The sequence below is a fragment of the Typopeltis vanoorti genome, chromosome 18 (genome assembly GCF_054136105.1).
Source record: "Typopeltis vanoorti isolate ZY-2024b chromosome 18, IOZ_Tvanoo_1.0, whole genome shotgun sequence".
In the NCBI taxonomy this organism is placed as follows: Eukaryota; Metazoa; Arthropoda; class Arachnida; order Uropygi; family Thelyphonidae; genus Typopeltis; species Typopeltis vanoorti.
Genome location: NC_143566.1, coordinates 93,746,608 through 93,812,726, shown reverse-complemented (window position 1 = coordinate 93,812,726; position 66,119 = coordinate 93,746,608). Strand labels below are relative to the sequence as shown.

The window sequence follows — 66,119 nt, the reverse complement described above, 5'->3', positions numbered from 1 at the left end:
CACCAATGTGATATACTGCTGCTATTCTTTTCACCCCAAAGCGCATAACCTTACACTTTGTCACATTAAATTGACATCCATTTTTCCTAGCCCAGTCCTCCAAACTATCCAAATCATCCTGTAAAATTTTGACATCTTGTGCACTCACAATTGCTCTACCCAACTTTGCACAAGATGTCAAAATTGGTGACTAGTGGTGTGCTGCAGATCCTTACCTATATCATTGATGAACAAATTGAAAAGCAGTGGTCCAAGAACAGAGCCCTGCAGCACACCACTAGTCACAAGCCATCTTTTAGACTCCACTCCTGAATAAACCACTCTCTGGTATCTCTCCATCAACCACCCTCCTATCCATCTCACCAACCCTATATCCATCCCCATCTGCTCCAGTTTACTGATTAGGGTTCCATGTGGTATCCTGTCAAAGGCCCTCGGCAAGGTCCAGTAGAATCACTGTAAACCCATTACCCTTATCCAGTTCAGCCGTCACTGTGTTATGCCTTAGTAACGTGAGCAAGCAAGTTACTGAGGCATGATCTACCCTTCACAAAACCATGTTGTCCCCCATACAATATCCCATTTTCATCTATCCAATCCTGTATTTTCTTTCCTTTCTTTTAGGCTTGCACGGTGATCCGAATGCATTTTTGAAAATTATGGAGACAACTACCATGTTTGAATGAAAACTTTAGTTTAATATAACTAAAATCTACAATTCAACGTTTAGCCCTTTATGATAAGGTTATCTTCTGGAGCATACAACTATACACAGAAGACAAGCTACACTACAATCAAACTGGTTTGTTAAAGATACTGACCAACTGCTACAACAATTGTTGGCCTGACCTCTGGTGAAAAAAATAAATAAATAAAAATAAAATAAAATAAAATAAATAAATAAATTATACATCAACGCTAGAGGTCCTATTATTAGTGTTATCTGTTGGTTGTAGAAATACATTGGGTGCAACAACAAGTAACTATCTATATACATATAATCACAACATGTTATACCTGTACATTCCAGCCAGTTGGTATGGAATGGCTTCTAATAATAGTTGTAGATTGGTTAGAGTCCTGACTTATGCTGGATCTTATATATTAGGTAGGCAGAATGTGTGCCATCCAGATACTTGGAATTTTCATGCCTTCTTTGTTGTTGATATTTTGGATGGTTTATTAAGATTTCGCAGGCTTCCTTGAATTTCCTTTCATACCAGGTTTTTACACCACACAAAAACCTGGTAAGAACCCAAAAATTTTCAAAAATGCACCTGTATTCGTTCCTCGACTAATTTCTCTAAGATCTTGACAATGATTCCTGATATGCTAATCGATCGGTAGTTTACAACAGCAGTCTTGGAACCACTTTTATGCAGTGGAACTATTTTCCCCTCTTTCCACCCCCTCGGGACTAACCCAGACCCGAGACTCAAATTAAACAAAATGGTTAAGGATACTGACAATTCTTTAGCCGCTTCTCGTACGACACGAGCTGGTATCTTGTAGCACTTAGGAGGGCGAAGGACGTTAGCAGCACTGTGTTTACCACAGTGTCATATTGCTACGTGCGCAAGAGTCATAGTGAGATGCAAACTATTAGCGTAATGCGGCACTGTCCGTTGCACAGTAGTAGAGTGTTCGTAGTGCTTATGATGTTTACTCCATCTCTTTAAATATTTGGACATTACAATTAAAAGATTTAATTGTAAGTCCAAAAATTGTAAATCCATTCCTTTAATTACAATTAAAGGAATAGATTTTATTTTTAAGTAATTTTGAATTATACTAAACTGTATAATTTTATCGATAATAAACAATATTTTTTCATGAAACGAAACAAGAACAATATATTTTATTTTTAAGTAATTTTGAATTATACCAAAATTATATAGCAACAAACATTTTGATATTTTTGATATTTTATCCAAACACGTATATACTGTACTTACAGTGTGTATGCATATTTCGAAAGTTGCAGCACACACGATTTCAAGCCACGAGCCGCCACTGATAACAGTTATTCAAATCAGTTAGGGAATCCTACTTATTTGTACAAGATTTATTCAGGCATATAAAGAACTGAGTTGAATATCTCCAATTTTGGTATCAGGAATGCCGCTTCTGTTGATTATGTATGTAATCCATACAGATGATGAATTAGAATGGAGATATCTGTATCCTTATGTCATGCTTGATTTAACATCACACTGTCTTCATGTACCTCCTTTAATTCTAACTACTGATCATCATCATCATCATCATCAAATTCCTGCCATGTACCCTCAAGGGGTGTACAGGATATGACAGTACTACATGAAAAAATTACATCATTACTAACTTCCTATCTACAATTTTCCTCCAAATCAGTCTGTTACTTGTCAAGACTCCAACATTATCAGATCTTATATTTCTATCGTCTAAGGCACTTTGTACCGTATCAATCCACCTATATCTTGGTCTTCCTCTGGGTCGTTTTCCTGCCAACCTGGCAGAGAACACTTGTTTTGCTAATCTTTCCTCTCCCATTCTATTTAAGTGACCATACCATCTGAGATTAGCTCTGCTAACGCATTCCTGGGTGTTGACAATGTCAAGTTCTTTCCTAATATCCTCATTTTTAATATGATATTGCCATTGATGCCATCTGTTCACACCTCTAATCTTTCTCAGGACTCTCATATCTGCGGTTTCTAGTCTTTGGTCAAGTGTTTTACTTCTGACCCAGCTCTCAGATCCATAAGTTAAAATTGGTTTGAACACAGTCTTGTATACAGCTAATTTAGTGTTCCGACTAATTTCTTTCTTATTCCATATGAATTTATTCAATTGACTTCCCACCATACCAGCTTTGCTGATTCTGTTGTCTATTTCTATATTTAGTTTACCATCTTCAGTAAAAATTGTGCCTAAGTAGCTGAAATGTTTTACTTGTTCCACAGGTTCTCCATTCACAACACAGTTGACATTTTCAATGATTCTGCCTATTTTCATTGTCTTTGTCTTTTTATTGCTGACCTTCATACCATATCTATTACAACAGCTATTCAATTTAGTCAGAGAATCTTGCAGACTTGTAGCGGATTTATTTAGAAGTATAACATCATCCGCATAAAGCAAAGAGCTGACATTAACATCTCCAATTTTGATATCAGGTTTAATACCACATTCCTTCATAATGTGATCCATATAGATAATGAATAACAGAGGGGATAATGTACATCCTTGTCTCACACCAGATTTAACATTAAACCATCTTCCTGTACTTCCTTCAATTCTAACTGCTGACTCACAACTCAAATAAAGACTAAGTATTGCTTGATATAATGCCCCATTGACACCATATAACTGCAGCGTATTGAATAGCTTCTCTCTTGGCACCTTGTCATATGCCTTTTCCAAATCGACAAAACTTAAATACAGATCTTTGTTATATTCCCATGCTTTCTCGACTATTTGTCGTAAAGTGAAGATCTGATCCTGACAGCCTCTATTTGGCCTGAATCCAGCTTGTTCTTCACCAAGCTTTTCTTCCACAATTCTTCTCAACCGTTTCTCAAGTATACTTGCATAGATCTTGCCAGGAACACTCAGTAGGGAAATACCTCTGTAATTCTCACATTCAGTTTTATTTCCCTTTTTATATATGGGTACTATGAGAGCTCTACTCCAATCATCGGGAATTCGTCCCTCTGTCCAGGCTTTCTGAACTATGCAGTGCAGCCACTGTAAGACTCTTATACCACCATACTTCAGCATTTCTGGTCGAATATCATCTACTCCTGCTGCCTTTCCACATTTCAAGCCTTTGATGGCTTTTTCTACTTCAAGTATGGATATGTATTCCTGACTGCATGCCTGGTCAGTGTTTTTTATCACTGTGCTGTTATCACTGCTTGTTTCATTTAGCAGTTTTTCAAAGTAATTACTCCATACTTCAAGGATATCTTTTTCTCCTGTTTTCATTTCACCTTTATCATCTCTAATTCCTTTTACAGCACTCTTTCCTCCATTCCTAAGCTTCTTCAACAATCTCCAGAATATTTTGCCACCTTCTTGATATTTATTTTCTATATTCTTGCCAAAGTCCTCCCATGACTTTTGTTTAGCTAGTTTTACACACTGTTTAGCTTTCTTACATTTGTCTCTGTATTCTGTAAGAGTAAAAGCTGACTTATTTGCCAGGAACTTTTGATATGCTTTCTTCTTTTCCTTCACTGCCTCTTTAACTTCCTGTGTCCACCAGGGAGTTCTGATTTTTTTATCTTTGCACACAACCTCACCACATGCCTCTCTGGCAGAATCAATCAATGTTTCCTTCAGAGTTTGCCACTGAATCTCCAAGGTTTGATTCCTGTTCTCAAACTGTTTCATTTTCTTTTCAATAATATTTCTGTATTTTAGTCTACAGTTTACATCTGAGAGCTGCTCAACTTTTATTCGCTTTAAAACTTTCTTACATGTTATTCTTTTCAATATGAAATTCAATTTTATCCTGCTCAAGACTAAATAGTGATCACTTCCAATTTCAAATCCTCTGTACACTCTGGTGTCCTGCACCAGGGAGAAAACATCACTATCAACAATAACATAGTCAATGAGACTTTTCTTATTCCTAGCCTCTTCTCTCCATGTGAATTTGTGCACATTTTTATGTTGGAACATGGTGTTAGTAATAACCAGTCCATGTCCTGAGCAGAAATCCAACAGATATTTGCCATTATTATTAGCTTTGCTCTTTTCTCCAAATTTTCCCAAAATATTTTTGTATGTCTCACAATCATTTCCTACTCTACTATTTAGATCCCCAACAAGGACCAACTTTTCCTTTTTCATTGTGTCAGTTGCTTTTTCTAAAGCCTCAAAAAATTCCTCCACTTCTACCTTAGTAGAACCTTCTGTGGGACCATAGGCACAAATAAGTCTCATTGTCCAGTTCCCCATTCTCATATTTGCCCACATTACTCTACTTGAGACTGACTGCCATTCAAGAAGATTAGCCTCGTATTTTGTGTTGAATACTATGGCTACTCCTTCTTTTCCTTGATTGTTATTGCCTGAATATAACATTTTGTATTTATTGCTCAGAAAGATCTCACCAGTTTTGGTCTTTTTTGTTTCAGTCACCCCTATTATGTCGATCTGGTACTTATCTAATTCCTCAGCTAGCTCCATTTCTTTGCCATTCAGGCTTCTTACATTGATAGTACCGATCTTTAACTCTGGTGATGTTGAGTTGGGGTTTGTTTTCAGATTTGTTCCAGTAGCTGACTTTTCGCTGTTCGCCCTGGTTCCCTGGCGAAAACAACGGGGGCCTTGTTTAACCGGGCGACGCCCCAGCCGGCATGAAATTTTGTCATGTTGTACCATCATTTTTTATTTTGGTTTAACCAATAAGAATACAATTTGGTCGGCTAAATCCCAAATTGCCAGCCCATCCTCGTTCGTTCAGTATCAAAGTAGATACCCAACAGGGTGCACCACGAGAAGGTGAGGATTGGACATTAGGTCAGAAGCCCTGGTCGGTTCTCCGCATTCCTTTAAAGGCTATGTGGAGGTCTCCTCTCAGTTATACAGCTTTGACCCTTAAGCACCCCTAACTACTACTGATTTACAATTTAAATATAGACTAGGCATCCTTGCACATAATGCTCATTAAAATTATATAATTGTAGAGTTTTGAATGCCATTTCTCATGTCACCTTGTCATATGTCTTTTCCTGATCTACAAAACTTAGATACGGATCCTTGTTATATTCCCATGGTTTTTCAACTATTTGTCTTAAAGTGAAAATCTGATCTTAATAACTTCTATTTGGCCTGAATCTAGCTTATTCTTATCCAAATCTCCTTTGCACAATTTTTCCTAGCCTTTTCTCTGGTATATGCTTGCATAAATCTTATCAGGAGCATTTGTTGGGGAAATTCCTCTGCAATTCTCATATTCAGTTTTATTTCCCATTTTATAGATGGGAGTATGAGAACTCAACTCCAGTCATCTGGAATTTGACTGTGATTTCTAAATTATGTAGTTCTGTAATTGTAAAGCTTTTATACATCCAAATTTGAACATTTCAAGTCGAATATTATTATTTATCCTCCATGGAGTCAAATGACTCATCATAGTAGGTCTATACTCTCTCATGCCAAAAGATCATGAAACCATGCCTTGAATCCATTCACAGTTCCTGCACTCTGAAGCAATGCATTCCACTCACCAATCTCTACATGCAAAGAACTTGCTCAATAATGGTCCATGGATGGCCTCTAGTTCTACCCTTGCCACCCTCTACTCTGAAATATTTTCTCCACATTAATCTGGTAACAACCCCTCACTAACTTGTCTCAATCATATTCCCTCTTCTTCTTATTCTATTCACAAGGCTCAAAGTTGCATTCCTCAATCTCTCCTCCTATCTGACATTTACAGACCTGACAAACTTAGTAAACCTTCTGATTTCACTTCATAGGAAATCGCCAAGATTTCATACCACTAATATGAGAGTTCTGAGAAAAATTAGGGGCCTAAACAGATGGCATAAATTGAAGAACCATTAAAAATGAAGATAGTTTGAAGGAGTAACATTGTTAGCATTCAAGAATGTGTGAACAGGGCTGATCTAAGGTGGTATGGTCACTTAAACAGAATGGGAGAGGAAAGGTTAGCAAAACAGGTGTTTGATGACAAGATGGCAAGAAAAAGGCCCACAGAAGACTGACAAGTAACTGCTAATTTGGAGGAAAACTGTTGATAGGAAATCAGTAATAATGTAAACTTAATCATGTAGCCTGTACCCTCCTTGAGGAAGGACATCAGAAAACAGATGAGGAAATCAACTGAATATATTTATACAGAATAAGAGAGAAATCAGTCAAAATGCTTAACTAGCTATATGCAGGACAGTCTTCAATCCAGTTTTAGAATATGGATCTGAGAGTTCTAAGAAAGATCAGGGGAGTGAACAGATGACATCATGGTTGTATCATATTAAAAATGAGGATATTAAGAAAGAACTTGACATTATCAGCATTCAGGAATATGTTAGCAGAGCTGATTTCATTTGGTATGGTTACTAAAAATGGGAGGGGGAAGGTTAGCAAAACAAGTGTTAATTGCCAGGAGAGCAAGAAAAACACCCAGAAGAAGACCAAGATATAGGTGGATTGATATAGTAAGAAGTATCTTAGAAGACAGAAATATAATATCTGATAAGATTGTAGTCCTGACAGATATGATTAATTTATAGGAAAATTATTGAGAGGAAGTTAGTAATGACATGAGTTTTTCATGATAGTACTATCATAATATTCTGTACAATTCTTGATGATGCATATCAGGAATTTGATAATAATAAATAAAGTAAAGCCCTTGTTGATGACATTTCACTTTACAATTTTATATACTGTTGTGATCATTCACATGATAATTTTATTAACACGATGCTGCAATGAATCGATATGCACAGTTTTCATGGAATTGTTTATTTGACCAGTTTGTTTATGATCTTGCTTGCTGCAATTCTCTTTGTTTCAGTGTTTTGCTCTGAATCATAAACTGTTTATAACTATTTTATTTTACTGCTGTTAATAAATGCAGATAAAAATCAAAAGCAAAAGTACTGTTGCTTCTAGTGAAAAGAAGAAGACTCATGAACCTATTACATTAAATATTAAGTTTAAAATAATTAAATATAGGAATGGTGGTGTAACAAACAAAGATAGATGGGGAGGCTAAACTTACCTTGATTCTGTTCTTACAGCTGTTAAAAACAAATTTCTTAGTGAAGTGAAAAGTGCTACACTGGTTAATACTACAGTTGTTCGCAAACATGACAATCTTATTGCTGAAATGGAAAAACATAGTGGTGTGGACTGATGAGCAAAGTAATCAATGTGTTCCCTTCCTTTAATACTTTTTCATTTGCATAAATTATTCTATAATAAATTTAGTTTAATCCTTTATCCAAGTGTGTGCAAACAAAGTTTGCGCCTGAAAGTATCTTCAAGACTGGGGTAAAGTGGTACAACACCGGGCAACTCCTTGCAAAGGTGGAACTCCACCTTTGCAAGGAGTTGCCCGGTGTTGTACCACTTTACCCCAGTCTTGAAGATACTTTCAGGCGCAAACTTTGTTTGCACACACTTGGATAAAGGATTAAACTAAATTTATTATAGTCTGACCAAGTGAAAAATAAACTTTCAACATAAATTATTCTAAATTTTTCATTTGTGTAGCTGACACAAATAAGTGTGCATTTATGTTAGTTATGCACATACCATGTATTCCTGCTTAAAAATGTTATTAAACCTACATTCATCTACAAATCAGAGGGGGAAAAAAAAATGCTTTGCTATATGATGGTGGACTGGAACCTAATGTATGACAAGGACCCATTAAAACTGAAATAACATTGGGATACCATTAAAAGGTGATGAATATGAAGCATAAATTGTATGACATTTCATCCATATGGCCATTTAGGTTGTTAATTAGCATAATTTCCTATCCTTATTCCCATCCAAAACTTGTATGCATTATTTATGTATATAGTTGTATATTACATAAAGAAAAACTTAGGTATTATGGATATTATTTCTGGGAAAAATCCCATGTTACTCCTCTTAATAAACTATTACATTTACGGCTATTTGCCTGCTTCTGTTTAGAAGTGCCCCAGTTTAAATGCCATTGGCTCTTTTTCTCACGGATTCTTAGGGCATTGTAGATGTATATTTATCAATAAATATATGTTGCATAGAAGACAAGAAATTTGCACATACCTTTTTTGTGGGTGTTGTGGCTCTTCTTCTTTTGCGTTGTCCAAACTACTGTGTGTGTGGGGGGGGGAGGGGGTTGGCAAGTGGGAGAATTGAAATAACCAATGGAAAAAACCTGGGTTTTTTTGAACAACATATATATACATATATATTATAAGGGATGGGTGGAGCGTTTTTTTTTTTTTATTTATATGGGGTGGGAAAGGGTGAAAGGGGTTGAAAACAGCAACTGATTTTTTGGAGGGGGGGGGTTTGACGGGGTGCGGTCGTTTCGACTATTCGTGGTCGTCGTCTGAACACATGGAGGAAGTGGATGCTATGTCAGGTCGGGTAGGTGCTTCTGCTTTTGAAGTGTTTGTGTTATCGCCTATTGGTCGGGGTTGTGACCTCAATTTTATGTTGTGTAGTTTCCAAACCTCGGAGATTATGTAGGGCCTGTGTACGTTTATAGAGTTTGCGTCACACTTTATGGCTATTGTTTCCGATATTCTAAGCATTGTTTCATTGTCTTGTCTCTCTACTATGATGGCCTTGTCGATCTGCGGGGTATGTTTTTGTTCAAGGGCGTGGACAGCTATTTCCGTTTTTCCTGTGTGCTTTGTATTAGATTTTTCTTTTTCTTTCTTTTTTTCTTTTCTTTTTGATGTTGCGTATATACTAAATACTTTTTGTATGTTGTGTATATACTAAATACTAAAAAACGCATCAAAAAGAAAAATCGAATACAAAGCACAGGAAAAACGGAAATAGCTGTCCACGCCCTTGAACAAAAACATACCCCGCAAATCGACAAGGCCATCATAGTAGACAGACAAGACAATGAAACAATACTTAGAATATCGGAAACAATAGCCATAAAGTGTGATGCGAACTCTATAAACGTACACAGGCCCTACATAATCTCCGAGATTTGGAAGCTACACAACATAAAATTGAGGTCACAACCCCGACCAATAGGCGATAACACAAACACTTCAAAAGCAGAAGCACCTACCCGACCTGACATAGCATCCACTTCCTCCATGTGTTCAGACGACGACCACGAATAGTTGAAACGGACCGCACCCCGTCAATCCTCCCCCCTCCAAAAAATCAGTTGCTATTTTCAACCCCTTTCACCCTTTCCCACCTCATATAAATATATAAAAAAATGCTCTGCCCATCCCTTATAATATATATATGTATATATGTTATTCAAAAAAACCTGGGTTTTTTCCATTGGTTATTTCAATTCTCCCACTTGCCACCCCCCCACCCCCCCACGCACAGTAGGTTGGACAACGCAAGAGAAGAAGAGCCACAACACCCACAAAAAGGATGTGCAAATTTCTTGTCTTCTTTGCAACATATATTTATTGATAAATATACATCTACAATACCCTAAGAATCCGTGAGAAAAAGAGCCAATAGCATTTAAACTGGGGCATTCCTAAACAGAAGCAGGCAAATAGCCGTAAATGTAATAGCTTAGGTGTTATTCATCATTCATAACAATCAGGGCTGGATTAACCATTAAGCAAAAAAGCACGTGCTTAGGGCATCATGTTTCCATGAAATGGGGGGCACCACAGAATTTCTGCTTTAGTTAGATGACGAATTTAATTTAAATTAACTTTTAATTAGTTTTTCAATGTTTTTATCTTTTCTTACTGTTACCTACTTTGTTTCAATAAATAATGACATGTAGAAGGCCTAATAAAACTCTAACCACGTGCATGATGATTCATTTACACCGTATTATCGCTCACGACGCTTTCTGGCACTACCATTGCGTCAAATGAGATAATTTTTTATAATTAACGTAACCATTTTATTTTCCTGTCTGTTTTAATAAATTATGTCTTATAAAAGACTCCAGAAGCAAATATAAAACAAATCATGTGGTTGTCTCAGAAATGCACCTCCAGTAAAAGGCCTAGCTGTCACAGAAGTATGACTCCAGTAAAATAAGAGTTAATTAAAGCACAAAAGCACAAGATTCAGCTTTGAGTCGAAAATTAAATTGTTCGTATGATTTTGCCTGTGATATATGTAACTGTGTTGACTACCATCTAATATTCAACAAAATAATGTTTTTATTTCTGTATTTAACAGATCCCAAGAACCAAGATGAAAAGTATTCAGTTAAGTGGTGCACAAAAGTGAAAACTATCAAAACAGAAACAAGAGGAGACTTTAGAATTAGATTCCAAGACTGCAAAGCTGGCTGATTTCTTCACACAAGTTCCACAACATTATATACTAATTCCTGAACAGAGCCAATCTCTGTCATCAGAAGTGGACACAAATACCACTTTGATCACTTCAAAATCAAAATATGATGATGTTAGAATCATCAAGGTGCCACAAGCAGGTTCATCTAGCACATGTCTCACTACTGACCTCACTTTGTGTAAATTCTCTTGATATCTGTACAGCAAATGTTGATGCAAGTTGCTTTACAAAACATTGAGGTTGAAATAATTGCTGAAAATGAAAGTTTAGTGGGCCATGGTGATGGTGGTGAAATGATTCAGTCTGCAAAAGATGAAGTAAATATAGTAAAACATCCAGGGTTGTGACTTGATTTCTCTGCTGATGACGTGGCTTATTGGACTGCTTGTGGACCCAGTGACTGTCAACACCACAATTGGCCATTTGACAAGTCTTACCGACATTCAGTAGTGACAAACCAGTAAGATACTGTTTGCAGAAACTTTTTGTTGGGACAAAAGCCAATGGTGAGGAATACAAGAGAGACTGGTTATTGTATTCACTCAATAGGATCAGTTTATTTGTTTATTTGTTTGTCAACTGTTTGCTCCTAAAAATTTCTAACATTTTGTTACAAGAGAAGGGTTCAGTGACTGGCGAAATACTACTGTAATTGATCAACATGAAAAAAGCACTACTCACCGAGACTCTATGCTAACATACTTAACTTGCAGACAAGGTGCAGGGTTGGGACAACAGTTGGAAAAACAAATTCAGGAAGAGTGTGATTAATGGCAACATGTCCTGAGGAATGTCATAGCTGTTATTCGTAGGTTAGCTGAACGTGGCTTGGCTTTTCGAGGAACAGAAGAAGGATTTGGATCATTGCAAAATGGGAACTTTTTAGGGCTGCTTGAGCTCATAAGTCAGTTTGATCCATTTTTAGCAGGTCACATTGTGAAATATGGAAATTGTGGCAAAGGAAATCCTTCTTATCTGTCCAAAGCCACCTGTGAGGAACTCATTCAACTGATGGGTCAAAAGGTCCACGTGCTAATTGTTGATGAAGTAAAATCTTCTGGTTATTTTAGTTTGTCAGTTGATTCAACACCAGATCTGTCACATATCAACCAGTTAAGTGTTGTACTTAGGTACTTAAAAGATGGACAGCCTATTGAACGCTCTTTAACCTTTTTGGAAATGAAAAGCCATACCGGTGAGGAAATGGCAAATCAGGTGTTGCAGTACTTACGTAAAGTTTGTCAGCTAAAAACTTTTCAAAATGTAGGGCTCAGTCTTATGACAACGCTGCTAACATGTCTGGGCATTATAAGGGGATGCAGCAAAAAATTTTTGAAACAAACAAGTTTCTATATGTGCCCTGTGCAGCTCATTCACTAAATTCGGTAGGCCGAAGTGCTGTTGACTGCTGTCAAGAGGCGATTAATTTCTTCTCTACAGTGCAGTTGCTCTATACAGTTTTTTCAGCCTCAACCAGCCGGTGGACAATTCTTAAAGGTTGTACTGGAAATGAAAATTCCTTAAAATCCCTCTCTGATACGAGATGGGAGGCACATGCTATGGCAACAGCAGCAATTTTGAAATCTTTACTTCAAATTTTAGAAGCGTTAGACTGTATAGCCAAAGACCAGTCACAAAAGGGAGACACTAGAAGAGAAGCAGATAATATTGCAAATAAGATGCAAGAGCTAGAATTCGTTTTTATGTTGAATTTTTGGGATAAGATTTTGCAAAATTTTCATAGAGTAAGCCAAGTTCTACAGAATGAGGATGTCTACTTAAAAACATGTGCAGATCTGTATGGATCATTAGCTAACCAACTGTGCACTTCACGAAATGAATTTGAAAGATATGAAGCAGCTACAAAGGAAGTGCTACCAGATGTTGATTACAAGGCAGCTCAAACTCGCAAACGTATCAGAAAGAAGGTATCCAATGACAGAGATGCTCCAGAAGTCTATCTGAATGCCAGAGATAAATTTCATATCACCACCTTTTACACAATTGTTGACAAACTTGAAACCGAGATGAGAAGAAGAGGAAAGATATACAAAGAAATATCAGAGAGATTTTCTTTTCTAAGTGATGTGCCACATAATGCTACTTCAGTGACTTCATCATCAACTGAAATTGAAAGGAATTCTCAGTGTTGTCAAAAGCTGATTGATGCTTACCCAGAGGACCTGAACACTAATTTCTCAGCTGAGCTTCAGCAGTTTCACTCATATGTGTGCCATAAGTTCAGTGCAACAAAAAATGTAAAAACAAGATTCAGTTATGCTGAAGACAATATTGAGTGTGCCTTTCCAAATGTAGACATTGCCTTTCATATATTTTTAACATTAATGGTCACAAATTGCTCAGCTGAGCGTTCATTTTCTCAGTTGAAGTATATTAAAAATCCCATCAGAACAACTATGCAACAAGGCAGGTTGAATGCCTTATCTCTACTAAGTGCAGAAGCAGATGTGTTACGTAAGGTTAATTTTGAGGATCTGATCAAAGACTTTGCAATTAAAAAAAAGTAGGAAAAAACTTTTATATTTTGAATTACATATATATGGAGGACCCATAGAGGCCCTAAGCACCAAAATCTTTTAAGTGCTTAGGGCCTCTATGGGTCTTAATCCGGCCCTGATAACAATGCTTAACGGTATAACCAATACTATCATTTTCAGGCCTAATAGCCAGACTGCTCTAAATTAACATTGTAGTTATCCAACCCATAGGGGGTAACATGGAAGAACATTAGGTATCAGTTACAATTTAAATTGTCTCTACAATTACTTGGTTTATTGCTGTGTGCCTGTAACAGTTATTATTGTGCTTTGATGATGCTGGGTAGAAAACCAGTGAAATATTTGTGAGTTTAATATTATACCATTAAGCATTATTATAAGTATTTGTATATTAGTCCACTTAAAATGATTAGAGTAGTTTGATAACAACTGATCCCTGACGTAGTACTTTTCAGGAATGATTAACAGATTGTTGTTGTTGTGCGAGTTATACATCTCCTCTCTCCTCAAAAAAACTAGCTAGTATTAACACTGCCATTTGAATGAATTATTCATTCTGAAATATCTGTTATGATGAAATAAACCAATTGAAAGAGTTTTCACTTGCCCAGATATTACACTCTTGTTTAATCCTACACTCAAGTGTAAGCAAACAAAGTTTGCACATAAAGTATCTTCACAACTAGACCACATACATATAGAGGCTGTTGACTTCACATTATAGGATAGTAAGGAAACTGATGTGAAGTCAACAGTCTCTATATATAAGTTGCCTGGTCGTGAACATACTTCATGCCCAAATGTTGTTTGCTTACACTTCAGTAAAGGATTAAAACAATAATATAATTTCTTGGCAAGTATAATTTGGTTCATAACCAAGATATGACATGATTTCAGGTTTTTGCTTTGAGCCTATCACTTAGTAGATCTCCTGTTGAATATTCTGTCCTGGAGCGATGAGCTTATTGCCTTTTGGGTCACTTGTTGAGATTTAATATGATCTTGTAGATCAGTCAGAGTTTTTGGAAAGGTAGTACTCCCAGGCTTTAATAGTGCCTCAATAAAGGTCAAAACTGGTTCCTGGGTAACTACCCTTTCCACAATGCATAGCAATATAAACCTACAAAAGAAGGTATACTTTGCATTATGGAATAGCAAGGAAACTTTACTCGGTTGCAATTGCATAGAGGATTAAACAAGAATATAATTTCTTAACGAGTATTAATTTATCTCTAAATTCAATGCAAACTCTAAATAAGAGGTTTGATTCAATCTGGTCATAAAAGTTGATATTTTCAAAAGATAATATTTCCTTGGGAATATTCAATATTTATCCAAATCTTATGATCAGCATTGGATTTTTATCTGATTTTTTAATAATAACCGTACTGAAGGTAGTTAAACTCAAGATTATAATCATGTGCAAACTGCATGCCTCCATAGTGAGAGATGTGTGTAGCAGAGTAGAATGCCCACCCACAATGAGATCTGGGATTCCTTGGAGGTGTAACATAATAATAATAACATACAGATTTGGCAAATCTAAAGCTTGTCTCATGTTTCTAAAAATACACAGAAAAATTTAATGAAATCACTAAAAGTTTTATTAGTGCTCAAAAGAGTATCGATGCCAATATCATATACAAACATCACTTTACAACATCATACCCAAAGTTATATTTTCATAACTATTTAAGAATGAACTCTTTAAAGATAAAGCATAATATTAATAGCCTTGTTACACTTAAGAGTGAAGAGTAGACAAGTGATGGCTGCCATATATTACTCAAATTGTGTAACACTCTTCTTTAAAACCTATACATAATGTATTCTGAAATACAGTACTTATTACACATGAATTCAATGAATTCAAACTATAACTTTGGCATTACTAATTAGTTTTGACTATATATCAAGTTCCTTGACAAGTAGCTGCACATTGTTTAAAATCTTTGCCTTTTCACAGACAGAAGCACAAAGACAGAAGAATAACTATGGCACCAGCAATGAGGCTTCTCATTATTCTGAACTTGTCTAAATGATGGTTTCTTGGGAGACTGACGAGGAAAATAGTCAACACCAATTTCACCTTCTCCAAACATTCCAAATAGTGGAACTGACGGAAACAAACTGTTGAACGTATTGGCTTCAACATTAGGTTGTCCATACATATCAGCTCCACGTGCGCAACAGACAAACATGAATGCACAATAGAGGTCCTCCATTAACACACTCTCTTTCAAAAGTTTCAACTTCATTTCTACCTCTTGTTCTGTTTTGATGACAACAGATGCAACTGAAAGACCTTCACCAGTGAATGCTACTCCTATGCCTAACTGCCTTTCACCTGGCTTTGCTATGCTTGGACATGCAGAACGATCAACAAATACACCTCCCAGTGCTAAATTGTAATTTTGTTTTTTCAAATAAAAGTCAACTACTTTGTGCAACATACTATACTGTTCAAGAGCATTAATAAACAACAACATACATTTAACATTCTTATCACTGGAAATTGATGTTAACTGACTGATATCTACACTTTCCATATCTCCAGACTGTTCATTTATTGCAAAAGGATGCATTTCTACTCCAGGTATAGCAGGAAAGAAAACTGCAGAAAGTCCTAAACTGTATTCTGCTTCCACCGGCGGCGTACCATTTACAGGTGTTCCAATTATTCCAGTTGATGCAGAAAGGATGTAGGTGCACTTTGGCGGAAGACTTTTATTTATAAAATCCAGGACTAGAAAAAAGAAAATTATATATTGGGTTGGCAAATAAGTTCATTTGGTTTTTCAGAGTGGAATGAAACACATTTTATTTAATATATATAATACATACTAGTCAGTTATATATTGACCCTCTTTATCAATGACCTCTTGCCATGTGTCCACCAACTTCATTATGCTGCATTCATAAAACTCCTGAGGTTTACTGGTGAAAAACTGATCCAGGTGTCTTTTGACAGCCTCCTCATTAGTGAAGATTTTCCTGTTCAGAGAATTCTGCAACGATTGGAATAAGTGGTAATTGGAAGGTGCCAGGTCCAGTGAATACGGAGGATGCGGCAAAACATCCCAGTCAAGACATAACAATTTACCCCGGGTTGTTAACGATGTGTGGGATCTTGTGTTGTTGTTATGGTGAAAGGCAAGTCCTTTCCGATTTGCCAATTCAGGATGTTCTGTGCTAACTTCATGGGCCAGTCGCATTAACTGTGAGCAATAGACAGTCGAATCAATCGTTCTGCCTGATGGTAACACCTTGTAGTGGACAACACCTTTATAATCCCACCACACATAAAGCATGATCTTCTTTGGGTGCAATCCTGCTTTCGAGGTTGTTTGCAGCGGTTTGCTCTTGTGCCCCCATGATCTTTTACGTACCACGTTATCGTACACAACCATTTTTCATCTCCCATAATTATCTGTTTCAAAAATGGGTCATTTTCTTGACATCACAGCAAATCACAGATGGATATGCGAGCAGTCATATTGGCCTCAGTCAATTCATGCAGCACCCAAACATTGCGTTTTGAAACATATCCCAGCTTGTGCAAATGGTTTTCAACACTTGTATGGGATATGTTCAGTACTGCAATCTCCTGCACTGTTTGTGATGGATTTTTGTCGACGATATCCTTCACAACACTCAAATCAACCTTGGTTGGATGACCAGCGCGAGGCACATCACTGATGTCGAAATCTCCAGAATGGAATGAGGCAAACCACAGAACATACGTGTTCTGTTAAGGCACCATCCCCATATACACTGCATATTTTTTATGGGTCTCTGCAGCTCGTTTGCCTTTTTTGAAATAAAAAAGCAAAATATGCTGGTAATGTACATTATTTCCTTCCATTTCTAAAAATATGTTACACACACGCAACTGAAGTAGGCTGAACTAAAATTCACTGAAAGGTTATGTGAAATGTCACCTTTCAACTGCGCAATAGCATTGCGCAGTAGCACAACAATAGCGACAGACGAAGCGGCGTAAACTTGTACTAACGCATAAACTGAAAGAACTTATTTGCCAACCAAATATATGTATGGGTTTTGAATAATAAGATTATGTCTAACAATGCATTAATTTTTTGTTCATCAGTGACATTTTTTATCTATTAATAATATTCCTAAGTCGTAAGTTCAGTTATTTTTCACATTTTTATAATTCATATTAATCTTGATTTAACATCATTCCATATTCTAAATCTATCAAAAAGAATATTTGTGATTTAATATTTGTGATTTGATCCAAATGGATCAAATCTTTGGTGGTGTAGTTTTATTATGCATATTTCAAAACAGAGTTGAACTAAAGTTTTTTTTATTTTTTATTTATTTATTTATTTTGTATTGCCATGGAGAGACTTACCAGAAAAGGTTTGGTTTAGTTATGGTTATGAATGAAGCAACTAAAGCCAGTATATCACTGTCATGATTAATTGCATGTGGTCTCTAGCTAGTCTAAGGCTACAAGATGAAATTCAAAGTATGCTTTATTATATCACATTATATTACCAGAATGTCCTTAACACAATCAGTAACAATGATGCCCTTTAGTTGAAAAGACCTGAGTTCAAATATCATCTGGGATGCAGAGAATCTTTACAAGTTTTTTTTTTTGAATTGAAAATGAGTTAGTTGGCCTCATACAGAACTAGCAATTATTATTTCTTCTCATTATTGATAGGGTTTTTTTATCCTTCAAAACTGAAAAACTGGCCAAACAATTCCAGTTAGTTCACACATGGCATTTATTTGCTATTGGCCTTGTGGCCTCTGGTGTGACAGTGATGTGTGTGTGTGTGTGTGTGTAAATTAAAAAAAATATATATTAAAAATATTTAAAAAAATAACCAACAGTAATGTTGGTTATTTTTTTTAACCAACATAACCAACAGTTTTGTTGGTTATATTGCCTTCGTAGTGCAATTGGAAGAATGACAGTACATTGCACCCTTTGATTGGAATAAGCCTAAGTTTGATTCTCGTCGTGATGGGAGGAATCTTTATGGGGATGATTTTCAATCGAAGGTGAGTTAGCCGATCTCATACGGAGGTAGCAGTTTTTTCTCCCAGAAACTCGGGTTTTTCATCCCGCATACAGACAAATCGCCCCTTCAGAACACATGCAATTTACAGACAAAAAATACTAGTTGTGGAGGTGGGCAGTAGATGGCGCTGATGGTGATGATTCGTAGTAGAGGTTTGGTGAAGTGGTTGAGACAGTTGTATAACAGTAGGTGTCCTCCCGCGATGAGTCTTCATACTCTTTGGAGGTGTCAGGAATAATAATACTGTATACTTATTAATAAGATGGTGCCATGCTTACCATTATGAGTCTCATGGTCATTATATCCTCATATAATAAAATTATCATCATCATCATTTTGGTTGCCTCCATGAAGTCAACAGATTCAATTATGGGAGGCCCACTCAACCAGCAAGATGTCTATGATAATGAGCTTTGAAGTTATTTACACTACCTGCATTCACAATGCAGTCCAGCAATGCATTCCACTCACTAACAACTCTCCGTGTAAAAAATCTACTCCTCTTCACTGCATCATTAAATAACTTGCAGGGATGGCTACTCTGGCCTCTCTTTCTTTCCATCTTAACATTCACTCGTTTTATAATTCCTTCAGTATTAATCTGAGAGAATTCCTTAACTAAGTTGAAGATCTATATGACATCTCCTCTGTTCCTGCTATCCACCAACCTCTGTATTCCACTCAAATGCTCTTCATAACCAACATTCCAGAGTCCTGATATCACTTTGGCCCTACATGGCAATGTACTTTTTATTGTAGCAGCAATAAGATATCAGTCTTAACAGCACTTGCAATGTGTCCTTGGAATTTCAGTAGACTGTCTATCATAGTTCCAAGATCCCAAATCTCATCCACTTCCTTAAGTACAGCTCAACCAATACACTATGCAGCCTTATATTTCTGTATCCCAAAGAGTAACATCTTGAATTTATTAATATTAAAACTGCAAACCCACTCATTTGTCCAAACTAAAAGTCTATTCAAATTTTAATATAAAGAATTAACATCAGAACTATTCCTGATAATTCTACCTAATTTTGCATCATTACGCAAACATTTGAAGATCCCCAGTCAATCCACATGAAATATCATTAACAAATAAGTCAAATAGTAGAGGCACAAGAACAGAACCCTGAGGCATGCCACTGGTCAACTTCCTTTTCTGAGACAGGGCACCATCATACATAACTTGTTGGTATCGTCCAGAGAGCCAATCTCCAATCCATCTAACCACTATTAGTATTATTATTAATTGTGAATTCACAAAGCAGTGTGAATTCATTCACACTGCTTGCACATAGCACATCCAATGGTAATCCATTCCAATCACACACCACATCCCCTTTTTAGTGGAATTCATTCTCAACTTCCAAGGATGCCCTTTCCTCACCTCCATAAAATGAAAAATTCCATCAACTGAAATCCTGTAAGACCCTTTCAGAAGTTTGTATGTCTCAATCATATCACCCATCTTTCTCCTGTTTTTTAGTGCCTGCAGTCTACAAATTCTCAATTTATCTTCATAATCAATATTCCACAATCCTGATATCGTTTTCAACATTCTCCTTTACACTCTCTCTACTATATCAGAATCACAACAGAAACCAGACCTGCACACAATAGTCCAAGGATTCTCAAGGACTTGTAAAGAGGCAAAATGACATCCTTATCTTTACATGTTAAAGTTCATTTCATTGAAATTATCTTTTCAGTTGTATTTGCAATCTTTGCTACATGGCCCGTGAACTTCAACTTGCTATCTACTAACACACTCCAAGATCCTAGCCTGATCAGTTTCTTCTACAATAATCTCACCAATGTAATACAACATTGGATATATAATCACACCAAAGTGCATGATTTTACATTTCCTGAGATCCAGTTTTCCATGCTCACAATTCCAGCCTATTCAAATTATTCTGCAAGTACTTCATATCAGAAGCATTCCTGATTATCCTACCTATCTCTGCATCATCAGCAAATAGCTGTATGTCAGATGTCAAATCCTTTCCAATGTCATTAATGTGCAGATTGAAAAACAGTGGAACAAGGACTGATCCTTGTGGTACACCACTGGTTATCAGCCAGAGGCGTAGCTAGAGGGGGTGGTCCCCCGGGCGGCACTTTGAACTTTTGCAGTTAATTCTAAAATACAGTCTCGAGAACTCAGTTCCAAATATTGTAATACTACTGCAAATTTTCCTCACAATTGCTGTAAGTGTTGCTAGTTGTCAGAGGAGTTTTTCTAAATTAAAATTGATTGAGAATTACTTACATTACTATGAAATAAATCTTGCTAATGTCATTGACGATTTTGCTAACAGAAAGGCAAGAAAAATAACATTTTAGAATGTTGGAATTAAAGTTTTACTTAAAAAATAAACATGGTGTTTTAATTTATTTCCCTATACGTCGTTTTGATTTTTTGAAGTATTTTTGATGTGTATTGAGAGGGCGGCAAACTCAGGGACCGCCCCAGGTGGCAAAAGCTCTAGCTACACCACTGCAGTCAGCCATCCTCTTAACCATGCTAATATTTTATAATCCAAACCCATATTCTCCAATTTATGCAACAGTTTTCTATGCTATATTCTATTAAAAGCCTTAGCAAAATTCAAAAGTATCATGGTGCATCCATTTCCCTTGTCTAATTCAACAGTAACATTATTATAGAATGTCAGCAAGTTGCTGAAGCATGACCTTCCCTTATTAAAATCATTCATTGCAAAGTAGAAATTCATTGTCAACCCATTTCTGAATGCGAGCCCAAACTAGTTTTTCCAAAATCTTCGCAACCACCACTCCTGAAATACTGACTGGTCAATAGTTGGATACACTTGTCTTTGCACCATCCTTGTGCAATGGAATTACCATACATTCTTTCCATTCCTGCAGAGTCCTACCTGTTCTGAGACTCAAATTATATAGCCTGTCAAAATAATAGCCAGTCAGCTGAACACTTTTAGCACCCATGCTGATATCCCATCAGTCCCTATTGCTGAATTCTTATTCAGTTTGTGCAACAGCTCTAATACCTCCACTTTGTACACCTGAGTTTCTTCAGAAGAGGTAACAGTGAACTCAACTAAATGTTGCATACACCAGGTTGATAGCTTTTAGCAAAATATTCACTCAGTTGAACAACCTCTTCTGCATCTGTCACCCTCGTACCATCTGCATTCAGAAGAGTTATTCTTTCATATTCATTCTTTCTTTTACTTGCAGCATATCGACAGAATTCTTGTGAGTTGTCTTTAGCTTGCAGAGCCAGTTTTTTTTCATACTCAGACTTAAGTTTTCTGTACAATAGTTGCGACTCTTCTGGCCTACTGCTTATAATTTTCATAACGGACATCATCCTTATGCAGACGGTATTCTTTTCACATCATTCGTTTCTTACAAATCTCTTGCTTAATAAGATTACACACCCATTTTGACTCCTACCCTATTTATTCTTTGAACTCTCGGGACATATGATATTTCATCATTTAAGTATATTTTTTAAATGCTTCCCATGCACATTGTCGATATTCTCCCCATCCAGCAACCGATACCATTCCATGGAACTCAGTATACTCATCAGTTGGTCATAATTTCCTACTTTGTAGTTTAGTATGTAAAATTTTCTGAATGGAACATTCATAAACTTAGTCACTTCCCAAATGAGTACTGCATGATCAATGTCACCAACTGCAGGCAGAATAGTTATTTCTTTAACTAAAACCCCCACTAACACTAAAATCAGATCTAACACTCTTTGACCTCAACTTCCTTCTGTCACATGCTGCTTGAGGAAGTTGTCCCACAGCAGGTCAATAAATTCTGTTTCATTCTTCTTATGAGATTTTACTGCTACCTCAATATTTGATTAATTAAAGTCTCCCATCATGATTACTTTTTTGCACCTATTGTTTCCTTTGGTGTGCATTTCTTCATCATCACTAGCAACCAATCCACTAGGTCTGTCCCCACTATGTAATTGATATTGTTAGATTCCACCTAACACCAAATGGCTTCAAATCCACTGCCACATGAAATACTGTTACTAGTACTACAATCATAGTTCTCAGCACTAACTAGATTCGAAGTCATCTGATACCATTACCATCATAAAGAATCTTATGTCCATCAATGCAATCCTGTATTCTATTTCCAACCAATTTTTCTAACATGTTAATCACGATTGCAGAGATATACAGACTGGTCTATAATTGGAAACTTCTGTTCTCAAACCATGCTTGTGGAGAATGTATTATTTTACCTTCTTTCCATTCCTTAGCAATCTTCCCCACTGCAAGACTTTCAGGGCAAGAGTAACTCTTTTACACATTCTTTAAAAAGGCACAGTGATTATGTCATCCATTCCCACAGCCTTATTAACATCTAATCCAAGCAACACTTGATGCACCTCTGATTGTTTCACCTTTAATTCTCCTAATCCTTACATCCCTTCTACTTCATTCACATCATTATGATATACAATAATGAAGTGTTCGTTAAATAATTTCATATATCATTTGCTATGGTTACTGCTACGGTTTTTTTTTTTTTTTTTTTTAATGTTGGGCCCACACACAGGAGGTTGGCTAGTCAACCTATCGTATGTTAGTACCGTATATGGGTGATGGGTTGTGAAAGGAGAAACTTGTTTACATTTGATTTGAACACCTGTATATTGTATTCCTTGGGGAATACATCAGGGGGAAGACTGTTCCACAGTACTGCAGTAGCAGGGATGAATGAGGAGGAGAAAAAACTTGTTTTGTGGGTTTCAAGGTGTACCGTAAAAGGATGTTGGGTGGCAGCTGTACGTGTTCCAATGGGCTTGGTACAGGATGGGGGAATTATTGATACTGTTTCAGATGAACCTTTCCCATGAAAGTATTTATAGAATATAGATTGCAGAGACCAAGCATCTATGTAAAAGTGGGGAGAGCAAGTTGGTGAGGGATGGGTCATTTATTAGTCTAATTGCTCTCCTCTGTATTGAGTCAAGCATTTTGAGGGAGCTTTTTTGGAGCCCCACTCCAGATGTGAGAGCAGTATTCGAGAGCTGGGTGGATTTGTGACTTGTATAGTGTTAACAGCTGTTTAGAGGTGAAGTAGCATCTTGAGCGAAACAGAAAACCTAGTTTTTTGGAAGCTGAGGATGCAATGGTTGTGATGTGTTTATGCCAGGAGAGGCTTGATGTCAAGGTAATTCCGAGAAGAGAAATTTCGTCTTGTCTGTGAATTTGAGTGTTATTGAAAACAATGCTGGGGGAAAATGGTTCTTTTTTGTGAGAAATAAGACAGAACTGGGTTTTACTAGCGTTGAAGTTGACAAGGTTGCCTGAGCCCCATCGGAGGATGGCTTGGAGGTAGGAATTAAGTGCAGTGGTGGTTGATGTTCTGTGGGTTGACGTGAGTTGTGTAGGGTAGGAAGGAAGAGGGCTGGTGAGAGAAATGAGCCTTGAGGGACTCCGGCATTAGTTGGATGGTGAGAGGATAGGGAGCCATCTACCATCACACATAGTGCGCGTCCAGACAGGAAGCTGGTAATCCATCTGCAGAAGTCCTGAGGCAGTCCAAATGATGGGAGTTTGCTTAGTAAGCCTTTGTGCCAGACTCTGCTACCTGTTATAATTATTTTCTCTTTTGCTTGCCACACATCAGAAAAATTCTCTTGGATCAGCTTTGACCTGACTGGCAAATCTCCTTTTATATTCTACTTTTCCTTTTTTAACCATGCTTGTCACTTTTCTAGCCTGCAGTTTATATTCTTCATGCATCTTCCTTTGTAATACTGCTTGCCTGATTTCACTGTTTATCCATCTAACTCCTAGTCCATTTATCAGCTTAACTTTTGGTATGCATGTGTTAGATACTGCCTTATCATTTCCCATGCACTGTCAACATCTTTTGTACATAATTCATCAATGCAACGTATTGACACTAGTTGACTACAGAGCTTCTCATAATCATCCACCTTACAGTTGTACATATAGACCTTCTTGATAACAACTTTTTCCTGTTCGACCACCTTCCAAACTAATACCTCATGATCACTATCACCAACAAGTGGCAGTTAATATGTCATTCATAACCACATCTGGTTAGGATATCACCAAATCTAACACTGATGAACCTTGTGTTGCTCCCATCACATGTTGCTTTAGATAGTTATCCCACAGAAACTCAACAAATTCACTCTCCTTGTTACCATGCACTATGTCTTCTTTCCAATCCACATTCCTATAAAATCACTCATTATGATCATCTTCCTTTTACTTAGCCAACTAATTTGTCTAAACATTTCACAATCACTCTCCACATTTCCTGGCCTACAATAGCATCCTATTAGATATACTATTCCGTTAATCTCAAATTCACACCAAACAGCTTCAAAATTTTCACATGTACTACTATTTTCTACTACTGAAGGATACAATTCCTCTGCTATCATTAATAATACCCACCTTCCTATTCTTTAGGAAAATTCTATATCCTGCCATTTCAAGTCCTGACTGTTTCTCTTATGCCAGTTATCTTTGGACACACTGATTCAATCAATGCTACAAACTCAGCCCCCTTTCTTGACAGTCTGTATATTAGCATATAAGCATAACAATTCTCCACTCTTTGAGGCTATCCCATCAACATAATCATTCTGTATTCTCTCTCTGCTACAACACTTCTCTCTTCATTCCAGCTATCCCCATTTCCCTGATGCTGACTCTGATTTTCATTCATATTCTTATCATCTCCACTGTTTTGCACTGCATCACTCTGCCCTGCTATAATCACTTCCTCACCTTTGTATCCATCACATTCCCATCCCACAATCTGCTTATCTACCTCTCTCTCTGACTCTTAGGAGTACTAATTTCATATGAACCCTGTGTACGCTTAGTAAATAGCAATCACTGCAAATGATCAACACCAAACCCATTCAAATGCATTTCATCAGCTTTAAACTATTCTAACTTCCCTTTAAATTCATTCCATACATTCACAAATTAAACACACTCTGTGCAACACAATTCAACCATCTTGTCATTCAGTATCATTGCTCTCCTTCTAGGTTTACTACTGTCATATCTAAGCAACAAACTAACCACTTTTCCAATGACACTATTATCCTTCACCTCTTTCATCAACTTCTTCAAATCCTTTTCCACATTTTTGTCTCACTATCCAAGTCGTTTTTGCCTACCACTAATTCTGATGCTCATGTACTTCTTTCTATGCAAAGCATTTGATATTCTTTTTATTGTACCACCTGGAAAACATGTCTTATGCACCTTATTTTTTACCACACCTTTAATGATTGAATCACCATATAAAGCAACCCTATCATCTTTTAGATACTACTACTTCTTATTGACCTTCTTGTTATTTTCGTCAGTTATTTCTTTCTTTAAATGATCAGTTTTCTCCTCCATATGTTTAATCTGACTCTTCATTCCCATTAACTCTTGCCTAAGCTCTTCCATGTCACTTTATTATTACCATATTATTATTATTATTACTATTAAAGCAAAAAAAGGGAAGAGGAGTGTTATTGATGATGGCAGAGGAGTTGTGCCAATCTAGGGTGGAGATGCAAGGAGCAAGATAGTAGTTTTGAAGCGGTACACTGTGAAATAGAGATAGACAGGATGTTGTTGTTGTTGTCTTGTCCTTTGAAGAGTCTTAGATGTTTCCGTGTGCTCTTTGTACTGCTTTGGCTATGTCTGTGATTTTGTTTGTATAGAGCTGTTGTTCAGGATTAGGATCTATTTCTTGCAAGGCTGCTGTAATTGCTGGACAGGTAAAGATGTGAGTGGGTGTCAGTTCAGTATTGGGGCAGTTGTTGCAGTTTCTATATGTTCTCGTATCATCTGTATTGATCTTCATTCCTCTATAATGTCCTGTTCGTAGTCTTGCTATCGTGGTGGAGGTCCTTCTGTCAGCATTGATCTCGGGAATTTGATGTTGTATCACTGATTTCAATGGAATTAGTTTAGCTTTTGCTAGTGCATTGGCATCAGCAAGAGTTATCATATGAGTTTCTTGGTTGAGTTCTCTGGCCTCTTTTGCTAATTTATCAGCTGCTTCGTTGTGATCAATGCCTACATGAGCAGGAATCCATTGTAAAATGCAACTTTTACCTAAACACTTTAGATGATTTAAGAGTTTATGGATGTCTTGTGTGAGCTTGGTATTGCCATTTTTGATTGCCTCCATAGCTGATCTTGAGTCACTGTAAATTATAATTCCTTCAGATTGTTGAGATGATGATAGATTTAAGTAGGCTTCTAGTGCTTTAATTATTGCGTAGAGTTCGCTGGTAAAATTGGAAGCGATTCTCCCAGATCCAACTTTTAGATAGACAGGATGAAATGTTTATAAGGTGTTGCTATAGACCTGGTAATGAGGAAGGCATTGAGAAGAAAATGTTTAGACAAATTGGTCTGGCTAATAAGAAAAGAGTGAGCATCATAGGCAATTTCAATTATAGTAACATAGAATGGAATAAAGAGACAGCAGAATGAATGTCTTGAGTTTTTAAGGGATAACTACTTTAAGTAGCACGTAACAGGGTCACACGTGGATCGAGTGTCTTGGATTTGATTATCTAATCAGAAGATATTGTTGTAAATGAAGTGTCACATCTAACTCCAGCTGGTAAAAATGACATATGGGTGGTGGCCAGCCATATCAGGACTTCTGTGAGAAAGAGTTATATGTGGAACTATAAGGCAGGTGATTATGGCAAACTCAGGAGGAGGCTTGCAGCAATATCATGGAATGAGGAATTGCATGGGAAGGAAATCAATGCTGCTTGGTCTCTACTCAGGAAGTATCTGGCAGAGGCAATGACTGAGTGCATTCCAAAGGTCCAGAGATTAAATATGGTTGGTGTAAAATGGATGAGACCGAAGAGGTGAAGCATACAATTTGGAAGAAAAAGGCATTGTGGAGGTGTCATGTAAATGATTATCTCCTTATCTTGTGACAAGATAAGGAGATAATCAGTTACATGAAGAGTATAAAGAGCAAGCAAGGAAGGTGACTCACTTAGTAAGGGTAGCAAAAGTGCACTAGCAAATTATGCTAAAAGAAATCCTAGGGAGTTTTTTGAAATATGGCCAGCAGAAGGAAGAATGATAATGAACACTGATGGTGATATAGTACAGCTGTTTAATGAGCAGTTCATTAAAGTATTCCATCCTTGTGATTGAAATGAAGAACTTGAGAGCAGTTGGAAAGGGAAGGAACCACTGATGGTGAGTGAGCAGGAGGTATATGAGGAATTGAGTAAACTTGATGTCAACATGGGACTTGATTGTATATAGCCACATGTCTTGAGGAAATGTTCCAGGGAGTTAACAACAGCTTTAACGAACAACACTTTTAAAAATGAGTCTTAGATTATCCCAGGTTCCAAAGGAACAGAAAGGTGGCAAAATTGTTCCGCTTCACAAAGGGGATGATAAGATGAAGGCTTCGAATCGTATGCCAATGTGCTTGTCTGGAGTAGTGGTCAAGGTGTTGGAGAAGCTAGTGAGGACAAGGATTCAGAGCTGGATGGACAGCAGCAGAATTCTTTTTAATGGACAGCAAGAGTTTACTAAAAGAAGATCACGTGTTAGCAATCTGCTTACTTATTATAACAAGATGACAAATACATTGGAAAAGGGGGATACATATAAGTAGTGTATTTAGATTTTGTAAAGGCTTTTGATAGATTTCCACATAACAAACTAGGGGTCTATATTGGGACCACTGTTGTTTAATTTGTATGTAAACAACATTGGAAAGGGCTAAAATAGTGATAACAGTTGTCTGCAAATGATGTAAAGTTGGGGAGAGTTATGAGAAATATAGGAAATATTGTAGCTTTGCAAGAGGGCCTAAATAGACTGAATTGGCAAGTGTGTGGAGATGCCAGTTTAATGTTGCAAAGTGTAAGATTTTAAAATTTGGGAAGCAAAGATTAGATGCAGAGTTTAGGATTAGTGAGGATATCTTAGAGAAGGTGGAGGAGATGAAAGATTTGTGTATTATGGTAGATATTGTGCTAAAATTTCGTGGACATTTTGCTAAAACTGTGAGGACAACACAGTGGATTATGGGAATGATGCAAAGACTGATATGAGAAGACTGATATGTAGAAATAAGGATGATTTGATTCCATTGTACAAGATTTTGATCAGGCTGCATATGGATTATGTGTACGTATTTGGTCACCAGACTTTCAAAAAGATGATGAGATGCGAGCATTCAGAGATGATTGACTGAGTTGGTTTCTGGTCTCTGGAATGTGGAATATGAGGACATATTGAGAGAATGCAAATTACGGAGCCTAGTGTTTAGAGGGGAGATATGATCAAGACATATAAGTTGGTAAGGGGTAATTACCAACCAGAATAGTGTGGATGAGATTTTTCACAGAATATCTGGAGGCAAGGGGAGAATAAGAAGCCATCCCTGGAAGCTATATAAGATGTATGTGAGCAAGGAGGGGGGGGGGGTAAGGAGTAGATTTTTTACATGGAGTGGTAGGTGATTGGAATGCAATGCTTGAGAGTGTGGTGGGTGTAGGGACAGTGAATGCATTTAAATCGAGGTATGATGAGCTGTGCATGTGAGAGTGGCACCTCACACAATGAATCTCTTGACACCATGGAGGTGTGTTCATAATAATAATAATAATAATAGATTTTGTACTGTCCAAGATAGGCCTCCCATGATAATAATAATAATCTTGCTATGATGTTCAATATAACCCAGAAATAAATCATTCATATCTTATGTGAAAAAATGCAGAAAGAAAATCTGGGACTGATTACCTACACATGGCATTTGGCCACTTTGAGTCTCCAATAAGTGATAAAGTTATAATATATATCTGGTGATGAAATTCATCAATCATCCTACTATTTTCTTACATCTTTCATATTGAAAACTATCTCAATGACAGAAGTCATAGATCACATTAGTATCACGCTCTGCATTTAAAATATGACTTCTGTCATCATGATAACTCTCACTATCTCCACAGCTGTTGTTCCCACTGATGAGATCTTAATAAAGGTAAAAATCAGTGTGGGAAGAGAAATGATTTTCCCCTTAATGAATTGCATTATGGTAACTGTGAAGTGAATTCAGCTGCTTTCTTTATACAAATAGCATAAATTACATATTCAAGAAAATATTTCATGTGCAAACTAGTCTGCAAATGAAAATATTTCTACATAAAACTTTAATAAAGGTCAAAATCAGTAAGGAAAGTGAATTTCAATTTAATGCATGACATTATACATGCTCTGTGAAGAAAGTATACTGTACATTATTGCAACCTAATGTAAGTTAGCTGCTCTCTTTTATACAAGTAACTTCTTCATGAAAATATCTCATGCACAAAGTCTTATTTACTGGATAAAATATATGTGAATGAAAAAAAAATATAATTTTTTGCCAATATGAATGATACTTACAGTTACCAACATGAAAGAATAAGGATTCATGCTGAACCAACTGGATTTCAGTCAGTTCAGCATGAATTCTATCAGCATACTTCCTTGGCTTAGCCTAGTCAGGTGTCACAAGACATATTTATCTTGGCTATTTTGAAAAGGATCTGATTCAATATCAAAGGCATAAACAAATTTCTTTAATTTTTTAAAATTTTATTTTCATATTATCACATCCTTCATGGAGTCAGCACACATCATGGAAGGTTCATTCAACTGGCAACATATTTATCACACTGAATCTTAAAATCCTTAACACACCACACATTTTAACAATATATTCTAATAATGCATTCCATTTACCCATAATTCTCCATGTAAAAAACCTACTCCTTACACTCTTCTTTGCCATCCTCTTACACAACTTCCAGGGATATCTTCTGGTTCTGCCTCTCTCTCACCTTCTGCTCTTTTTATAATTCCCCTGGATTAATCCAATAAAATTCTCTCACTAACCTGAATGTCTCTCATATCACCTCTTTCCTCCCATCCACTAAACTCTGCAATCCACATTCCTTCAGCCTCTTTCCATAGCCAACATTCCACAGCCCTTATATGATCTTAGTTGCTTGTCTAGACTATCTCTAATGTTTCCCCCCCCCCATCACAATGAAAACTAGGTGACCAAACTGGAGCACAATAGTCAAAGTGTGGTCTGACCAGTGCTTTATACAGTGGCACTATGATGTAGAGTCTGCAACACTTGCAATATGCCCTCTAAACTTCTATCTACTCTCAACTACCACTCCCAGATCTTGAATCTCCTCCATTTCCTGTAGCACAGTACCATCAATATAGTACACAACCTTATATTTCTGCATTCCAAAATGCAACACCTTGTACTTATTAATATTACAACTACAATCACTCATATTTGTCCAAGACACAAGTCTATTCAAATTTTCCTGAAGGGAATTAACATCAGCAGTGCTACTTATAATAGTCCCCAACTTTGCATCATCAGCGAACAACTAAAGATCCCCAGTCAATCTACACAATGTCATTTACAAAAAAGCTAAACATCAGTAGCCCAAGGAGAGAACTCTGGAGCATACCACTGGTTACCCTCCTTTTTTGAGACATTGCTCCATCATATACAACTTGCTGGTATCATCAGAGAGCCAATCTCCGATCCATCTAACCAATATACTGTTCACTCCCATCCTCTGCAGCTTGAATACCAACTTATCATGTGGTAATGTATCAAATGATTTTGAAAAGTCCAAGAAAATCACAGCAAGTGATTAAACCTTATCTAATATAATCGTTACCTTATCAAAAAATGAAAGTAAATTGCTAAAACAAGACTTACTCTTCCCAAATCCATGCTGACCATTATAAATAATCCTGTGTCCATCATCAACCCAATCTTATATTTTATTCCTAATCAACCTCTCCAACACCTTGACTACAACTGCAGTTATACAGACTGGTCTATATAATTGGAAACTTCTGTCCAAGAACCATGCTTATTGAGCAGTACTATTTTTCCTCCTATTCACTGCAAGACTTTCATTAAATAACCAGGTCAAGGATACAGCTAATTCTCAAGCTCTGAAAGGGACATTGCTTAAGAGTTTTCCTTTCAGCTTTTAGAAAATTTAAAATTAAAGAAATATAATTCTGTGCAACTGTTACTGTTAGTGAGAAAGTACATGGAAGCCTATACATTTCATTTGTAACCCAGATATGCTTTTGGAATGCAAAGATGTGAAACATATGTAAACAGGAACAAATTTAGTAGAGTAATATTTGTATAGCAGGTTTTTGTCACACATTCAAATTTTGGTCATTCCCTCCCTCTTGCAATGCTGTCTCTTTTTATGTTACTACTCTGCATCCCTAAAAGATATCTAAAATCAGTTCATCTTTTAAAACTACAAATAAATTTTTTAAAAAAAATTAAAACTTCATACTCACATGATTCATTGTTCTTTTTATCTACGGTGTTTTTACGCATTCTCTTATTTTTCCTTTTGCTATATGTTTGAAAATAATTACTGAAATATTTTTGAGGTTTTGTTATTAGTCTTGTAGAGCAAAAGAACAATCCAAGTTTTGGATCACTAGGTGCTTTATTTATGATTTCGTGAAAGTGCTCTCCAACATCCAGTGCTCTCTCACTAGCATATACCTGTGCTGGATCAGTGGGATCAATATGCAAATCACTATATCTGTCAGAAAACCTATTACTTATATTTACCTACAAATAAAAATGAAAATATATTTCATAACCATAAGCTGAAATTTAATTTCAACAGTTATATAACTACAATACAATCATATTGAATTTAGTTTTAAGGAAAGACCATTAGAAATACTTGATTAGATGCTTATACTTAATAGTACATTATCTAATGAGATATTTAGAATTTATAAGCCATATCTTAATTAAATAATCATTTTTAGGTATGTTTAAAAAAATGCTAAAGTTTGTGTGTCCATACACAAGAGATGGCAGAACTTATAACACATTTGTGTTATACATGTATACTGTCTGACCACAGATGCAAGAACCTTGGCTGGCACAGCCAAGATGAGTCAATTCATGTTGAAGGGTGGAAAGAAATAAGGCAATGTATGAATTCATTGCCAACATGCAAAAATCACATACTTTATACATAAAATTTTCCAACTGTTGTACAAGCAAAATAGTTACCACTTGAAAAACTAGAATTTCATAAAAGAAAAGCTAATTTTCTGACATATAATAATAAACACTCATCATTGATTACCCTATTATCGGAATGGATTTGCCTTCTTCTACCATGCGCAGAAGTGTCAAGAGGTCTCCGCATCTGTGGTTAGACAGTATACATGTATATATAGGCAAGTGCTGAAAAAGAAGGATCCTATTGATATTTTTCTTGAAAAACTGGAGGTTGTAGCAGTTGAATATTTTGTGAGAACAGCTGTTCCAAAGCACAGAGACAGATGGAATAAAAGAGGAAGAGGAAAAGAAGGTTCAGTGAGTTTTAAGTTTGACTAACAGGATGCTGGACAGCTACTGTTCATGTAAAGCAGAGGAATGATGGTTGCCAGTTTGGGTGGAGCAGTAAGCATGAAAGTGCCTGTAGAAAATACAACAAATAGACTGTTAGTGAGATAATGCTTAAAATGAGTTAGAGAGAGAGAGGATCATCTATTCTAAGGTTGGGTAGATTTGGCATCTGCAGTTAAGGGGAAAAATAGTGTCTTCAGCAGAAAAAGATGCTTAGTTTTTTTTAGAAGCTGAAGAAGACACTTATGTTATATGTTTAAGCCAGAAAATACTAGAAATAAATGTTATTCCAAGGAGACAGATTTGATCCGGTTTGGCATTATATTACTTCTTCTTCTTATTGTGCTATCTTCTATCAAAGGTCAGCGACCATCTTGGCGAACAAACTGCGGTCTTGTGCTAATCTGAGCAGTTGTGCACTGCTCTTTCCTGTCCACGTCTTGATGTTGTCAAACCATGATATTCTTTTTCTTCCTCTAGTTCCTTTGCCATCAATTCTTCCTACCAAAATAGTTTGTAGAAGTTGGTATTTGCTATTTCTCATGATGTGGCCAAGATATGATGTTTTTCGTTTCTTGATTATTTGTACAAGATGTTTAGCTTTGCCAATGGATTTTAAGACCCTAATAAGTAGCTGTCCAGCATTATATTACTAGAGGCGATAGAAAATTAATTGGAATTTGTTTGGGAGAAAAAAAGACAACACTGCATGTTGGTAGCAGCTGAAGATGAATAGGTTATCCTCACCCCAATAAGGAATGGCATAGAGATAAATGTTTAAGGCATTAGTTGTAGATTTTGATGCTTAGGATGTTTGTGTAGAGCAGGATGAAAGGAGTTTGCTATCATTAGTAAAATATTGGACAGGATTATCAATCAATGAGAGAAGATGATTTATATACACAGGTAGGCAATTTTGAGGCACTTGCATATTAATAGAGAAGTTAATATGCAAGCAAAAGGGAGACAAAAGGATTACAATTTACTGAGCAGGTCTTGAAGCAAGACTAGAAATTCTCTAAAAATGTCAACAGCAACAGTGCAAGTTTCACCAAATCTTTCCAAGGTGAACATCCATTGGTAGGAGAGATAAGTGATGTACACTTTCATAGATCTAGAGTGGCAGAATCCATATTGGTTGGTCTCTAGGTGGTGAAGAAAATTGATGATCTTATATTGATGGCTTTGACCTTCACACCTATAAGATTTGTTCTGGCCATACAAATAACTATCCATATATGCAATTCTACTCTGGCTGGTTGCATTTTATTGAAATTTGGCATAGTATTCAAAACCTGACAAAAAATTGTCAAGCCATTCTGGTAATTTCTTCTCTCTGGGCAAACAGAATTAACAAAATTTGGTACTCATAATCTTTATTAATTTTTTTCTTTTTTGGCATTTCTACTTTGGGTTAAATCAGATCATTTGCAAAAAAAGGATATGAATCAAGAGCTCTGCTATAGGAGATAAAATTCTAAATGTGGTATTTAGAATCTCTCCAAAAAATTGTCATGTTTATCTCAGTTTGATTTCAACTGGGACATTTTTTAGTGTCAAAATTATTTGAAATTATAAACAGAAGATAAATATCATGAATATGGCAAAGTATTCTGGAGACTTGAAAAAAGCTAAGAAATGGAAGAAAGAGCACTATAAAAGGAATCAGAAACCATAATGATGATCCCTTGCATCATTATAATAGTCACAGTTCCATGATGTAAAAAGATACACCGGAGATGCCTGCTATCACTGGATCAAGAATTTATAAGGTCAGGAATTACATAGGGATATTTCTTCTGTTGATCTGGATATGAAAGTGGAGATGGTGAAGATGAGGCAAGAGATGAAGTGTATGCAGATTGAAATGAGGAGAATTATGGATATGCATGAAGGAGTGAAGAAGAACAGAAGAAAAGATGGCCATGCAAAAGTGATAACGAATGATTCAAGAGTGTTCTGCATGGAGATTCCCTTATTAGATGTATGGTGATGGAGCAGAGTGATTGAGCCATTAGACATGAGAAATAAGAGAGCAAAACAGTTGGTGGTGGTGATAGTAATGATGAATGATTTGGACAGGAAAGCAAATGTCAGACTGGATATAAGGAGGTCGTTGAGGAAAGTAGTCAATGTATTGCCCAATCTAATAGTGATGAGTTGAGGTGGCAAGCAAACATAATAAGTGCTATGGGAAGAGAAAGGAGTGCATTTTGTGAATGTGCAGGATGAATTTCAGGAATGAATGTAACTATATAAGGAAGATGGATTTCATGTAAATAGTTTTGGTGTGGGTCAGCCAGAGAGATTGTTGTTGGAAGTAAGGGTAATGAATGTGGTGAATAGAACATCTGAATGTAGTGTAAGGTGACATGAAAGAGCAAGAAAGGATAGAGGAGTTGATGAATGGAGAGATGAGTAGGATAAATAAAGGAACTAAAATGAAAAGGAAGGACCACAGTACAGACAGGGAAATGGGGAAAGTTGGGGTGGATGGGTAGACACTGCATAAAAAGTGTATATGCTGGATTAAGAATGAATATGTGAGTAGGCAAGAAAGGATAGAGATGGGATGGGATGGGAGGAGCATTTGGAGCTGAGGAGGGTTGTAGTCAGTGGTGGTGATGGTGCAGAAGAAGAGAATGCGGAGAGCATTGAGGGGGATACATATGAGAAGTAGCATCAGTAGGACTTATAAAACTAGAAATGAGCTATTATATTTCTTCACAAATGCAAGAAATATCCGAAATAAGAGGAGTGATATTTTTTGCAATGATTGGGTTTATTCACTCCAAAATCATCGGAATAAGTGAGATGTGGTTGAATGAGGATGATATCCAGTCAGAAATATGGATGATTATAGTTATAATATTTTTCATGAAGACAAACGGGGAATATAGGGAGGGGGGGGGGAGTGCTGTTAATTTTAGCAGAGGAGTTATATCCATTTAAGATGTAGATGAAGAGGCAATATGGTGTGAGGTAGTGGTGGATAGGATGAAATATTTACTTAGGTGTTCCTATAAGACCTGCTAATGTGGAGGGCAGTGAGAAGAAAATGTATAAGCAAATCAGCCTGATAAATAAGAAAGTGATCATTATGGTAATACAGACTGGAATGAAGAGATGGCATCCAGGAACAAAGAAAATGAATTTCTGGAATTTTTGAGAGACAACTACCTTAGGCATTATGTAACAAAGGATACATATGGATCAAGGGTCTGGGATTTGATCATCTCATCAGATGATATACTTATAAGTGGTTTGCCAAATCTACTTCCAGTTGGTGAGAGTGACTATAAGGTGATCACCTGGATGGTGGCCAATGATATGAGGACTTCTGTGAGAAGGGAATATTATTATTATTACATGACAACTCCAAGGAGTTCAAAGACTAATCAAAGGAGGGCACCTACTCATCTCCGCTTCCACCACACAATCCACCAACTACAGCAAACTACATCATCTACGCCAATGTCATCCACTGTCCACCACTGCCACTAGTATTTTCACAGACAATCACAACAACCATGCCAACGGCAGGATTCAAACCTGCAGCCCTATATGGCTGGAGAGCAGATATGCTACCACTCGGCCAACTAACCTGGCATATATGTGCAACTATAAAGCTGATGATTATGGAAAACTCAGGAGACAGTTTGCAGCAATATCATGGAATGAGAACAGGATGGAAGGGAGATTAAAGCTGCTTGGGTCATACTAAAGAACTATCTAGTAGATGCAATCTCAGAATGTATTTCAAAGGTGAGGAGATTAAATAGGGTGGGTGTAAAATGGAAGAATGAAGAGGTTAAACATGCCTCTTTAAACATGCAATCTGTTAGTAGCAGGTATTATAGTTAGCCCACCGTTTATAGGTCCCTGCTTCGCGTCTTTCCAAGAATAGTCGATTCATGCTGAAGGGGAGAAAGAAATGAAGGACGTCCGAATTGGTCGCTAACACGCGAAATCACGTGCTTTATAGGTAAATTTTTCCAATTGTTATACAAGCAAAATAGTTAACTACAATAATCATAAAAGAGAAGTTAATTTTCCAACCAGTAATAATAAACAACTCATCCCACTATACGGACTGATTACCCTATTATCGAAATGGATTCTCCTTTTTCTGAGATGCGCAGAAGTGTCGAAGGATCTCTAATCGGTGGGCGAACTATACCTGCTACTAATAGGTTGCATGTTAAACAGATTGCATTATCGGAAGCAGTATAAGAGGAATGGTAATAATCAGTTGAATGAAGTGTACAAAGAGCAGACAAGGGCGGTGACTCACTTGGTGAAGGTAGCAAAAGGGCAATACAATCAATGGTTAGCTCATGAAGCTAAAAAAGAATCCCAGGGAGTTTCTTTGATACATGGGCAGTAGGCCATGTAGTGAACCCACTTTCCAACTAACAGGCTGCAAGTTCAAATCCTGCAATAGGTATGGATGTTTGCGATTGTCTTTAGGTGGCAGATGAATGTCATCTCCTGGTGTGGGACTACTGACCTGCTTATTGGAGGCCTGAAGTGACTTGAAAAAGTTCCATGTTTGGTCTCTAGAGCAGGGTTTCCAAACTATGCAAAAAAATAATAAATGAAAAAGACAAAAAAAAAAAAAAAATATATATATATATATATAAATAGAGGGAAAAAAAATCTTTAGCCCACTCATGGTACAAAATGTACTATAGGTTTACAAAATAACCTTTCATGGGTGGGAGCAACATAAAAAAAAAAAAAAAAGAAGAAGAAAGAATGATTATACTTCTAATCATTAAGAATGATTCGAAGAAAAAATGAAATTAGTTGGTGAAAATGGAAGAATGAAAACAACTGCAAAGGATATAGTTGAGATGTTTAATGAGCATTTAATAAAGGTATTTCATTCTTGTGAATGTAACTTCATGAAGATGAATATAGTGGGAAAGAAGGAGGAGTAAGCACTGATGGTGAGTGAGCAGGTGGTATTATATATGAGAAATTGAGTAAATTTGATGTTAATAAGATTGTATAACTTGATGATATCACCACATGTTCTGAAGGCATGTTTGGATAGGCTAGCAGTCTGGGCAAAGGAGAATGGATGTCAGTTTAATGTAGCCAAGTGTAAGGTTATGCATTTTGGGATGAAAAGATTACCAGCTTTCTTACTCACCTTGACCCAAGAGCAAAATCATGGCTATCTGATTTCTTCTCCTCAATAATAAATGTTGAATGGCTCAAAAAACTTGTAAAATCTTTGGGCATTGTTCTCTTGAAAGAAAATATGACTTCAGACTCTCAAATATATCTAAAATTCTTTTGTAGGCAATAAGCTCAAAAATCTTGAACTACTGTGAGACAATTATTTTTGTATTTGATATCTATAAATTTGCAGAATTCTTTAAGTTCAGTTGCTCTGACTGTGTATACATGAAACTATTTGTATATTTTAATTATCACTTCAATATCCACAGGTAGTGTATCTGAAGTAGTCTGAACACAATTATTTATTATATGTACCAAGCAGTTAATGACTAGAACAGGAAAAGAAGAACTTCTTTCAATTTTTCTAAATACATTTTTATCGCCCCCCCCCCCCATTTATTCCTCCAAAATTTGTATTGGTATTATCGGCACAGTAATATATCACATTTTTATCACGAGAGTATTTCTTGACATTTTTCGAAAAATAATCACACAAGATGTCTGAAGGTTCTCCTACAACTTTAAGATGTAGGGGTTTTATCTGAATGCAGTGATCTAAAGTAAAGTGACGAACAACTATAGGGTCTAATTTCACGTCTTTATGATTTGAACTATCAATTGTTACAGTTACGTAACTAACAGTTTTTAAAGCATCCACCATTTCATTGAAAATTAATGGCGATATCACATTTATAATTATCACTTCAGTTCTTGTTCGACGGACTGAAAATTTTGGTTCGAATAATTTTTGAATTAACTTAGATGTACAATCTGATGTCTTGAAACTGATTTCAAGCATTGCAGAATGATAAGCAAATATGGCTTCTTTAGCAGCACATTTAAGAGCATCAGGTCATCATCTCTCTCTCGGTTTTGCGATCTCTGCCAGCAAAAAAATAAAAAAATAAGAATTGCGAATCCGTATAGTGTGTGTGTGTGTGTGTGTGTGTGTGTGTATATATATATATATATATATATTCGCAATCAATTGTTTGTACTACTTCACCAATCCTCAGGCAGTTCTTCTAAACGTAACATATATATTTTAATATTTTTAATAAACGTAAAGCATATATTTTATATGTGCGTGAAATTTGTTTTACAATTTTTTTTCCTTTCGTAATCTGCAGGAAAACAGATCTTATAACATGGAATCCAAATCACAGCGAGTCATTTCCAAATCTCTTTCGTGACGATAGTAGTAATTCACAAGCAGTGTTTTTATTATTTTAATTTTAAATAATATTTTAATAGTTGATGTGCTGTAATACATCGAACTGCTACAATACTTTAATTTTCATGTACGAATGTATGCATATAGGAGCGATTGCTTTGAAAATACATGCAAAAAGCTCTTGATACAACACGTAAGAACATTTATTATTTTTTTGAGAGTAGACGAAATAACAGAGTGGGTGATTTACTCTCGTTGGACAGAAAATCGTAAGCAGCATTTTTTCTTTTCTTAAAAACTTCCGCCAATTAGGAATGAATGAATCCGCGTTGCAAAATATATTTAGCACAAACATCTCGATTAATGAAATAATAAACAAATTTTGTATTAATATATAAATCTAGTAAGTTATAAGACTGAAGAGCATGGAATGACACTTTATCGCTTATCAGCAGACCAATCGGATGAGCTCACGTTTTGGGTTAATACTGCATATTTATGAATACGATTATAATGCGTTTATAATTTATTATATAATAACTACTTTTATGAAATTATTTCGCTCCGGATAGGATCATTATCTGTTAATAAGACCTGCAGTTAGTCATCCTTGCAACACCTCCTTAACAACCAGTACCCATTTTCCACATGAAGCGAGGTAATATAACATAACTTCCGTATTATAATACACGCTTCTTTATAATTCTTCTACGTACCTTGAACATCCAAAATATATGATGCCGCCGTCTTTTTATTAACTGAGCAACACTGTTCCATAGTTTGCAAACTTGTGCACAGTTATTCAGTTCTGGGACAGTCAAGTGCTGTAAAAGTTTTTCAACAATTGGAGGTGTAGATGATAATATGTATCCAAATTTTTCATCGACAGATATGACTTCTTTATTTTGAGCAGTTCGTTTGTTTTTACGATACCTACCAGCCATGATTCATTCAATAAAACTCTTGAAAGAATAACACATTTCCTTAGAAACGAAACAGTTGACTATCAAGCCACCTAGTGGGGAAAGACTTTTTTAATCGGCATATGGTTAATCTAAATTATCCGTGAATAACATGGATAAATTGAATGACCTAAACAGTAAGTATCAGAAACATGAGTTTCAGATATAAAGAAATGTTTGGGGATTATTTTGGAGTAACGAACATGGCCAAGAGCGGCTAGATTTCTGTAAATGACTATCCAATACGATGTCATTACTATTGAGATAAGAAAATATCTTATTAATTATGCGATTATTACCGCTGTAGCGTAATTAGAAAAATAGCGGAACATTGCTCTCTTCGATTGGAAAAGACCTGGGTTCGATTCTCGTTATGTCGAGAGGAATCTTTATATGGGCTTTTTCAGTTGAAGGTGTGTTAGCCGATTTCATAGGGTGGTAGTAGATTTTTTTTTTTTTTTTTTTTGTATCCCGCGTACAGATAACATAAGATAGTTGTGTGGTAGTTGGAGAATTAATTAGTAGTGGAGAGGATGAGATGTATTAGCGAAGTAGACTAGTGTGCCCTCCCAGTGAGAGTATACTGAGATTGCAGTGCAGGGAGTAAACTGCAAGCGCTACCCATAAGAGCATGCAAGCCCCACATTATCCGAACCAACATGCTGTGTCGTATTCAGTGATGAAGAGAGTGTGCATACCGGGACGACGAATCACGCTACGCTCTATACCGACCAGATGGATGGATGGATTTTGTGTGTGTGTGTGTGTGTGTGTGGTGGATGCCTGGTGAACGTCTTGCCAGAGAGGATAATCCCAACTATGACGTTTGGAGGTGGCGGTGTGATGGTATGGTCCTGTTTTTTCTGGTTTGGCCTCGGACCTCTGTTTGCAGTGTCATGAACATGGAACTCCAAGAGGCGTGTCTGAATATTCTGGAGAATGCAATGCTTCCTACTTTGTGGTATTTTTCAAGAACTGAAAAATGCCACTCTGAACTCTCTTTCAGCAAGACAGCGAGTCATAAGCTGCTGGTGTAACTACTTCATTGTCCTCCACAGATGAACATCTGTAGGATGAACTGGAGCTTTGGATGAGTTCAAGGGACGTCCATCCATACAGTAGTCCAAGACCTCGTTACGTCAAAATTGTCTAAAATTCCCATTCATTGCGTTTGCTTGTGTTAACATAGGTTTGCTGCAGTCTTTGCAGCAACGTGATTTCTAGCGGTACAAACCCGACTTGCACATGCATATAACAAATAACTCAAAAACTAATAAAAGAAAGAGCTTAGAAATAGATCTCCTAGCGAGATTTATTACTCTTTTTTCAAGACGCTTAGCTTTATGGAGAAAATTAAGTTTCCACATTGCTGCACAGATAATGTGCAACAGAATTGAATGATATGGAGAAAAGAGGACCACAAAAGTGAATGAGATCAAAACGGGGAAGAAAAAAAACTGAAGATTAAGATGTATTATTTTCTTGAATAATAACTGAAAAACAAATAAGTTGACAGCTGAGAGAAGAGTGATAGAAAGCTTTTATGAAGATTGTGGTCATGATCATATGCTATTACTTGATATTGAGAAGCTTCTGGAAATCTGGAAGGTCGAAACATAGCTGGATCAGCCCCTATTCTAACAAGCAGCATTGCAAAAATAATAAAATTAGTTTAATTTATTATTATTATTATTATTATTATTATTATTATTATTATTATTATTATTATTATTATTATTATTATTATTATTATTATTATTATTCACAGGTGGTTTACAAACTACCTTCAAAATAGAAAGCATATCACACATATCGGGTCAAACCGAAGCAGAGAGCTACCAGTAACCTGACCTGTGGAGTACCACAGGGAGCTGTACTCTCCCCAACTCTATTCAACATTTAAACGCACGATATTAATCAGCTACCACTCAAAGGTAAGATATTCCAATACGCAGACGATACAGCAATAATATCCATCCACAATAACGCAAGCATAGCCCAAACAAATATGCAACATGACATAAATCTGATCATAGACTGGCTCACGAAAACCTCCATACACCTAAACTCAGAAAAGACAAAATTGATGATATTCAGAAATCCACTAACGCGACCAGTTGATAACAAATATATAGCCATCCACTTTCCAACATAAAAAACACACAGAACAGCAAAACCACTACAATCACTCAGGTTGAAACAATACGATACCTTGGAATTTACTTCGATGCAGATATGAACTCGAATAGCCACATAAACCATCTACAAAACAAATTCCGAACAATAAGTGGCAAACTCTACAGGTTAAAAGACATAGTTCCCATAAAAACACTAATATACAAACCACTATGCCAAAATATACTAAGATACGCTATAACAACGTATGCTTTCTGTGCACCCTACAAATTAAATAGATTAATGTCGCTACAGTGCAAAATGATAAAACTGATCTTTTGGGAACAAAGAGAAAATAACGACCTTATATACATTGCAATGTCAGAACACAAAATACTGACAGCAAAACATTTATGTCACTATGCAGCTTTGCTAAAACATTATTTCGATGCCAACTACAGGACAGTCAGAAATACATACCGTATAACAAGACCTCAGACTACTAATTATATCACATATAAATACAATAATCACTACGGAAAGGCCACGCGAAACTTCTACATCCCAGACATGATAAACAAAGTACCTTTTGAATACAGAAACCTTAACAAACTACAATAGCCTGAAAAGAGCTCTAAGGACATACTATGAACAAGAAACACGCACCCAAAATACCATACAAACTTAATGAAACACAATATATTCGCTCAGGCTTCCAGTTCAGCGACGAATTAATACATTCCAAGTTATTTGTGTGTGTGTGTGTGTGTGTGTGTGTGTGTGTGTGTGTGTGTGTGTGTGTGTGTGTGTGTGTGTGTGTGTGTGTGTGTGTGTGTGTGTGTGTGTGTGTGTGTGTGTGTGTGTGTGTGTGTGTGTGTGTGTGTGTGTGTGTGTGTGTGTGTGTGTGTGTGTGTGCGCGTGCGTGCGCGCGCGCGAATTTCTCAATCATGGATTTCATAGTTTCCCAACACAGCAAAAAAAAAAACAATAAATAATAACCAACTGGTGTCATCCTCAGATAAGCTTACATATAAGCTTCGAGGATGAAAGCAGAGAAATGAGTTCTCATCCAAAATGTATCACATGTAAACCAAAGTATGTAATGTATGTATTATATGTAAACAAATGTATGTAATGCAAGTATCATATGTAAACAAATGTAAGTTATGTGTCATATGTAATCAAATGTATGTAATGTATGTAATAACTGTAACAAACGTATGCAATATAGAGTGATTATATCCATTGATATTGTATATATAGAGTGTAAAATTGCAAAGAAACATCTGTAACAATTAGCATTATGAATATTATAATAATATATGTTGTAAACAGTTATTGTTATTATTAATAATTAAAAAAAAACTTTATGTACGAGAAAGTATTTGTTTTGCATAATTGTTTTCATATAATGTATGTAATTTATCTGAGAAATAATATTAAAAAAATTATTATATGGGCACCTCCATTGAATCCAAAGATTCATTGTGAGAGACCCAATCTATCCACACAATCTATCATACCTCTCCTTGAACCCATTAACAGAAAAAGCACTCACAACTAACTCTGGTAACCCATTCCACTCATTCACCACTCTCCAAGCAAAAAATCTAGTCCTCACACCTCTACTGACCACACCTTTATTCAACTTCCTAGGACGACCTATTGTTCTGGCCCCTCTAGCCAAATGCTGAAACATTTCCCCTGCATCTATCCTATAAATTCCTTTAAGTACCTTAAATGTTTCTATCATATCCCTCTTTTTTCTCCTATCAACCAACTTCTGCAATCCACACACCTTCAAGCTATATAGGGAACGAGCCTCATAGGGAACATTCCACAGGACACTCACCATCTTGGTCACTCGCTTCTGAATCTTCTCCACCACTTCTTCATCCCTAAGAAACCCAGGGGACCAGAATTGAGACACACTAATCCAGATGTGGCCGTATCAAGGCCTTATAAAGAAGAATTACAACTTCCTTATCTCTACTTGTTAATGTGTCCTTCACTAGCCAGGTAATCTTATCGGATACCTTAACCTGAAAACTCTCTCTCTCTCTGTCTACCCCCCCCAAATCATCTATTTCCTGGAGTACAGTGCTATTAATGTGATACACAGCTTGTAATGTGTTTATCTCAAAATGCATAACTTTATGTCTCGACATTAAACTGAATATTTCCTTTCAGATTATTTCCTATATTATTTATGTACAAATTAAACAGCAATGGTCCCAGCACTGAACCTTGTGGCACACCACTAGTCACCTGCTTTTGCCTCGATTCTGGCCCTCCATATACAACTTTTTGATATGTCCAGCAGCCACTCTCTTATCTGCTTAATGGGTGTCATATCCAACCTCATTTGTTCTAATTTGCGTATCAGTGTTCCATGTGGTATTCTGTCCAATGCCTTTGCAAAATCCAGCGAAATAATCGTGTAGCCATTTCCTTTATCCAACTAAGCTGTTACTCTATTATATAAAGTTGATAAACTACTAAGGCATGACCAGCCCTTTAGAAAGCCAGGTTGACCCTTATTCAGTATCATATTTTTATCTACCCATTCTTGAATTCTCTTTTTTACCAGTTTTTCTAGTACTTTTATCACTACACCTGAGATACAAATTGGTCTATAATTTGCTACTGTAGTCATAGAACTTCCCTAATGCAAAGGAATTATTTTGACCACTTTGCACTCCTTTGGAACTCTACCAGAGTTGAGACTTAAATTAAAAGCTTAGTCAAAGGCATTGCCAGTTCCCTTGCACATTCTTGCAAAATCCTAGCTGATATCCCATCTAATCCCACAGCTGCATTTATATTGCAATAACCTAAGACCCTTCAATTTCTTCACCTTATTGTCTGTCACATAGGTTAAAGCTGTAACTTCACTAATCAGATATATGCTTGCAAAGTAGTCACTCAGTAACTCAAGTATTTTTCACACTTCTATCTCCTCGTGACCATCATCACTCATTAAGCTTAATCTTCCATAGTCATTCTTCTTCTTACTTCCATATAACGAAAGAACTCTTGGAGATTTCCTTTGACCCTCAGTTAAATTCTTCTCATAATCTGATTTTGCCATGCTGGTCACCTTTCTTGCCTGAGCCTTGTACTGTTGATGAGTTTTTCTGGTCGTTTTTCTTTTTATATACTTGCTACGATTAAAATGGGGAGTTTGATGCTTTTTGATTACGTGATGGACGTGTTTATTTTTTACTGCTAGTCACTGTGCTTTTTTAGGCTTTTTTTTTTTTTAGCGTCTCCGTAGCACAATTGGAAGAACGACCGTACGTTGCACCCTCCAATTGGAAAAGGCCTAAGCGCGAGTCTCGTCATGACGGGAGGAATCTTTATATGGACTTTTTCAATCGAAGGTGAGTTAGTCGATCTCATACGATGGTAGCAGGGTTTTTCTTCCTGAATCTCAGGTTTTTCATCCCGCATACAGACAAATCGGCCCTTCAGAACACAGGCAATTTACAGACAAAAAAATATTAGCTGTGGTGGTGGTGGGCAGTAGATGGCGCTGATGTAAATGATTGGTAGTAGAGGTTCGGTGTAGTGGTGGAGAGGAAGAGTTGCACAATAGGTGTCCTCCGGCGACGAGTCTTCGGACTCCTTGGAGGTGTCACGAATAATAATAATAATAATAATAATAATAATAATAATAATACCATCCACAGCATTTTCTTCTTCTGCATCTCGTACTTAATGATATTACGCATTCATCTAACTCATACCTGATTAACCCTCCTTTTCCTAGGCATGCAATTTAATATTGCTTCCTCTAGACGACCCTTAACGATATCCCATGCACTACTTATCCTTATCCTGCAGTGTTTTATGCCATGGTGCAGATTTACGTTTTTTCCTAAGCATGTCATAATCACCTGCCCTGTAGTTCCACTTATACCCCTTCCTGATAGAATATTGCTCATGTTTTACTATTTCCTAAGTCAAATATTTCCTTGTGTAACTGAACTATAATAGTAAATTATTACTATGGTACTTCCATTACTACTAATCCATGAATTATTCATTATATCAATTGCAGTTGTGCAAATTATAATGATATTAATTAAAATCTGTTCTTGAATCAAATGAAAGAAAATGTAGTATCATTGACGAATTTTGCATTTTATGTATACCGCTTGTAGTCAATTGACATCCCCATAGACAATGGACAAGGTTCATCATGTGATGCAAAGAGTCAAATGTTTGTCGCCGGTGTAAATTGGAAGAATATGATTCTCCCAAGTTCGGGGAAATTGCTGCGATAAGGGGACCGATGGAGTTTGAAAGAGTTGTTGTGATAGAATGACATATCACAGGCCTACCTATTCGGCAAATTGTTGACAAATTGGGCCATCAGGTCAACAATCAGTGATACCATACTCAGATGGAAGTGCAGGGAGTCAACTGCAAGTGTTATTCCTAGTGGACAACTACCACACTCATCATTCCTGACCACAGGATACCACGAAGGATAACATGTAAAAACGGTCATTCTTCGGGTGATACGTGGAAAGCAGAATTCTGGACATCGATTAGAAGACAAATCTGCACAAAAATATTCAGTACCCAGGCGGTCTTAAATATTTAAATTGTGGTCCTACCATGCAAACCGTGAGTTTCCATGGTAGGACTGCAGATACAAACCCCACATTACTCTAACCAACATGAAAGGTCGTCTTAAGTGGTACAAAGAGCGTTTATAGTAGGAAGCAGAAGCTTCGAAAGTCTTCCACCTAGCAGATGGACAGGTGTAGTCTATTCTGCCTCCATTCGATAACAGTAATCATGCTATACTGACTTGAAAGTAGCTAAGTGTATGGATATTCCATTTTGAAAAGATAAAGTTTAAAGTAGGATATTATGACCAACTGAGGAGAATATTAGGTCTAATTGCATGGTATCGGTTGCTAAATAGGAAGGATATTTAATGCAATAATGCAATATTCAAATACGTCCCTAGAATTCGAAGAAGAAGAAACAGAGTGTGGGAGGGAAATAGATGTACACTCTTTCATTTACACCTAAAGAGAACCCAACAACATGTACATCCAAATTTTCGGACTACCTATGGGACAACACATCAGCGGACATTTAGCTGAATTGTTCCTAGCAGACATAGAATCAATCCTATTCAAACCTCCCCCACAAACCCCTCGCATCACCTTTTATGGTCAATACGTGGATGATATGCATTAGAGAATCAACACGCATCACCACCTTACAGGCGTCTCTTAATGATTACAGCAACAGACTAAAATTCACCATAGAAACAGGACAGGACAAATCCATCAATTTCCTAAATCTGACATTAGACAGAACAAACAACAAAATAGCCACAAAAATATTCCACAAACCACACATATCGGAAACTACCTCCATTTTAACCAATACCATCTTTAATCGATTAAAAAATCAATCATCTTAACACAACTCATAAATGCTTACAAGTTTTCTACAAACCGTAATTATCTCAACACAGAAATAAAGAAGTTAACACAATTTTCCAAAATCGGAATTACCCAACACAACTTATAAATTACGCCAATAAAACAGCTATAACTAGGCAAAACAATGCGGCAACCAAAACAAATTATCAAACTGCCATACATCCAGAACACATACAAAGACTACAAGTACATTTTCAAACACACTGACTATAAACTGATGTTCACCACAAAACAAAAATTGGCAACACTTCTGAAACCTACAAAATCTCTCACACACAAAGAAATATTAAAAGACCATAACGTTGTTTACAAATTTCCCTGCCTAAAAGACTGCGATGCCACCTACATAGGTTTTTCCATCAGGTTTTTATGGACAATACTACAAGAACACTTCCGTGAATATAACATCTCTATTCCAGAACATTTAAACAATAAAAAGTGCAGCAATCAAAAGAAAAACAGGATACAAAGTATTGGAAAACTGAGATAGGAGCCCATGCCCTTGAACAAAAACATATCCTAAAAATCGACAAGGCCATAATATTAGACATCTAAGCATTAATTCGTTTTCTTGTATTGCTATCGGAAACGATAGCCATAAAATGTGACCAAACTCAATGTATGTCCACCGATCCTACATAATCTCCGAGAGTTGGAAGCTCCATAACATAAAAATTAGGTCATAACTCCGACCAATAGGAAACAACACAAGCACACCAAAGACAGAAACACCTAACGGACATGACATGGCATCCACTTCTCCCACGAGTTCCTAAGACGACGGTTGTTAAAATGGCTGACACTCCGTAACTCCCACCCCTGACGTAACTCCCATCTTTAAACCCCTTCACTTCTCTCAAAAAAATAATTTCTATCTTCAGATCCTTCTCTTATCTCCCTCCAAAACGCTTTCTACCCACCCTTAATAATAATAATATTATACATATATTAAAAAAAACCGTAATTTTCAAATAATTTCCCCACATTGCTTTACTTCCACTTCCCCCCCCCCCCCAAAAAAAAACCTTCCTTTAACAGCTTAACACCATATGAAGGCACATCGCTGGAATAAGGAGACAGAAAACAACATCCAAAAAGTTATGTCCAAAATTTCTACTAGTTTTTATTCTTCATATATTAGTTTTATAACATTTCAGTGGAATTAGTTTAGCTTTTGCTAGTGCATTGGCATCAGCAAGAGTTATCATGTGAGTTTCTTGGTTGAGTTCTCTCAAAATTCCTGAAATCAGTGGAATCAGTGCTGACAGAAAGACCTCCACTACGATTGCGAGACTACGAACAGGACATTATAGAGGAATGAAGATCAATGCAGATGATACGAGAACATATAGAAACTGCAACAGCTGCCCCAATACTGAACTGACACCCACTCACATCTTTACCTGTCCAGCAATTACAACAGCCTTGCAAGAAATAGATCCTAATCCTGAACAACAGCTCTATACGAACAAATCATCGACATAACCAAAGCAGTAGGAGCACACGGAAACATCTAAGACTCTTCAAAGGACAAGACAAACAACAACATAACACTTCAGTAATGCCCTAGAATTTTGGGTAAAGAGCCAATGACGTAGTAAAAAAAAAGGGGCACTAAACGAAAGTAGGCTATATTAGCCATTAAAATAATAGTTTATTTTTAGAGGAGTAACATGGGAATTTTCCCAGAAATAATATCAAAAGAATTCAATTATTATGTTGCAAGTAAAAGAGAGAACAAATGTAAAACATTAAAAAAAAAAAAAATCAGCTAACGCCTTTTTATTCCCATATACAGGGAGTAATCGATTTTTTAAAAACAAAGCAACTTTCATCGTGTTATTTCAATGTTGCTATGGCACTGTAATAACACTCAAGACTACCACCAAACGGCTACAAAGCCACTGGTTTTTATTTCTCTTTTTTTTTTTTTTAAACCAAGAATACATTAAATATTGTTAATGTGGATGGTAGTTTCTGAAGAGATTGTTCAACTAATGGGTGGATATTTTGCTAAGGCTATGAACTTTGATCTCTATCTACAGTGGATGAAGGAACTCACGTGCATGATTAGCAGATACTAAAGTTGTTGCATAAACTGAATGTGAATTCGATAGGGGGGACTGAAGGAATATTAGCAGGAATACTAAAAGAATCAGCTGAATTGGTTGTTCCTATGAACAGCCATGTTCTTCCTGCATATAATTTAAATCTCAGCAGAGTGCAGATTCTACAGGAATGAAAAGAATATATGGTAATCCTGTTACATAAGTGTTGTGCAAAGGCTGACGTGTCTTCTATCTATCGACCTATCAATATCTCTGGAGTAGTGGTGAAGATTTTGGAAGTATTTGCAAGAGATTGCATAAAAATGTTTTGACAGACGATCTCTACTTTGTAACGAACAGCATACGTTAACTAAAGGAAAGTCATATATGAGTGACTTACTCACATTCTGTAATATTGTGAAGGTGGAGTTAGATAAGTAGAATGGATATAGTGTACCACGATGCATCTGGATTTTGCCAAAGCTTTTGACAGGATTCAGTACAGGAGGCTGTTATAGAAGTTAGAGATTATGGATTTGATCATAAATTATTGATTTGAACAAGACGTCTCAGTGACGGCATCAAGATGTATATGGGGAATGCGAGTTTACATGATTTAAGGGTGCCAGTGGCGTGCATCAGTGATCATTTTTGGTCCATTGTCATTCTCTCTTTACGTTAATGATATTCGGAAAGATTTAAGAGGTTACATGATGATGCAAAAATATGCGAGGCAATCAGAAATGAACTAACATTGAAGTTCTTGGAGAATGATTTGAATAAGCTTCGGTTGTGGGCATGTGAAAATCACTGTTACAAAGTTAGCAAATGTAAAGTCATGCACTTTGGTGTGATGAGTTATACAATGTCGTATTATACTTGCGGGATGGTATTAGAAAAAAAAATGGTCAGTCTAAGTAAGAGTATCTTGGCGTTTTAGTAGATATGAAGTTGAACTTCAGGAGTTATGCAGCAAAAATTGTCAACGTAACTCAGAAGATAATTGCAATGCAAGAATAAAGAAGTCGTTTTGCCTGTTTAAAAGGCTTTATATGACCCAGGGGCGAATGCTGGTCTTGAAATTCACGCTTGCTCTTGTTATCATTGAATTCTAATTAACGTAATAATGAATTACTGACCATTTAAAACTATATATTTAGAAATATATGTACATTTTTTCATACAAATACAACATTTATTTTACAAATGATATTCTATCTTTTTCAATTTAGCTACTTGAATACAAATTCTACCCTACGGTTCTTTATGAACTGGTCAATAACATCGTCATAAAAAGTTGGTTGTAACTTAATTTTCCCAAGCATCATGCACACTTGTAAAGGCTGACTGAAGCTCACTGGCTAGAGCTACGTTGACTACGTATGGCCTGTGTTTAAGCAACAGAGTGAGACGACGTAAAGGGAGCGGAAATAGCTATACGCACGTATGAAATCACAGCGCCGCAGCGAGGACCTGGAAGCTTCGACAACCGAGCAAGCCACGGTAGCTTTGACTAGACGAGGAAGCATCGGCCTTCGATATACAATGCAAAGTTCAATTATTGCCGCGCAAGCTTAAGACGTCTTCTGTCTACAAAAGTAAAAGCCTAAATGGAATGCTTATAAATTCATGCATTTATTAACAAATAAATAGTACTTCTTTCTCAAGTAATGAGCTTGTGCAGCAAGCATAGCAAGCATGGAGAATTCTGCCCTGGTATGACCTCATCCAGACTACTATGCAGAGATATTGGCTTATAGTTTCCGAGATCATCAATGAACAGTAGGTAGGATGCAAAGGAGTGTCAAAAGTATAACCAGTACTGCAGAATGTAGATTATGAGGAGAGATTGAGAATTTGTGGACTTCAGATGCTAGCAGATAGGAAAGAAAACGAGTAATATCAGATAGGCTTAGATACTTTGCCTCAGACTTATATAGGACAAGAGTAGATGAAAATTTACATTTTATAGTGAGTGAAGAAAGGACTAGAGGGCATCCATGGAAGTTGAGAATGAATGCAGCTTAAAAAAGCTGCAAAATATAAGTATTTCACTCACAGAGCGTTTCTTCTTGCTTTTGGAGGCTGTAAGTACAGATCGTGTATTGAAGGGAAGGTATCACGTGTGGTGTGATTGATATGTGGCCTTCAATGCGTGCCTGACTGTCTGGAGGTTTCAACTCTCAAATCTAAGAATAATAAAATAACAAAAATATTTCGGACACCTTTTCATTTTCCATCTGGAGAGGATAGAATTATTTTGTGACGAAAGTACAGCATACAAATCGAACCATGATTTAAGTGAAATTCCCTGACTAAAAAAAAAATAGTAAAATTCTCTACCTAAATATCAGATGTTTCTTCCTCATTACAGGATTTTCTTACAATGAAAGAATGATTAGACCGAGAACAAATTATCAACGAAAATAAAATTGTGAATTCCAGGAAATCCATTATGAAAACTTTCCTCGTACTTCTCGATATTTCTTGATTAGAAAGACGGATGTTCAATATTTTTGTGAATAATCTCTTGATCAACAGATGGCACCATGAACTGGAATGCATGGACGTGGCTCCATCTATTAGGGAACAATGTAACAATATGATAGCCAATATCGCAACTAGAATATAGTATATTTAATTTTGCTGAACAATATATCATTATACCAGATAATAAGGAAGTTCAGCATAAAAGATTTTAGCTTTTTTATGTATTATTATTTTTTTTTTCATATAGCCATCTCAGCCAAAAAAATACGCTTTTTTCATCCACGTAAATAGGGCTATCAGTACAGACGACTCGGACTAAAAAAAAAAAAAAAAAAAGAGTTTTATTAATTCATCTTCGTTATCATGTATTTTGAATATTTATAAATGTCTAAGATATAGATACATATTAAACTTAAATCCATTAATAGTAATGAAACTAAGCACATTGATCAAGATTAAGTATTTTTTCTTGTTTGGAAGGTTGGTCGATTGGTTAGAGCCTCTGCTACTAATCTCTTCTGCAAATAGTTAAGCGAGTTTGAGCGCTGCTAGTAGTTGGAAGGGATGAATCGCTCGATGCTGTTAGCACACTCTCCTTCGATAAATCTTTGGACTTCCTGGAGGTGTTACATAATAATAAATGGGCCGAATAATAGTGCAACACGGAGCTATACTGTAAAAATTCTTTTGTATAATTCTAAAATATTTAACATACTTATTTAAATACTTTATAATTTTTAAATGATAAACTATTATCTATCCTTTTATTTATATAATAAACATAAAAGAATTATTTTTATTAAAGATTATCCCTTAATAATATTTCCAGAATATTTGATAAGACTACTTCCAAAATTAAGATTATAATTTTATTATTATAACAGCGTTTCCTGCAGTAACTTACTCCTACATCAGTTCTTCGCATTCATAACCTTTTCAGCATCTAAAAATAAAATAAAGTGAATAAATAGATCGTGTTATTTTCTGTTCATTTTCATCTATAGAGTCGCTAACGCTGTTTACCTTGTGCCTTTCCTACATTTCATTGACGATACTCCACCAAGTGGTCATTATAATTTCGTTTTCGTCTAAGAAAGCAAAAACATTGGAAATTCTGGTAAACATTCATTCACAACTTTTCCTTTCACACACTTTTTGAGAAATGAAAAGTTTGTTGTTATTATATATACAGGGTGTTCGGGATAAATTTGACAGTTTCGTAAGGAAAAAGAAAATCTTCTTTGTATCTATTAAATTTAATGAATTGACAAAAAAACATTACAGGCAGAGTTAATTACAATACTATCAACAAGATTTACTCAAAATAACCACCATTAGCATCGATCACAGCTTCAATTCTGCTTCGGAACCTCGAACAAGCTGATGCTACAGCCTCCCTGGGAAGGGCCGCAAAAACTGTTTTAGTTTTATCCATTAACTGGGCTTTTGTATTACTGGAAGTGCGATTGGTGTCTTTTTCAACTGCGCCCCATACAAAATAATCCATGGGGTTAAGGTCTGGGGAGTTTGGAGGCCAAACATTTGGACTGGTGAAGTCGTAGAAATTTTCAGACAACCATTTTTGACTTTTCCCAGAGGTGTGGCAAGGGGCCGAATCCTGCTGCCATACATACGGCCTACCATTGGCTACCCTTGTTATCCAGGGCTTGACTACAGTTAGCAACTCCACGAACAAAGCCCGAATTCTAATGCCAGGGTTCTTCAACACCTGTTCCTGCAGATTTGCGAGGAATTCTGCTGTACGAACGCAATCAGATCGTCTGCTAGGGATCTTTCTTCTTGCTACATCCTCGTAGTCACCATTGCAAGTCTCTAGTTCATGCCTGATTGTTTTTACTGTATTCAGGGAGCATTGGGCAGCAGTCGTAATATCCTTATTTTGATGGCGGGCACGAATCATCATGATACAAGTTATTCTCTTCCATGATTCAGGTGGGTTCCAGCTATCCATCCTTTCTGACATCTTGTATATGAATGAAGAAGGGTCCAAACTTTTAAATGAAGAGAAGTGTGTGTTAATACATGTAACTTACGGAAAAATATAATTAATTATAAATATGTCAAATTTATCCCGAACACCCTGTATGTATATATATATATATATATATATATATATATATATTATATATTTTTATATATATTTTATCTTTTATATTATATTTATTTTATTTATTGTTATATTATATTTATATATTACACACACACACACACACACACACACACACACACACACACACACACACACACACACACACACACACACACACACACACACACACACACACACTGTTGTATATGCGTTAGAAGGCGGGGATATACAGTATAATGGGATATGTGTAGAGTGATGTTCATTCACAAATAAGTTAATGCATTTCTCGGGAGGGGGAGAATCGAAATTTTCAGATTAGAAACATCCTTCCAGTATACTTTTAAAATCTTAGAGACAATTTAAAATATTAAAACAAAATTACTCAATGCAAACACAGTCTACACTATCGACCAACAATTGTCCGGACACCCCTGTTATTTGAAGTTATGGAACATTCCAGGTTTGTTAATAACATAAAAACCTAGAAATTATCATAGCAGTTAAACACAGGTGGTATGGCAACACTACGCGAACTCAGTGACTTCGATGGAGGTGTCATTGTGAGATATCACATTGGTGGCATATCCATACCTGCCATTGCTCCTTAACTGGAGCATCCAATATCAACGGTTGGCGATGTGATCAACAAATGGAGACTTTCTGGCATTATTAGTGCAGGAAAACACCCAGGGAGGCAGCCGAAAATGAATTAACAATGAAAACCGGCTACAATCAGCACAGACTATCCGTGATGAGTTCCAGAGCGCCAGTAACGCCATGGTGAGCACTGGCTCACCATGAGTTCTTTTCGTAATACTGTATGAAAAGAACTCCATTTATTGGGTTTCCACGGAAGAACAGTCAAACATCACAACAAAGAAAAAAGGCGCTTGTCTGACCTGGTGCAAAGAACGCGTGAACTGGAAAATTGACTAGTGGAAAACGGTACACTAGAGCGATGAATCAAGTTCCCCTGTTTCCAGTCTGATGGCAGGGTGTGGGTGTGGAGGCAGCCTGGTGAACGTTTGTTACCTCAGTGTGTTGTGTCCACAGTAAAGTTTGTTGGTGGTGGAGGAATGGTGTGGGTTGCATTCAGCTGGTTTGGGGTGGGACCACTGGTCGTTGTCCATGGTTCCATGAAGGCAGCTCAGTACCTTGATATTCCGGATAATCAGGTGCTGCCTACAACTGTGGGGTTTTTATGGAACGCACCGGTGTTACTATCAAGACGACAATGCCCCATGCCACAAAGATGCAGATGTTATGGAAGAGATGGGTTTTAAACGACACAGAGTACTGACCTCAACTTCATGGAACACTGCTGGGATGAATTCGAGCGGCGTCCAGAGCAGCACATCCTCAATCTGTCGCTGAACTCAGTGCTGCTTTGATGGAGGAATGGAGATAAATTCACCTGATGTCTGTTACACATTGGTGGAAAGCCTCCCTCAAAGGGTGCAGGAGGTGATGAAAGAGAAAAGTGGACACACCCAATATTAGGGTTTGCCTGCTAGTATCAATTGTAAATTGCTAAAGTGTCCGGAAAATGATAGGGTAGTTACCCAGTGATTTAATGATCTATTGAAGCATTGAAAATTTTAATAATATTGTCTGTAATGGCCAAAGTTATATTTCATATTTATATTCTAATTCTAATTTTAATAATTAATAGGAAGTAACTTTATTTGGAAATTTGTTATTGGGAAAGAAAAAACCAAAGAAATAAATAAAAATAAAATAAAATAAAAAGTTAGGCACAAAAAGAGCATGTTTATTATTTTATTGATTAATTTTCTATTATTCTTATTCGGTGTTGGTATATATTTTCCCGATGTACACAGAGACAAAATGTTAGCTAAAAACTCGGCAATTTTCTTTACCAGCTGTTTAGAGAAGTGGCTTTGCTCAGATAAAAACAAAACAAAAAAAACTTAAGCTTAAAAGCTGAGACTAAATTTTACAAATAGTTCTACACAGCTATTACGACTCCATGGCTACAATCCGTCTACCAATGATATAAATCTTTGTTTATTGGAATTTGCTGTTAAAATGTTTCTTAATTTCTTGTAGATTTATGTTCGCAACAATTTATTTCAATTGAACGTCTAAATCTCTTTTCCAGATTTTCAATTTTAACTGTTTGCATTTTTAAAAGATTTATTTGGATATTCTCCCTTTGACTGAGTAGTTGTTTGAAGTGCTAAGTAGGACTCCGTCTAATTCTATTAGTATTGTCAAAGAGATTTTTTAACGTACAGTGAAATTCACTAATCGGTTTTTGGGTTATTAGTTACAAGTTTATTTTCTCTTCTTTTATCTTCCTCTAGTAGAGTAAATCCATTAATTTTAGAACTCTAGTTTTGTGTCTAAGTAATCTTACTAATAGCTTTGTAGTCTACTCCAAATTTAACTGCCCGTTTTATCTCGATCTCTTCAAACATACGTTTGATAAAGGTCATGTGAAGCAAAGATTTAAAAATAGCATTTAAATATGTCGACTGAATTTTTGATGATACCTTTACAATATTCAGTGAACAAATAATAATATTAATACAAGTATCGTTTTTCATATTTCATATTTTCATACTTTATTTCATACTAAAATTCTTTTCAAGTTTCTCAATTTTAATTGATTATATTTTTAAAAGATTAATTTCAACTTCCTCCCCCTTTGATTGAATAGTTTTTCTAAGTACTAACTAGAACTGCGTTCTAAGATTCGATACCAGTTAGTATGTGTAAGAGCGACAATGTTATGTAACTGTAGTAATGACGGGAAAGGGCATATCATGGAAATGATTACGAGGACAGAAAGATTTCGATTTTGTGTTAGTCATGTTCGGACCCATTAAACGTGTGCAAAGATGTCTGCATATATATAATATATTCTAGAGAAGAACAGAGATCTACAAGTTGTCCAACTGTGTCATGCAGACTGCAGACAAGAGTATACAAAAGAACATGCAAGTAGATTATTATGTTTGAACACGAATGCTAGGAGTATCAGAAATCAAGCGGTACAGTTGGTTGCCTTGGTCAATATGTTGGGACCTCAGATTGTAGGCATTAGTGAGACCTGGCTATCAGAAGCAGGCATACTAACTGGTATCGAGTGCAAAGGGTACAGTGTTTTTAGGAAGGATAGACAGGATAGGAGGGAGTGTGCTGATAATGATGTCGGATGACTTGTATCCAGTTAGTGTTGAGACCTATATAAGTTTATACAGGATTTTGGTTGATGGAATCTTTCATTTTATGGGGGGATGCGGAAAGGACAAGAGGGCATCCATGGAAGTTTAGAATGAATACTATCAAGAAGGGGGGGGGTTTAGCCAGTTAGGGGTAGTTTTTTTTCTCTCATGGAGTAGTACGTGATTGGAATGGATTGCCATTGAATGTTGTGTGCAAGCAGTGTGAATGAATTCAGTAGGAATTTGAAGGAAATAACTACAAAATAATTAATACGATGTATTTTCATTTTTTAATTAATTAATTTCACATCAATGGCTGCAATTCATCTATTTCTATTCGAAAATTAACATATATTCGAGCTAATATATGTTAATTTCCGATAGATAGCGCTCTATGTCCATCAAAACCGCTATAATGTAATGACTGCGAATGTGCTATTTTGAGTATTTACTAGACGTATAAAATTGGGAATCTTGTTCGTGTGTGTGCGAGCGTGCTGCATAATTTTTTATAATATTCAAAATTTATTTCCTAGCTGTCCAGGCAAAAATCTGAAGAATATAAAATTAAACTTTGAATTTTAGCTATTTTCCTCCTTGTTAACTTATTTACGTGTTCCTGTTAAGTATAATAATATTCACTGCTGGTTTTGCCATCTAGTGGGAAATTTCGATTCTTACAACAGTATGTCATTTAATACATTTTACACCTCAGGCTTCCGTTATCGCTATCTGCGATTTAGCTATTGGTAAAATACAATTACACTCTATAAATCAGAATCGTTTAAACATTTTCCTATGCGATGTAATAAATTCTTAGTAAAATTTAGATATATATCCATTGAAAAGCATTTCCCCCTTTTCTTCTCTTGGTTTCATAGCAGATTTGTTGTATGAAATCTTGTATAAATATGTTCTTGTATAGGTGGCAGTATATGTGGATTGTGCGAAGAGCAGAGCTCATGTCGTTTCAGACAATATAATTCATTAATTATACAAGCTCATCGAAAGAATGTTTTGTTTTGTTTTTTTAAATCCATATCTTACAGTGATTTTAACATCAGTCTTTGTATGTAAACATGTTTTTACTTTCACCAGTTAAGCTAACGACGTAGGCTTTTATTTCATATATAGTCAATTTCCGTTATATCGAAGTCGACTGCACACGTAAAAAACAAACACATTCATCATTTCCGGTCTTGGTTATAATGGACATTTTCGATTTTCATATATATAATCTTTAAGGCTTGTCTGGCGATTGTCAAAACAGAGTCGGACTGTATTTCTTACTAATGTATTTGATTCTGTGTATAAATATCAAGAATATTATGATAAAAACCACAGCTATAAATTGACATCTGCCTTTATTGGCCTCCAAAATAAGCAATTAGAGTAGCTAAGAAATTTGATAAATACTTAATGTTTACTGATTAACAGACAATGCTATGCGTTTATTTTAAGCAAAGCTTTCCAGTTGATCCTATGTAGTAAAATGCATAGATATGAATGCCGATAAATAATGAAATATCACTAAGGTGTATTATTCGATTTCTGTTGAGAAATTTTTCATACACGAATTCAAATAGAATATTTATTTTTGATTTATCTTGGCACTTAAATTTCGATGTTATAATGAGAAAACGTTTAGTTGTATTGGGTCTTGATTTCAAATTCGCTGCCTGTTAGCCTGATAGATAAAAAAAGTTGTGTATGGGGAAGCAATGTCGTGGAGAAGGAAGGTTACCAGTAAGGTTCCACATGGTCTGTTATTGGGACCTGTTCAATCTTTATATTAACGATACTGTCCCTACAAGGTTGGTCTGCAAAGTTCTCGGCCTAAATGAAAAAACGAATTTATAATTTCAAAATTAATTTTATTTTTCAACATAATCTCCCTTAAGACTAATACATTTATTCCAGCGACGCCATTATCCCGTCCCTGTAGTGGTTCTCAATAAGATCTGCAAAATATCCGTCTACAGCTGCAATCACCTCTTGATTCGAAGAAAACGCTGACCAGCGTGGAAGAGTTTTATTTCTGGGAAGAGATAGAAGTCAGAAGGAGCCAAATCTGGGAAATAGCATAGATGTTCCAACAATTCATAGTGCAGATCCCTTAATTTTCCAATTGCCAAAACACCTTTGTGGGCAGGTGCATTGTCCTGATGAAAGATGATTTTTTCTTCTGCAAACCGGGTGTTTTCTCGGAATTTTTTCGTCTAGTCTGGTTAAAAGATCGGAATAATATTCCCCGGCTATTGTTTTACTCTTTTCAAGATGATTATTAAACAAAATGCCTTTAACATCCCAAAACATCGATGCCATGACATTTCCTGCTGATTGAACCGACTTTGTCTTCTTTGGCACTGAACAATTAGCTTCTGTCCATTGTTTTGACTGCGGTTTGAATTCTGGTGTGTAATAGTGAATCCAAGTCAAGTCTCATCCATAGTAATAAATTGATGCACAAAATCAGTTTTATTCTTGTTAAATATGCCCCAAGTACTGTTCAGAGATTTTCATTCGAGTGTGTTTTTGATCTCTTGTGAGCAAGCGCAGCACCTATCTTGTGTGAAGCTTTTTCATTTGCAATTCTTCATGCAAAATATATCCTACACGTTCTTTTGAAATGCCTATAGTATCAGAAGTTTCACGCACTTTGACTCGCCGGTCATCCAATACAGTATCGTGCACTTGATCAATGATTTCTGGTGTTGTCAGGGCCGACGAAAGCGGGCCTGCAATTCAGGCGGGCGCCACTACAAGGTGGGCGCCGTTTCGAAGTGTTAGTATGAAGTTTCATTCTTTCTTTAAATTTTTGTAAACGAATTAAGTAATAATAATTAGGTAAGTCAATATAATTGCTGCAAATTTACATATTCTACATAAAAATAGATCAGAGTTTCTCTTGTTCTTAGGCAGCAAGTGCACTGCTTCGCTCGGCTCAGAGCAGCCCTGTGCAACGATCCTATTCCGTAATATATTTCCTACGTGAACTTAGAGTCTCATTACGCTGAAGCGCTAGTAGTCGTTTGGCCCGGTTCAACCGGTGCAGATCGTGCAGAACTCTGTGAAATCGTCATGTCGCCAATGTAAGTAATTCTAACGATTCTACCCAGGTGTAATGTGATATAGGATTTTAAGATTGACAACTATAACGGTCCGTTTCATGGGGATGGTTTCAATTTTGAAATGAAAACAATAAAATTCAGTTACATTTGCTCTGATTACCGTTGATAAGTAGTAGATATCATTTACTATATGTAATTACTATATTACTATATAGATAGATAATTTTGTTAATATCAAAACTAGGAAATTTAAATTTTAATTAATAAAATGTTTTCAAGAACATATATGTAATTGAATTTCTTTCTTGTAAATTCTTTCCACATGATTTTGACAAAAAAAAATAAATAAATTGCCATTTGTTTGGGGGCGCCCATTTCAGCTTTGCAGGCGGGTGACGTCCAGCCTAGCACCGGCCCTGGGTGTTGTTACACTTTTTTTGGACGTCCTTCACGTGGATCATCTTCAAGGCTAGTACAGCCACGTTTAAACTGGGCAGCCCATTTCTTAATTGTCGAAAACGAAGGAGAAGAGTGCCCATAAGCTTTTATGAACTTCGAATGAATTTCGTTTGGCGTTAAATCTTCTTTTAGAAAGAATTTTAACCGCACGATACTCAATTTTATCCATTTAAAGGAATACAGACAACACTTTTGCTTCAGACAGCTGTGTAAAACAAACAACTTGATAGAATGACTTGCAATTTCACACTGATGCTTACGACAGCGGTACCAACTTAGAAACAAAATCTTGCCGATAGTGTTGCCATCTGCGGTCGAGGACGAGAACTTTTCAGACCACCCTCGTAGACTGCAGAGTGATATTCGACTGAGGATAGACGGTGATTAGGTGGTGAAATATTGATGTATTGCCCCTTCTCAGGAAGATCCGAATAAGCTTAAAAGTTGGGAAATTACGGGGATGACAGTTTAATGTCACTAAGTCAAGTTTGGACTTTGGAATCAAGATAGACGGCAAACTCTATTTGTTGAACTATTCAAGAGATATTGCTAATGAGAAAGAAAATTCAGAGGATTACTGCATTTCTGAGACGGACGTTGATTATTCAGTAGAGATAAAGTGGTAATGGGGTCCATTTTATAAAGCCTTGGTCAGATCACATCGAACTGTTCTGCTGAGATGTGGTCACCGGGATTTGGAGAAGATAAAGCCATTTTGGAAGTGCAAAGTTGGATTACAAAAAAGCATTTCAGGACTATGGAATGTCAGTTATGAGAATACATTGCAGGCATTTAATACACAAAGTATGGTGGACATAATACGAAGAGCTACTCTTGGTTGAGATGTTTAAGCTGGAGAGATGATTACCGGATGGATACGGGAGAGTGGTGAGTGAATAAGCAAGTGGAATTCGTTGCCAGAATATATTATGAACGCTAAAGGTGTCAATAAATTAAAAAATTATTGTAATGAAATTATTGCAAATAGTGTAGACCTTTGGGAACGAGACTCTTCTATCGCATTATATGGTGTGGTAATATTACTGAAATAATGAAAATAATAATTTCATCCTATAGGGAAAAATGAAGAAAATGCTTAGATTTCAACAAATGCCACTTATTGTGGAAAGCGATATTTGGCTAATTATTTCTCATAACGAAATTTTTGTGTATATTCACAGAATATATTTTTTAGTTATTTTTTAGTTCTCACTATAATATCCACATTATATATAATTGCACATCCATATTATTATTATTATTATTATTATTATTATTATTATTATTATAAAAACCTCAATGGAGTCAAAGACTCATCGTGGGAGGTCCACTGTTATACACACAGTTTATCATACTCTGCCTTAAATATATTCACTGTCTCTGCACTCACCACCTCTCGGGCAAAGCATTCCAATCACTCACCACTCTCCATGAAAAAAACCTGCTCCTCACTCCCTTGCTCACACCCTCCTTATACAGCTTCCAGGAATGACCTCTTGTTCTCCTGCTATCCTCACCCATTCTGTGCAAAACCTCCCCGACATTAATCTAATAAACTCTTAACAGCGTATATGTCTCAATCATATCCCCCCTCCTCCTTCTATCCACCAATTTCTGCAAATTGCATTTTGTCAATCTGTCTTCATACTCAACATTCCAGAGACCAGAAACCACCTTAGTCAATCGCCTCTGAACTTTTTCCAACGCAATTTCATCTTTTTGAAAACCAGGTGACCAGATCTGTGCCCAGTAATCCATATGTTGCCTGATCAAAGCCTTATACAAAGGAACCATAACATCCTTACTTCTACAAGCAATGTCCTCCACATCATTCCCATTATCCGCTGTGTTGTCTTCACAATTTTAGTAACATGTCCCCGAAATTTTAGGTCCTTGTCCACAATCACTCCCAGATCTCTCATCACCTCTACCTCTTCCAAGATATTTGCACCGATTGTGTACTTTACATCCCATCTCTGCTTCCCAAATTTCAAAACCTTACACTTTGAAATATTGAATTGACATCCCCACTTATTTACCCATTCAGCCAGTGTATTCAAGTCCTCTTGCAAAGCTACAGCATCCACACTACTCCTGATAGCTCTCCTCAACTTTGCATCATCTTCAAACAACTGCACATCACCATTCAGACCTCTCCAAATATCATTTACATACAACTTAAACAGCAATGGACCCAAAACAGACCCTTGAGGTCTGTTTTGGGTCCATTGCTCTAACTTTCCTATAATAATAGTAACTTTCCTCTTCTGGGACATCACTCTCCATAGACAATCGTTGAACCTATCAGACAGCCAATCTCCAATCCAAAAACAGATAACAGATCTACTGTTCAGCTCCATCCGTTCCAATTTAATTACTAGCTTGTCATGTGGCAATTTACCAAACGCCTTTGCAAAATCTAAATATACCACTGTATATGCAACACAAAATTATAAAAAGTAAACTGGTTGCTAAAGCACGATCTTCCTTTAACAAATCCATGCTGGCCGCCAAAGAGTATTTTTCTGTTGTCAACCCAATTCTGAATCTTATTCCTAACTAACTTCTCTAATACCTTGACCACAACTCCAGACACACAGACTGGTCTATAATTCAAAGCCTTACTCTTATCACCTCCCTTATGAATTGGAACAATTTTACCCTCTTTCCACTCTTTTGGAACTTGACCCAGTGAGAGACTCATGTTGAAAAGATATACAAAAGCTGTTGTTAACTCTCTGGCACATTCCCTCAAGACACGTGGTGAAATAGCATCAAGTCTCACAGCCTTATGTACATCAAGTCTATTCAATTCCTCATATACCTCCTGTTCACTTACTAACAGTTCCTCCTCCTCCTCCTCCTTTCCCACTGCTTTCAAGTTGTGCATGATGCCACATTCACAATAATGAAATACCTTTAGAAATTGCTCACTAAATATCTCAAATATATCTTCCGCAGCGGTTATCATCTCTCCGTTTTCACCAATCAATCCCATCCTACCATAATCATTCTTTCTTCTACTGGCGACATATCGAAAAAAATCCTCAGGATTTTTTTTTTTTTTGCCGCTTTAGCAGTATGAGCAGCTAACTGCTGCTCATACTGCATTTTTGCTACCCTTATCAAGCTAGTCACCTTCCTCGTCTGATCTTTGTACTTCTCATGTAACTGGTTGTTATAAATACTCATTTTGTGTTTCTTCCATAATATCTTCTTCTTCAGATTGCATTATCTCTTGATTCATCCATTTTATTACAGTTCTTAAATTGAAGGTGTGTGTGTGTGTGGGAAATAGCAACAAATAACTGGATAACTGAAGATCAGTGCAAAACGATGTTTTTTTTATTTATTTATATAATTTTAGTTTATATTTTTTTAACAACGTGTCACATTCATAAACTTGAATTTAAATACATATCAGTAATACATAAAAGCTATTTTTTTTCGAAGGTCACGTTAAGATAAAAAAAAAGATTACCAATATTCTTAATAAGAAAGAACATGTAAAGATACATTGTGCATATAATTAATGAATTTAATTCGAAATCCAAGTACGAAACAGTATAATATACAAATTATTAATAATTCAGTTTTATTATTCATTCAGTTATTTATATGAATTAAATATTTAACTATTTAATTAATATTAATAATATGAATTTATTATATAAACATATTTTTACTTTATCGAAAGTAAGCTTAATCGCAATGCAGCCCTGGTGGTCATGATAGCAATAAACAAAGAGCGAATAATGTCGGGCGTTTGATGGCTACATTTTGCAAAATGCTAGTTTAACAAATCATTTCAATAAGTTTTTCAAGATCTTTAAAGATTATTTATATAACAGAATAGAAACTTTTAAATTAATCTGAATTTTTAAAAATAGCTCATTATTTATTTATTTTTTATATTTTAAATATATAGATTGTTCGGAAACCTTTTATTTTTTTCAAATAACTTCGTCCTAATATTTTGTCAAGAGGCTTTGTCTGCTTTCAGTTGAAATGAGTGGCGTAATGGCGGTTGCCAAGTGTTTATATATGTGATCAGTGATTTAAATAGTCGTTATGATTTTCTGAAGAAAAGTTTATTTTGTAAAATATTTGCTACTGATGCTGGTAGATCGATTTGATCTACGGGATATTTATATATAGAGGTAAGTGTTCTTCATTCTGTGAAACATTTACTACCTTTGCTGGTAGATCGACTTGATCTACGGGATATTTACATTGGGCTCTAGGTCCCACTTCTCAAACTTTATTTTAATAGAGTTGTTGCCTTCTGTTAATCATGACAAAACCTCTCAATGAAGGCATATTTGAAGAAGTTTACAAAGAATTCCTAAGATTAGGAAAACTTTTGAGCGACAACTGGCCAGGGAAAGTAAAGCTCTTAGATACATTCCCCCCTACAGCAGTCACAGAAGATAGGATGGATGATTCTAATGAAGTATGTTGACTGAACCAGAATCAAGTCACTCCACGAATACAGAGAATGCTGCATCTCAGGATAATACTCCGCAGTTTGTGGAAACCAACACAGAATTTCAAACAGTCAAAAAGAAAATCAAAAAGAAAAGGAAAATCTCCTCTACTGCAGATACACCCAAAACAGTGGAGATAGAACCAGATAATGTAATTAAAGAAAGGGTACCCCCAGTCGTCCTAAGGGCCAAGGAGCACTGGACGTCCGTTGCATCCACACTGAAATCTTCAGATATCACCTTCATTAAAGCCACAAACACAGAAGAAGGGA

The 66,119-nt window shown here is 36.3% G+C and overlaps 1 protein-coding gene across 1 annotated transcript; it reads right to left on the bottom strand.

Moving 5' to 3' along the window:
• Nucleotides 1-15,095: 15,095 nt before the first annotated feature.
• On the bottom strand, nt 15,096-40,407 carry LOC150096942 (F-box only protein 22-like). The gene is made up of 3 exons (XM_090408075.1): nt 40,160-40,407; nt 31,999-32,281; nt 15,096-16,260 (listed from the first exon to the last, which is right to left on the bottom strand). Exons 1-3 carry the CDS (start codon nt 40,385-40,387, stop codon nt 15,458-15,460), a joined length of 1,314 nt encoding a protein of 437 aa, XP_090264201.1. The 5' UTR covers nt 40,388-40,407; the 3' UTR covers nt 15,096-15,457.
• Nucleotides 40,408-66,119: the final 25,712 nt, after the last annotated feature.

Excerpts from the sequence above, each read along its gene's own strand:
- LOC150096942 (XM_090408075.1), bottom strand. The coding sequence starts at position 40,387 with ATGGCTGGTAGGTATCGTAAAAACAAACGAACTGCTCAAAATAAAGAA. Across the intron at positions 32,282-40,159 it reads ATATATTTTGGATGTTCAAG|GTAAATATAAGTAATAGGTT; the intron begins GTACGTAGAAGA and ends TTTTATTTGTAG. Across the intron at positions 16,261-31,998 it reads TAAAAAGAACAATGAATCAT|TCCTGGATTTTATAAATAAA; the intron begins GTGAGTATGAAG and ends TCTTTTTTCTAG.